The sequence below is a fragment of the Anopheles gambiae genome, chromosome 2 (genome assembly GCF_943734735.2).
Source record: "Anopheles gambiae chromosome 2, idAnoGambNW_F1_1, whole genome shotgun sequence".
Lineage (NCBI taxonomy): Eukaryota > Metazoa > Arthropoda > Insecta > Diptera > Culicidae > Anopheles > Anopheles gambiae.
The window spans coordinates 73,034,107-73,095,776 of record NC_064601.1 but is presented as its reverse complement, the minus strand read 5'-3'; the positions used below and the strand labels follow the sequence as shown (position 1 = coordinate 73,095,776).

At 41.6% G+C, this 61,670-nt stretch overlaps 1 pseudogene; it reads left to right on the top strand.

Moving 5' to 3' along the window:
• Positions 1-3,587: 3,587 nt before the first annotated feature.
• Positions 3,588-34,018, top strand: LOC133390962 (putative nuclease HARBI1; annotated as a pseudogene).
• Positions 34,019-61,670: the final 27,652 nt, after the last annotated feature.

The following is a 61,670-nucleotide window of genomic DNA, read 5'->3' as shown; positions in this document are numbered from 1 at the left end:
TAGTTTCTAATATTTTCTATATTAGTTCAGATTAACTGATATTTAATCCATACCGGTCATAAAAACCAATCATGAACCCATACCGGTCCTAGAGCCTATCATCAACCCAAACTTGCCCCGGAACCTATCATGAACCCATACATGCCCTAGAACCTATCATGAACCCATATCGGTCTTAAAATCTATCACGAACCCTACTGGTCCTGGAACCTATTTTGAATCTATACCGATCTTCGAACCTATCATAAACCCGTACAGGACCTGGAACCTATCATGAACCCATACATGCCCTGTAACCTATCATGAACTCATACCTTCCCTAGAACTTATCATGAATCCATACAAGTACTGGAACCTATTATGAACCCATACCGATCCTTGAACCTATCATGGACCCATACTGATCCTTGATTTGATTATGAACTCATACCTGCCCTGGAACCTATCATGAAATCATACCGGTCCTGGAACCTATTATGAACCCATACATAACCTGGAACCTATCTTGAACCCATCCATGCCCTGTAACCTATCATGAACCCATACCTTCCCTAGAACCTGTCATGAAATCATATCGGTCTTGAAACCTATCATGAACCCATACATACCCTGGAACCTATCATGAATGCAAACCTACCCTAGAACCTATCATGAACCCATGCCGGTTTTGGTACCTATCATGAGCCCATACTGGTCCTGGTTTCGATTATGAACCTATACCTGCCCTGGAACCTATCATGAACCCATACCTTCCCTAGAACCTATCATAAAATCATACCGGTCTTGAAACCTATCATGAACCCACACTGGTCCTGGAATCTATTATGAACCTATACCGATCTTCGAACCTATCACAAACCCATACAGGACCTGGAACCTATCATGAACCCATACATGCCCTGTAACCTATCATGAACTCATACCTTCCCTAGAACTTATCATGAATCCATACAAGTCCTGGAACCTATCATGAACCCATACCGATCCTTGAATCTATCATGAACCCATACATGTCCTAGAATCTATCATGTACCCATACAAGACCTGGAACCTATGATTAACCTATATCGGTCCTGGAACCTATCATCAACCCATACTGATCCTTGATTCGATTATGAACTCATACCTGCCCTGGAACCTATCATGAAATCATACCGGTCCTGGAACCTATTATGAACCCATACATGCCCTGGAACCTATCTTGAACCCATCCATGCCCTGTAACCTATCATGAACCCATACCTTCCCTAGAACCTGTCATGAAATCATATCGGTCGTGAAACCTATCATGAACCCTATACATACCCTGGAACCTATCATGAATGCATACCTACCCTAGAACCTATCATGAGCCCATGGCGGTTTTGGGACCTATCATGAACCCATACTGGTCCTGGTTTCGATTATGCACCTATACCTGCCCTGGAACCTATCATGAAATCATACCGGTCCCGGAACCTATCATGAACTCATACAGGTCCTGGAACCTATCATGCACTTATACTGGACCTGACTTTGATATTGAAGCCATACCGGATTTGGAACTGACACTAGTCTCATACCAGTCCTAGAACTATAGTTAAATTTATTTTAGTCCTGGAACTGAAGGTAAACCTATAAAAGACCTGAAACTGATTCTGAACCCATACCGGTCCTGGAATTGATCATGAACCCATACAAATCCAGAAATAGCTCTCGATTACATTTATTTTCAGGAACAATACCTGGAACTGTTCCGGATTCGGAACGACATTTGGACCGGTGCGGGTATGTCTGCGATACAATACCAGTCTCCTCGCATCGTCACTACCACAGGTGTGTATCTCTGTTGGCACCGTTCATACTTTGCGCCATTTTTCAGCGTGTTGTGCCCATGCTTTCGACAGGTGAGATAAAACACGTGGATCACCTGTAGAATTTCAAATAAACCGTTACACACCTTATCCAATTGCTTTTCATCACGATCCGAAGGTAAGGCATGCGTGTGGAGAATACTGTTTGCATGGAGATTTCACATTTTAAACTTTATTATGTTAGATGGATGGAGCAGCAACATGCTTACAGGAGATTTAGCTTTTGTTTGAGAAAATATAATTTAAGAAAAAATATCATTTGTAACTCTTCAGTATGCTTTGTGTCTATTACCGTTGAGGTTTAAGAAAAAAACTGAAAAATGTCCAAATATTTAATATGATTGTTATTTCCCTAATGTTGGGTTCGAATGTGATCGGGGATGAAAATATTAATTAAAATTAATAAAAATCATCAAACAACAGTTGCTTTTCAGGTGCCTCACAAGAGACACACCTTTGTAGTTGAACTCATCTTTATTGGTAATTCACATCGTTCGTCATGGCACATCGGGTGTCTCAAAAACGGGCTCAATTCGCATCTTACAATTATCTTACGATTCGTCCGCTTGGCGCTGCTTGCGCGCAATGGATTCGTTGTCGCTAGCCGCCTGCTGGTCGGCAGCGGCGCGGCGTACCGGGCGCGGCGAGAACAAACCGCTGCGCGCGTCTTCCCACTCCACCGCCGCCATGTCGTCCAGCTGGGGCATCACCGTCTCGCGCCCCGTGCGCCCGGATCGCCGCAGCTGCCCGCCTGCCGCCGTCGTTGTGCCGATCGTACTGTGCCGACGATGCCGGATCGCGCCCAAACCACTACCCGTCTGCCGCGCCGGTGTCGGCGGGGGCCCCATTGTCGCGCTGCGGCCCGCGGCACCCATCGGCGGGGGCGCCATTGTCGCGCTGCGGCCCGTGGCACCCTTCAGCGAGGGGTCGACGATCACCAAAATCGTGTCGGGCCGCGAGTTGGCCTCACTGTAGTAACGCTGGATCAAGCGCGACCTCACGTTGTCCTGCTGCATCACTACCGGGCGCCTAAAGGATGCTGATGCGTGCACCGGCCCTGCCCCGTTCTGCCCGTTCTGCCCTACCGTTCTGCGCGTCTGTGGGCGCGCCGGTGTGCGCGCCGGTTGCCCGCCGCCCATCGACAAATTCATCGGCTGCTGCTCCGGGGACGCCGGCAGCGGCGGAATGGGTGAGGCCGAAACCGCCGGCCCGTCCTCCGTTTCCATCGTCGAGATTGACATAGCCGGCCGGTCCAGCTCGTAAAAGCTCGGCGACGCCAAATCAAACTCATCGTTCGACGAATCCGAGCCGGTGGCGTCTGTGTGAATTTGTGTGGTTAGAAAATGGGTGGGAAAGTGGACCGGGCACCACCCGGGCAGGGAAATCATTGCGAGAAAACTCATCCAAATTGTCCGCTTTTTTGCCTACCTTTGTTGCTATGATCCATTGTTCGACCACCGAGATGTGCGACGCTATCAAAGAATTTTCTCCAAAATCGCGACTAACACACACACGCACCAACACCAACTAGCTCTTGACAAAGCACGTCCGGGCTTGGTAAAACGCGTCCGCTCGATTCGAGAGGTTGTGCAGAAAAGGAAGCTCGTCGTTCGTCGTCGCCAACGGCTCCCAGGTGCTGGTGGTGGTGTCGATGGTGTTGGTGGTAGCGTTTCGGAGCGCACCAACGGTTCCGGAAAATTCTTTGATAGCGTCGCACATCTCGGTGGTCGAACAATGGATCATAGCAACAAAGGTAGGCAAAAAAGCGGACAATTTGGATGAGTTTTCTCGCAATGATTTCCCTGCCCGGGTGGTGCCCGGTCCACTTTCCCACCCATTTTCTAACCACACAAATTCACACAGACGCCACCGGCTCGGATTCGTCGAACGATGAGTTTGATTTGGCGTCGCCGAGCTTTTACGAGCTGGACCGGCCGGCTATGTCAATCTCGACGATGGAAACGGAGGACGGGCCGGCGGTTTCGGCCTCACCCATTCCGCCGCTGCCGGCGTCCCCGGAGCAGCAGCCGATGAATTTGTCGATGGGCGGCGGGCAACCGGCGCGCACACCGGCGCGCCCACAGACGCGCAGAACGGTAGGGCAGAACGGGCAGAACGGGGCAGGGCCGGTGCACGCATCAGCATCCTTTAGGCGCCCGGTAGTGATGCAGCAGGACAACGTGAGGTCGCGCTTGATCCAGCGTTACTACAGTGAGGCCAACTCGCGGACAGACACGATTTTGGTGATCGTCGACCCCTCGCTGATGGGTGCCACGGGCCGCAGCGCGACAATGGCGCCCCCGCCGATGGGTGCCGCGGGTCGCAGCGCGACAATGGGGCCCCCGCCGACACCGGCGCGGCAGACGGGTAGTGGTTTGGGCGCGATCCGGCATCGTCGGCACAGTACGATCGGCACATCGACGGCGGCAGGCGGGCAGCTGCGGCGATCCGGCAATTGGATAAGGTGTGTAACGGTTTATTTGAAATTCAAATCAAAAAAGATCAAAATGTACCCTGTTGGTGTTGAAATACAACTCAATTCCTCGAACGCGGTCGAATTTGTCCAGCAGTGTTCGATACGTGTGCTGTTGGTGTGGAAATCGTATCTATACGACTGAATTCATCGAACGCGTTCGAACTGGTGTTCGATCTGTGTTCTGTTGGAGTGTAAATCGTACCTACACAACTGAATTCATCCAACGCGTTCGAACTGGTGTTCGATCTGTGTTCTGTTGGTGTGTAAATCGTACCTACACAACTGAATTCATCGAACGCTTTCGAACTGGTGTTCGATCTGTGTTCTGTTGGCATGGAAATTATACCTATACAATTCAATAGATCGAGCCCGTTCTAACGGATTAGTCATTGTTCGCGAATGAACTGAACTGAATTGATTGCGCTCATAATGTTGATCCATATTTAAGTAGTTTTTTTTTTAAATAGAATCCTTAAGTGTGTATAAGGCATGGGGTACAATATATGCAGGAGACATTTTTGCTCGTATTAGTTTTTTACATGCTAGTTTTTGGTCGGTGTTGCGATGGATTGTGTTGACCAGACAGCCGAGTGTTTAATATTTTCAAATGATTGGTTTCAACCGCAGAATGAGTACTTCTTTGGCTACAGTATGCGTCTATGGTGGGTAAATGAAAAAGATAACGAGCGTTCTTTGTGAATAAAAACCTCATGAAACAAAGAACGAAAGAATCGTCGATCGCGTTCGGTTCTTTTTGGTGAGCGAACTAGTTCGTTCGCGTTCGGTGAAAAGATTCGTTTTGCCCATGCCTAGCGCAAAGTATGAACGGTGCCAACAAAGATACACACCTGTGGTAGTGACGATGCGAGGAGACTGGTATTGTATCGCAGACATACCCGCACCGGTCCAAATGTCGTTCCGAATCCGGAACAGTTCCAGGTATTGTTCCTGAAAATAAATGTAATCGAGAGCTATTTCTGGATTTGTATGGGTTCATGATCAATTCCAGGAACGGTATGGGTTCAGAATCAGTTCCAGGTCTTTTATAGGTTTACCTTCAGTTCCAGGACTAAAATAAATTTATCTATAGTTCTAGGACTGGTATGGGACTAGTGTCAGTTCCAAATCCGGTATGGCTTCAATATCAGTGTCAGGTCCAGTATAAGTGCATGATAGGTTCCAGGACCTGTATGGGTTCATGATAGGTTCCACGACCGGTATGATTTCATGATAGGTTCCAGGGCAGGTATAGGTTCATAATCGAAACCAGGACCAGTATGGGTTCATGATAGGTCCCAAAACCGGCATGGGCTCATGATAGGTTCTAGGGTAGGTATGCATTCATGATAGGTTCCAGGGTATGTATGGGTTCATGATAGGTTTCAAGACCGATGTGATTTCATGATGGGTTCTAGGGAAGGTATGGGTTCATGATAGGTTACAGGGCATGTATGGGTTCAAGATAGGTTCCAGGGCATGTATGGGTTCATGATAGGTTCCAAGACCGGTATGATTTCATGATAGGTTCCAGGGTAGGTATGAGTTCATAATCGAATCAAGGATCAGTATGGGTTGATGATAGGTTCCAGGACCGATATAGATTAATCATAGGTTCCAGGTCCTGTATGGGTACATGATAGATTCTAGGACATGTATGGGTTCATGATAGGTTCAAGGATCGGTATGGGTTCATGATAGGTTCCAGGACTTGTATGGATTCATGATAAGTTCTAGGGAAGGTATGAGTTCATGATAGGTTACAGGGCATGTATGGGTTCATGATAGGTTCCAGGTCCTGTATGGGTTTGTGATAGGTTCGAAGCTCGGTAAAGGTTCATAATAGATTCCAGGACCAGTGTGGGTTCATGATAGGTTTCAAGACCGGTATGATTTTATGATAGGTTCTAGGGAAGGTATGGGTTCATGATAGGTTCCAGGGCAGGTATAGATTCATAATCGAAACCAGGACCAGTATGGGCTCATGATAGGTACCAAAACCGGCATGGGTTCATGATAGGTTCTAGGGTAGGTTTGCATTCATGATAGGTTCCAGGGTATGTATGGGTTCATGATAGGTTCCAAGACCGGTATGATTTCATGATAGGTTCCAGGGTAGGTATGAGTTCATAATCAAATCAAGGATCAGTATGGGTTCATGATAGGTTCAAGGATCGGTATGGGTTCATAATAGGTTCCAGTACTTGTATGGATTCATGATAAGTTCTAGGGAAGGTATGAGTTCATGATAGGTTACAGGGCATGTATGGGTTCATGATAGGTTCCAGGTCCTGTACGGGTTTATGATAGGTTCGAAGATCGGTATAGATTCAAAATAGGTTCCAGGACCAGTATGGGTTCGTGATAGATTTCAAGACCGATATGGGTTCATGATAGGTTCTAGGGCATGTATGGGTTCATGATAGGTTCCGGGGCAAGTTTGGGTTGATGATAGGCTCTAGGACCGGTATGGGTTCATGATTGGTTTTATGACCGGTATGGATTAAATATCAGTTAATCTGAACTAATATAGAAAATATTAGAAACTAATATAATCTGAACTAATGTAGAAAATTACACCGGGTGTGAAATTGGAGGAAAACTTGTGATATTTTGGGAATAAGAAAATAACGTGTAGGCGGTTGAACTTTCACTTTGCTAATGTGTATTCACTTGTCCGTTTGAGTTCATTTGTACATGCTATAATAAAATTCAATTAAATATATACATTGAAATTCAAACATTCCGGCCACCAAAAGAGAATTCTTTTTAAAATTTCAAAAATGCCATAAATTCAAATAAAGAAGTGAGAAAATTTCAAAAATGCCTTAAATTCAAATAAAGAAGTGAGCGAGCAAAGTATAAACCTGGCTGACCGTTAACACTTGACATCTCGCTAATGTGAACAAGGTTTGTTTACTATATTTCACGTGGTGAAGCTGCGCGACATTCTAACCTTTGCTGCTCAATGGGATTAGGTAGCAATGCGATCCTATTTACTGCTCTGATTATTTCCTTTTCCGTGCCTGTTCGTAGTGTAACTACTCTAACTACACCGTCTTTACCCGGATGTAAAGTAGTTATTCTCCCTTTCGGCCAAACGGTAGGTGGAACGTTATCTTCCTTCACTATAACTAGCTGATTTATTTCTAGCTTGACCGGCGCATTGTTTGCGTGCCTTGCTCTGGCTTGCAGCTGCTGCAAATATTCTGGGTACCACCGGGACCAAATTCCTTGTAAATGCTTTTGCACTAATTGGTACTCTTTTAACCGATTGGAAGAAAGCTTACTTAAATCAACCTCCGGTACTGCCTGCATACTACAACCTATCAGAAAATGAGCCGGGGTTAATGTTTCCAAATCAGTTGGTTCGTCGGATAACGGTACCAACGGGCGAGAATTTAAACATTGCTCAACTTGAGCTAATAGGGTAAGCATATGCTCCTGTGTAATGCTACTAACTCCTATTGTTTTTTGAAGGTGCTTTTTGACCGATTTTACAGCCGCTTCCCAAAGACCTCCGAAATGAAGTGCACGCAGAGGGATAAATTTCCACACCATCTCATTTTGGGCGCACCAATCAAAAATCTCTCTCCTATCAGCCTCATCGATTTTCAGCATCTTATGGATACGATACGGCTCTGTAATGGGATGGGATCCGAAGCCCCATTGAGGGATAATACAGGCTCTCCCATCCAACTCCTATTCCGACACGTCCTCGTCGTGCAGAGTGGTAACATGTGTCACCACATATCCAGGCTTGGGTACACGGGCTTGACCCAACCCCTTGGGCGGATGGTGGCACATGGCGAACCAGGAGGGGGGTGGGTATCCCGGGAAACTGGGTGCCTGAACGTCGGGGGGGGGGGGGGGAAACCCGACGCTAAACAAAACGGTCACGTGGGCGCGGGGCCAGTCACCCAGTCCCATGAATCAACGACTACGGAAAGCCACAGAAATTTTCGAAACGGACATCCCGATACCGACCATACGCAATGCCCCCGGACTACTCTGAAAATGGGCTCATGGAACGTACGCACTCTAAGCGAAGCCGGAGCCTTAAAAAAACTTGATGATGCCCTAGCCACACTGAGCATGGACCTCGTAGCTCTACAAGAGATTCGGTGGCTAGGGAACGGTGTGCACAACAGGCGTGGTAAGCATTGCTACGACATATATTACAGCTGCCACGACCGCCACCGCGTGCTCGGAACGGGTTTCGCCGTAGGTCCCCGGTTGAAACCCGCAATCATGGATTTCAAGGCTATAAACGATAGGCTATGCACCCTGCGCATGCGAGGCAAATTTTTTAATATAAGCCTCATAAACGTTCACGCCCCTACCGAAGATAAAGAGGAAGAGGAGAAGGACCTTTTTTACGGCCGCCTCGCTAGAATTGTAGATGCGTGCCCCAGGCATGACCTCATAATCATCCTGGGGGACTTCAACGCAAAAGTCGGTAGGGAGCCAATGTACCGCCAATACACTGGCTGTCACAGTTTGCATGAGCACAGTAATGATAATGGTAGTAGATTGGTCCAGTTCGCCGCAGCGAACAATCTGGTTGTAGGAAGTACCAAATTTGCGCGCAAAAAAATCCACAAGATTACGTGGGCGCACCCGGGTGGAGAATCCTTCAACCAGATCGACCACGTGTTAATAAGCCGCCGACGACAGTCGAGTCTGTTAAATGTCAGAACATATCGAGGAGCCAATATCGATTCCGATCACTACTTGGTTGGCTTAGTGATACGTTGTAGAATCGCCCGCCCCCGCGCCAATGGGGGCGGAGAAAACACGCAGGCTCGGCTCAACACGGACTCTCTAAGGGACATTGCTGTCCAACAGGAATTCAAAACCGCTTTAGAAGAGTCTCCACTACCAGAAGACAGATACGAAACTACGAGCGAGAGGTGGTACGCTCTAAAAACAAAAATAATAAACTGTGCAAGAAATATACTCCCACCACGTCGTGGCAACACCAAATCTGGCTGGTTCGACGATGAATGCAGACAAGTGACCGAACGTAAGAATACTGCATACCGAGCAATGCAGCAACGGCATAGAACGCGGGCATGCGCAGAGGAATATTCACGGCTTAGACGCGAAGAGAAACGAGTTCACCGCTCCAAGAAGCATGCTTTGGAAGAGCAAAACATGCGGGAACTCGAGCAAACCAGAGAGGCGTACGGACCGACACGAAAGTTTTACCAAGCGATAGCAGGTCACCGAAACAACGTTGTACCTAAGGTAACCTGCTGTCGCAACAAGGATGGAGATCTGGTCAGTAACCAGCCAGAGGTCCTCTCGCGGTGGGCTCAGTACTTTGATTAATTACTCAATGACCAGTTTAGCGAACAGCTAGAAGCGCCACTAGCAGATAATGTCATGCTACTGCCACCTAGCATAGAAGAAACACGAAAGGCTATCCGTCGGCTGAAAAATAACAAGGCACCCGGAACCGACGGAATTGCAGCCGAACTGGTCAAGAATGGAGGTGCACGACTAGAAAACGAGATTCATCAAATTGTTACTGAGGTGTGGGATAGCGAATCGATGCCTTGTGATTGGAATCTCGGCATCATCTACCCCATATACAAGAAGGGAGACAGGTTGGACTGCAACAACTACAGGGGTATTACGGTGTTGAATACCGCCTATAAAATATTCTCCCTGATCCTTCAGGATCGCTTTGTCCCGCACGTCGAAGAGATAGTAGGAAACTATCAAAGAGGATTCCAAAACGGAAAATCAACCACTGATCAGATCTTCACCATGCGGCAGATCTTGGAGAAGATGGCTGAATACAAAAACGACACATACCATCTCTTCATAGACTTCAAAGCCGCATACGATAGCATAGCCAGGGTAAAACTGTACGACGCTATGAGCTCTTTTGGAATCCCGGCCAAACTGATAAGGCTAGTTAGAATGACTATGACCAACGTCACATGCCAGGTTAGGGTGGATGGAAAACTCTCAGGACCTTTAGCTACCACCAAGGGTCTGCGCCAGGGGGACGGGCTTGCCTGTCTCCTATTCAACTTGGCGCTAGAGAGAGCCATCCGTGACTCGAGGGTGGAGACTACGGGAACCATCTTCTATAAGTCAACCCAGATCCTGGCATACGCTGATGATATAGACATCATTGGTCTGCGGCTCTCCTATGTAGCAGAAGCCTACCAAGGGATCGAGCAGGCGGCAGAGAACCTCGGATTGTAGATAAACGAGGCAAAGACCAAACTGATGGTGGCAACATCAGCGGACCTACCAATAAATAATCCGAATCTACGTAGGCGTGATGTACAGATAGGTGAACGCACTTTTGAAGTCGTCCCAGAATTCACCTATCTTGGGTCAAAGGTCAGCAACGACAACAGTATGGAAGTTGAGTTGCGCGCAAGGATGCTGGCAGCCAACCGGTCATTCTACAGCCTGAAAAAGCAGTTCACCTCAAAGAACCTGTCGCGACGGACGAAGCTGGGACTATATAGTACCTATATAGTACCAGTGCTCACATACGCCTCTGAGACATGGACACTGTCCAAATCTGACGAAACCCTCTTAGCCGCGTTCGAGAGGATGATGCTCAGAAGGAAACTTGGCCCCGTATGTGTGGAAGGACAAAGGAGGAGCCGCTATAATGACGAGCTATACGAGTTGTACGGCGACCTCACTGTCGTGCAGCGTATCTAGCGCCAGGCTCCGGTGGGCTGGCCATGTTATACGCATGGAAACGGACGACCCAGCCCGTAAAGTCTTTTTAGGCCGTCCACAAGGACAGAGGAGGCGTGGTAGGCCCAAATTGAGGTAGCAAGATGTCGTGGAGGCATCCGCCATTAAGGCCGAAATAACGGACTGGCAGACGAATGCGCGAGACCGTAAGCGCCAAGCGCGCGACTCCGAGGACAAATTCTTGTTCACTCTTCGGCTCCTCACAGGCACGGCAGCTAACGTCGCAAAAGAATTTGTCGTCACCACTTACGATGAACTGAAGATGGAGCTGATCGTCAACCTTCATTTCGTCGCTACTCCTGAATCTGTGTACCGCCAACTCCGCAATCGTCGGCTGCAGCCCCAAGAATCTGCCCTCCACTACTTGTTTGACATGCAGCGCATAGCTGGCAAAGCCGACATCCCCGATTTGGAACTGATCCCGATCGTCATCGACGGCTTGGGAAGCCCGTCAATTACTTCAAGCCTGCATTTCATGCTTCTCACGATGGAAGATTTCCGGAAGAAGCTGAAGCTTTTGGAGTCTTGCCGTCACCTTCGTATCATCAAGCCTTCCGCCGATTTTCGGGCCCCGATGAACAGCCGTATGGAACGACCCCAACCGTCGCAGGAACCTGACACTTTCAGAGTGCCTGCTCCAAGCTGAAGCGCCCACCTGCGGATGTTTCCGCTGTTTCCAGACTGGGCATGTCTACCGTAATTATCCTGAACGTCGGGCCAACGCCACTGTTGAGGGCGGTATTAGCTCGGATGATACTCTCGGTACAAACCAAGAGGTGAGTTTGACATTTTTACACCCTTCTATTAGAGCTAGGACCTCTTTCAACAACTGAATAATGGTTAAGGGACCACTTTATTTTCGAGGACGAATTAATTGCACAATCCAGTTTAGGGATCATTCTTTTCGACATTCTTTTATTATATTACCTGGAATTGCGTGGCCTGTCATTATTGGTCGCGATTTACTTAACTCTCTTAACATTTCTCTTACTTATTCATCTTTTTCAAAATCATGTATTACTAAAACTCCGTTGACGGAATTTGAAGAAGTTGATTCAACTCTTTCAGAAAAATTAGAAGATGCTATAAGGAGTATTTGCTCGCTCGACGTAATCGAAGCCGAAAATGAACTGGATTTTGGAGATACTCTATCCTTAGAGCAGCGTTCAATTGTTATTTCTATTATCGAGAATTCATACCTCAAATATATTTCAAACACTAAACCACTCGTACATCCAATGAAGATCAATCTCACCCATGATACACCGATATTCACTAAGCCGCGTAGACTTTCTTATGGCGAAAGACAACAGGTGAATAAATCGTTGATAAACTCCTAGCGGAAAACATCATCCGCCCTAGCAATTCTCCTTATGCTTCCGCATTAGTTCTCGTTAGGAAAAAGAGCGGCGAGGTTCGTATGTGTGTGGATTACCGGCCCCTCAACAAAATTACCGTTCGGGATAATTACCCCCTACCCCTTATCGAAACTTGTTTGGAGCATCTGTGTGGGAAAAGATTCTTTAGTTTGCTAGATTTAAAAAGCGGTTTCCACCAAGTCCCAATGAGTGAGGAATCCATCCCTTACACTTCTTTTGTAACCCCAGACGGTCAGTTTGAATATTTGAAAATGCCCTTCGGTCTCCGCAACACCCCTTCCGAATTCCAACGTTTTATCAACTCTATTTCAAGAGAATTTATTGATGATGGCAGAGTAGTCGTTTATCTTGATGACATCATCATCGCTTCCACCGATCTTAACTCACATCTTACCACTCTTCGATCCGTCTTAGAAAAGATTAAACAGAACAATTTGGAACTCCGTCTTGATAAGTGTAAATTTACTCACGAGGAAATAGAATACTTGGGCTATAAAGCTAATTTCAATGGAATTCAACCTAGCGATCGGCATATTCAAGCGCTTACCAATTACCCTATGCCCACTAACCTGAAGCAGCTTAGGCGCAACTTGCGTACACGCGTTTGAAACCCTACGTGACAAACTTGTTCATTCCCCTGTTCTTTCCATCTTCGACCCAAAGCGGGAAACCGAATTACATTGTGACGTGAGTTCTTTTGGTTTTGGTGCCATACTCCTTCAAAAACAAGACGACAATAAATTACACCCTGTCGCTTACTTTTCCAAAACCACTTCAAAAGACGAGTCTAAGTTACACAGTACAAACTCTTTCCATCATTTACGCTCTTAAGCGCTTCCACACATACTAGTACGTTCATGGGCTCCCCATTAAAATAGTTACAGATTGCAACTCCCTGGTTGAGACCCTTAAGAACCGTAATGCTTCCGCTAAGATTGCCAGGTGGTCCTTGTTTCTGGAATATTACGATTATACCATCTGTCATCGCTCATGCACCTCTATGCCCCATGTCAACGCACTGAGTCGCACCGAAGCTGTAGGTGCCATCGGTGAGATCGACCTTGACTTCCAGCTTCAAGTAGCTCAGACACGTGACCCATCTATCGAAGTTCTTAATCATCGGTTAGAATCAGTAGATGTTGACGGATTCTTACTTCAAGATGGGCTTGTCTATCGCGACATACCTGATGGTCAACCTCAATTGTATGTCCCTTCGGAATGGTCGACAACGTAATTAGACACACTCATGAGCGAATTGGCCACCTAGGCATCAACAAAACCTTTAGCAAAATTAGTCTGCATTATTGGTTTCCCCATATGAAGCGCACCATTGACAAATTGCGCTTTGCCGCTTTGCCGCCACCTTCCTTCCAGCGGTAACTGATGAGAGGCAGATAGCCGACGCATTATCAAACGTACCGGTGGATGCTATGGCCCCAAACCTGCCGATCATCGATGAGTATTCAGTCTCGAAAGCGATTGACAGGCTGAAACCTTCGTTTGCTCCAGGGCCTGACGGGATCCCGGCTTCCACGCTTAAGCGTTGTGGTACGACCATCGCGCCTATCCTGGCCTCGATTTTTCGCGACTCGCTGCGTTCGGGCATCTATCCTGCCTGCTGGAAAACTTCGTGGCTTGTTCCAGTGCACTAAAAGGGGGACAAATCAAATGCATGTAATTACCGTAGCATTACGTCGCTTTGTGCCTGCGCTAAGGTCTTCGAGCTCCTGGTGTACGAACCTCTCCTCGCAGCTGCCTCGAACTACATTAGCGCAGCTCAACATGGATTTGTCCCTCAGCGTTCAACCACCACCAACCTGGTTGAGTTCGTTAGCCTCTGCCACAGGACCATCGATGCCGGCTCGCAGATCGACGCAGTCTACACGGACATCAGGGCTGCCTTCGATAGCGTTCCGCACGCCTTGCTGCTCGCAAAGCTCGAAACTCTTGGTCTGCCTGTGCAGCTGCTGGCCTGGATGCGTTCCTATCTTGCTGGTAGCACATACTGCGTGAAGATGGGACCCCATACGTCGCGCCGTATCGATGCTTCTTCGGGGGTGCCGCAGGGGAGTAACCTTGGACCGCTGCTGTTTGTCATTTTCCTGAATGACGTAACACGGTTGCTCCCTCCTGACGGACACCTACTGTATGCAGACGACGCGAAGCTGTTCCTGCCTATCCGTGACCGGTCAGACCAACTTCGCCTTCAAGCCACTCTAAGTGCCTTCCAGTCATGGTGCTCTTTGAATGGTCTTGAATTGTGCGTCGAGAACTGTGTTGTCGTTACGTTTGCGAGAAAGCGGTGCCCCTTAGTGTATGACTATGCGTTAAATGGATCTACCATTGGGCGCAAAAGCTGTGTCACGGACCTAGGAGTGCTCCTTGACGAAAAGTTGAGCTTCCACGACCAGCTAGAGCACGTTGTCACTAAGGGTAACCAATTGATCGGCTTACTAAAACAAATATCACGAGACATCACTGACCCGATCTGCATCAAGACGCTATACTGTGCTTTGGTGCGCTCAGTGCTAGAATACGCTTCAGTAGTATGGTGGCCTACAGCTGCTCGCCCCCTAGCCCGTTTAAAGTCGATCCAGCGCAAATTCAAGCGGTTCGCTTTGCACTCCTGGAGTGTACAACTTGACTATGAGAGACGCTGTGCGTTGCTTGGCATCGAGACTTTGAAGCAACGATACTTCTTGACAATCGGATCGACTCGCCCGCGCTTCATTCGAAGCTCAACATGTATGTCCCGCCGAGATCGCTCCGAGCTAGATCGCTACTTGACGTGGAGGAACGCCGCACTCGCTTTGGCTCCTCTGATCCGTTTATTCGTATGTGCCGTGAGTGTAATGTTATTAGTGATCGTCATCAACCTGACATGTCGCGCACCGCATTGTTAAATAGTATTCGTGTCGTGCGACCTTTTACATGTTAATTATGTTACTTAAGACTAAGCGTGACAAATGAATGACCGAAATGTGACTATGTTATAATGAATGAATGTAAATGAATTCGCTTCAAGTGGGCCACTTGTGCTACTTGGTTCACCTCCACCTTGTTTAAGGACTTTTTGGAATCGCATAACATTAGCCATGTTCTCAACGCCACCGGATCCCAACAAGCCAATGGACAGGTAGAAGAGCGGGTGAACCGCGTTTTGCGTCCCATCCTTAGCAGGCTATCTGATGCTCCAGACCAGACCGATTGGGTATCCAAGTTGCGGTCAGCCGAATACGCTTTAAACAATACCGTCCATACATCTACGAACTTCTGCCCCTCTGTCTTGCTCTTTGGTGTTGAACAACGCGGTAAGATTCCGGATGAAATAGTCGAACACTTAGACGAAAAATTTGACCAAGTGCGAAAAATTTGACCTAGGAGCCATTAGGGCTAAAGCGTTAGCCAACATAGAAGAATCTCTTCTTGGCGCGACATTGAACTGAACAGACGTAAGCCACTCGGCCGTATCGGGCGGAACGAACGCCCCTGAAAGAACGCCGCGGGGAGGTACTCTTCTTGTAGAATAGTTTAATCACAGTATTCAGTCATGTCGGTATAAACACAACTGAATGGCGTTTAGGTTGTCAAGTACAACCAAGATGTACAGTTTACATACATACCTTGATTTTCACGCGCGCTGTTTACCACTTCTGTTTTGACAACAAAAATAGTGTTTGTTTGTGTTTATCTTATCAAAGCAATGGCTAAAGAGTAGAGAAGGCCTCGGGAATGTTGTACGATAGCCAGGTGAGGGCATTGCGTAGCACATACGCAAACCCCGATAATATCGTGTATGCGGATTGCATAAGATATGGCGTATAACGATTGAAATGTAAATTTAAATTTTCGTTGGCGGTTATTTGTTTGAAATGTTTCGATTTTAATTGAAATTTATACTTTGACTACCATTTCTAGTGATTAGGATTATAATAAAAAAATAAAAAGAGAACAGCAAAGCCATTTTGCTCCAGTACCTATTATTTTTTCATAATCTCTTTACTTAAAGTCTAGTGAAGTTTGACGCTGAGTTACTTTCCTGTGGCTGTATGATTGCTTTTTGCGTAGGATGTATGCAATAAGATGACTAAGTTTTAAGTTCTTTGAGCAGAAAGGAAAGATTAATTTTTATTTCGTTACATTCCGATGCTTCTGGGAAATTTTTTATATATACCGCTATAACAATGTCACGGCAACATTTTCTCGCTCAGAATTGTTCAGTTTAAATAAAAATAAAAATTTAATTTGGTTTTTGGCTATAAAATTAATTCTTTTTTAAAAGCGTTCCGTTAATATTCGTATAACAAAAAAGTTATTTTTGAAATAAAGACTTATAGGATTAAACAGACTCACACATCACGCAGTATTAGTATCACATAGCCCAGGGGTCTCCTAACTTTTCAATTCACGGGCCGCATTGTTTCGCAAATAACGTAGTTGAGGGCCATTTTGACGTTACTTTTGGTAATGAGAACGTTTAAAACTCGTTTTCATATGAAAATACTTCATGAATATTTGAAAAAAAACTGCATTTTCTTTTATAGTACCTTGATTTTTGGCATGGTTTAGTAAAAATTAAAAATTTGATGAAAATTGTGAAATTAATAAGATATTTACATTATCCTTTGCAACATCACCGCGGGCCGCATTATAGGCTCTCGAGGGCCGCATGCGGCCCGCGAGCCGTAGTTTGGAGACCCCTGACACAGCCTGATGGTCAGTAACTATCGCAAGATCCACCGATGTTGCATCAACAAATAAACAAAAAGGAAAACCACTGCACTTGTTAGCTCCATGTCTGGTCATAACCCATTATGGTGTCAGGATCAGTTTCAGTTCTGATATATAATTGGAATCAGTTCCATGGCCACTATGGGTTAGTCAGTTCTAGAAACGATAGAAAAAGCTTCCAGGATAAAAATTGGGTCAGGATCATTTCCAGGACAGATAGTAGTAGTAGTAGTAGAGATGTTTATTGTGGATATAAGAAAAAAAAATACATATAGAATCGAACGTTCTTTAACATTGGGTACGCAATGTGCTCTCCTCAATAATCGGGAATTTTTATAGCATAGCTGAGTAGAATATATGTTGTTTGCTGATTTTAAATCTGAGTATATGGGAAAAGTGCAAAAAAAACCCATGCAATTTTAGACTTAACCTAAAAACATATATATCTAACCTATATCTTAACCTACATTTGCTAGACCTAATCCTTAACTAGATAGAGAAGAGGAGAGCTTTGTACAGAAAATTATAAACTCATATTTTATGCTTAGATACGATGTTCAACTAGTTGATTAATTATGCTAATTGAGCTCTGGCGACATTTGTTTGCGTAATTTACATTTAAATTTCCTATAAATTCTTCCATTTTTACTAAATTACTTCTTTTGTGTAAATCGTTTGTGTTATGCCAAGGTGGTAAGTTCATGATCATTTTTAATATTTTGTTTTGTCTAACTTGAAGTTTTTTTCTATGAGAGTACGCACAACTAATCCATGCCGGCGCTGCGTACGTCAGAATCGGGCGTATATAAGCCGTGTAAACTAATTTTTTGTTTTGCAAATTTAGTTTTGATTTCCTATTTAGGAAAGGATATAAAATTTTTAGTAATTTGTCTACTTTTTCTAATTGTTTTTCTATGTGGGTTTTAAATGTCATGCGTTTTTCTAAATGTACTCCAAGGTATTTAACTTGATCTTTCCATGTAATGTTTCCTTGCATAAAGCTAACTTCATTACTAGGTAATTTGCGTAAACTAGTGTTTCTCGTGAAGAAGATTGCCTCAGATTTATTTGCGTTTGTTTTAAGCTTCCATCTATTGCAGAACTTGGCGTATGCTTTTAATGTGCCATTTAAGGCTTTGATTATTGAGCTCGGACTTCTGGCCGTAGCCGCGATTGCTAGGTCGTCTGCATATAGATAATTTGTACAGTTGTTTGTAGAGGGAATGTCAGAAATAAATATATTAAATAGTATTGGCGATAATATACTACCTTGTGGTACTCCCGCTATGGGTTTAAAGAAATTTGATTTAGTGTGCCCAATATGAACTGAACTTTTTCGATTGCTGAGAAAGGACTGAATTATTTTTATAATATACGTAGGAAAATTATATTGAATTAATTTATATAACAGGCCGTCATGCCAAATGGAATCGAAAGCTTTTTCAGTATCTAACAAAACTAAACCAGTAGATCTTTTTCTATTCCGATTTTCTATAATATAATTTTTGAGTCTATGTATCTGATGAGTTGTTGATTTTTCGGGTTGAAAACCAAATTGTGACTGTGGGATGATATTGTTAATGTCTGTATGAGAACGTATATTGCGTGCAATAATTTTCTCAAAAAGTTTACCTATGCAACTCAGAAGGGATATTGGTCTGTAGTTTCCAGGATTAGAATGATCTTTTCCGGGTTTTGGAATAGCCACTATTTTTGCTTTTTTCCATTGTGAAGGAAAGTATCCTAGTTTAAGACAACTATCAAATATTATTTTGAGGTAGAGTACTGCCTTTTTAGGAAGCATTTTAATCTCTGTGTTGTTAATTTCGTCACAGCCTGCTGATTTTTTATTTTTAAGATTTTTGATTATGTTCATGAGTAATTTTGGTTTAACCAAGTAACCTGGATCCAAGGAGTGATTTTGGTTTCTCGCAAAGAAAATTCTATTGTTTTTTGTAACTTTCCTTTCCATTGGACTATTTGTGTTGTAAGTTAAGTAATGAGAGTTTTCAAAATGTGTTTTGAGGGCGTTACATTTTTCAGTGGCTGTTAGGAAGATGTTGTTTCCTAGCTTTAGCGTTTGAATAGTATGTTGCTTGTTTTTAACTATTTTTACAAATTTGAATAGGTTATTTGTATTATTTTGTTGTGTATTTATACTTTTTAATGTATCAGACCAAGCTCTGTTACGGGCTAGCGACATTTGCTGCTCTATCTCTGTTTTAAGTGCATGATAATAATTCCGAAAGGTAATATTACGTCTGTGTCTTTGCCATTTCTTCCTGTATTTATTTCTTAGTTTAATTAGAGCAATAATGTAATCTGGAATGATAATGTTATATTTTCCAGGAATTACTTTCGGAATGGCACTTTGTTTAGCTGTTGTAATAAGTGAGGTTAAGTTATGTAGCATATCATCGATTTGTGTAGCGTTAATTATGTCATTTGGGTGTATTGTGGTCAAGTCGATACTATTATTTATAATATTTTTGAAAATATTCCAGTCTGCTTTTTTGTAATTATAAATACCTTTGTTGGAAACAAAATTAGCTGATGAATGTTTTATACTGAATGTAACTGGCAAATGATCCGAAGTGAGAGCAGTGATAGTTCGTAATTTCGATATTGTATACAGATTTTTTGTTAGCATTAAGTCCAACGTTGAAGTATTTCTTGTGGGGTCGATAGGAATGTATGTTGGTTTATCTGGGAAATGTATAGAAAATTTACCTTTTTGTGCTTCAGCAAAAAGGAGTTTTCCGGCTGCATTTGTAGAGACACAATTCCATGATTTATGTCGCGCATTAAAATCGCCACAGATGAAATAGTTGTCGTTTCGCGCTGAAAGTTTCTTGATATCTTGTTGAAAGGTAACTAAGTTGGTATTTTTACCTGGGTGATATGCTGCTATTAAAGTAAATTCTCCTAGTCTAGTGAGCACTTTAACACTTAATGTTTCAATTATCCCTAGTTTATTATGTTTTAGCAATTGGTGTCTAAAATTGCATTTGATCGCTATTAGAACACCACCTTTTGGTCCCGATAATCTATCAACTCTATATACTATATAATTCGGAATAGAAAAAGCGTGCACTGGTTTCAGAAATGTCTCAACAATCAATACAGCATCAATATCATATCGGCTTAAATAGTACATTAAATCCATCTTTTTGTTGGCAATGCCATTAGCATTCCAGTAGGAAATATTAAAATTGTCTGGGCAATCCATCACGGGAAACAAAATTTAGCAACTACCTCAAAGATCACTGTTATTTGATCCTGCTTTGTTTTGCACTTTTGTAGCTTCTGAAAAACTTCGCCTACAATTGGAATTATTTCCGAAGAATTAAAAAGTTCGCCTGACGCGGTTTCATTTTGTCTGAAATTTACAAATTTGACTGGGTTTTGTTCAAGTTGTTTCCATCCCTGAATTGTTTTTGTCTGTGGTAGAGCAGGAAAGCTATTTTTTTCCATGTTGAAAGAAGTTGTACGTTTCGGTTCTTTAGGTAGATTGGCAGCGGGACGTTTAGGACATCCGCTGAAAGTAGCTGTATGGTTACCGCCGCAATTCGCGCATTTCAGTTTGTGCTCTGGCACTTTGCCATCACTTGAAGATGACCCAGCTGTGAGTGGGCACACTGACGAATTATGATCGTCAGCACATTTGTTGCATCTAGCGACGCGATTACAATTATTCGCACCGTGCCCGTACAGTTGGCAACGTTTACACTGCATCGGTCCGGCTCTTTTCGAAAAATAGCTCCATTTCACTACACAGTGATCTAGAGCAGGGATGGTTCTGAGAAGATTCATGGATATTGTACCCGCCGGAAAGTGCAGTAGGTATACTGCTTGATCATCGTATCGTTTTTGCCTGATCTGTAACTTTTTTATACTGGTTGGTTGCAAATTCTCTTCTTTTAAGATCTCCATCACTTCATCGGTTGGGAGATCGTGTAGGCCATACAAAACGGTTTTTGTAGATTTTTCTTCATCTAGTTGATAAGTATGATATGCAACATTGCTGTTTTGTAGGTGTTTTATCACGCTTCGGTAATCGCTTGTGTTAGTGACCTGAACATTGGTCCCGTTGTTTGTCTGTTTGGTGCTGTACCTCACTACACCTGCTTCTATTACACGCTTATGCACAAAATGTACGGACGAACTTTTAACGACAATAGGTGGCACTTTGTTCGTTACCGTCGCACTGGTGGAGTTTTTTGTAGTAGTGGTTTTCGGGACAGCGTCCTGAAGCTTTGCTGGTGTATCTTCACACTCGCTTAGTAGCGCGTAGCTGTTTTCGGAACGATCCGATCTAACGCGTGAATCGTCGTATGAACGATTTCTGTTTCTTGGTATTGGTCTTAACCTTTTACCTTTGTGTCTTCCTCTCCCCCTCATCTTGTTGGTAGGAACGGGACACCTGCTGCTTGTTAGTATTTTTTTGTGATTCTATCGCTATCGATCGCTTATCAGATTAGAGATCAGCAAATTTACGTCTGCTCTCGATCGGAGCTGGATTGCGACTGTCCAGGACAGATATGTATTCAGTGTATGTTTATGGAATGAGTTCGGGATCAACTTATCGTCTTTGGTAGTACGATCGGTATGGGGTTAGTTCTAAAACCGGTACAGGTTTGGTAGCATTTCTAGGACCGGTATGAGACCAAAATCTGTACCCGGACAGGTGTCGGATCTGATGAAATTAAAGACTGTTTTAGCGTCATAATCAGCATCAGTAAGTGGGCCTCATGAGTATTTTGTATTTTAGAGGCACATGGGAAATGCGTTGTTTAAAATGTGCACACCCTAATACCTTTTATAATTACCCTATTAATTATATTACGTAGCTCAGTGACTAGTGCAGTTCAAAAAAGAAAATGAATAAAAAACTAATTTATGGTATCCTTATGAAATGGTCAATAAATCGCTTTTATAATTTAAATGATATAACAAAACGAAAATGTTTAACACAAAGGTTTATTCTTCTACATACAGTCATGTTGATATTTATTATTGTGATCTGTTTTGAATAGTGGTAAATTCTGTATCTCACTCCCTTTGTTACCAGTTTTGATTTGAATTTTCTGTTAATGAAAATGACTGTCAATGTTTCAGTAAATTTTGTTTGTTCATGTAATGTATGTGTCAGCCATGGTTAGTTAAACAAAAATTAAGACTAACATAAAAAACAGACTGGTCTTAAGAAATAGAAACAAAAGGTGATTCGATGTAAAGTATGTGAGTTCAAGGAGGCATGGAAGTCAAAAAGATGGAAGAGCTTATTGAAACGTCGAAGATAGACAAAAAACGAATCAAAAGACCCGCCATTCGTTTTAGCATAGCTGCCACATTGTTTAAAATATTAATTCATTCCTAGTTTTTCAATAAAAACATAAAAATCATTTTTGAGCTCCATAGCTAACTGGAGCATGATTTAAATTGAATAAAGCATCGAGTGACCCGGTAAATTGAGCAATTCTTAACCGACAAAAGATCGATGCCTAGCGCTTAGTTTGTGTGGTGCTAGATATCCATTTGAAAACAACATCTCACTTTCGAATGAAAAATCAAAGCTCTAAAGTGAGACAAACGAATGTGAGTTTGCTTTTTGTAAGCAGTCATGTTATTTTTTTTGTAGTCATTTATTTACACTATTACAGTATTTCCTACGGTTTATCGAATCTTCCTCTTCTTCTTTGGAACAACAACCGTTGTCGGCGAAGGCCTGCCTGTACCACTCATAGATTTGGCTTTCTGTGACACATTGATTACCTTCACAGATTAGGCAGTCCTATGTATGGGGACATGGTCCATTCAGGGCTTGAACCAATGACGGACATGTTGTTAAGTCCTACGAGTTGACGACTGTATCACCAGACCGGCCCCGGTTTATTTGTTGGTTCCCATAATTTTTTGGGCTCGTCTAACGATTTATTCGTCGTATCTTTTATATGTTTGGTTTGTTCCCACAATTTGTTGGTATCGTCCGATTTATTTTTTTAATTACACCTGTTCTCACTTTCCTCTGAATCGTTATCCGGTTGCTATGTACCGCAATCCATGAGAATGGATCGCAATCAACTACGTCTGAATCGTTGTCAGCTACGTTTGGATCTTTTTCAGCTACGTTTGGATCGCTCTTAGCTACCTTTGGATTTTACGTTAGCTCGCGCAAATTTTGTTGCGGCGCATTTTATCAGTTTATCAGTTAATTTATCAGTTAATTACCCGGGGGTTAAAGTTAGGGCAATAGGGTCATTTGCATGTTTTGACAGTTAAACCGTTAAATCACAATGTAAACAATCGGTTGTGCTTCACCAATAAATCACAGCCAAAGCATCGCGAGCAAAGGTGTTTTTTGGATTGGTGTTAAACTGTGTTTTTGGAGTTTTGTGCGATTTTTTTTAATTGTTTAGGAAATTTGAAAACCATAGCGGTGATTTATTCGGCATTTATCGGAAATTTTATTTTATAAAAGTGTAGAGCAGAGAGGAAAGAAAGAAATTTAGATAAAGAAATGAGCGAGCTTAGCCAGGTTAAGTCGATAGGGCAGTTAGCGGTTTTAACGCAGGATAGGCAACAGGTAGTGCGACTGATGCAGGATGAAGGATTGTTAAGGACAGAACAGGAATGTGAGAAGTGCCACCACTCGATGGTTTTGCGAGGTACGCAAAGAAGGAATGCGTACAAATGGATTTGTGCAAACGACAATTGTGAAGGTTCGGAATGCTCTATCCGAAAGGGTAGTGTGTTCCAAAACTCAAGATTGTCGCTTGCACAACTTCTCCGCATTACCTTCGAGTGGTCGCAAAACTCGCACGTAAAGCGTACTAGGGCCGAGTCAGGTGTTAGCCGCAAAACGGTTAACGAATGGTTTAAGCTTCGTAGGGAAAAATGTAGTGCGTATGTTGAGGAGAATAGCCGGCTGATAGGAGGCCCAGGACTAACGGTGGAGATCGATGAGTCCCTCATCGTAAGACGTAAGTACAACCGAGGCTGATTACCAAGGACTGGGGAGCTATGGTTGGTAGGGGGTATTTGTAGGGAAAGTAAAGAAATTTTCTTAGAGATAGTCGGTAGGAGAACTAGGGAAAATTTGCACGACCTAATCCTCGAGAGTGTTGATTGGGGCACCACAATCATGACCGATTGTTGGAGAGCATACGACACTCTCGAGGATTATGGATACGTGCATAAAAAGGTGAATCATTCAGTTAGTTTTTTAAATCCAGAAGATAGGGAAATTCATACACAGACTATAGAAAATTTATGGGGTAAAATTAAGCCATTTTTGAGAAGCAAGGGAACAAACAAGAAGACGTTGATCTCGTACATCAGAGAGTACGAATTCAAACGGTGTAGTACGAATGTTTTTGAAAGCATTCTGCTCGCCTTAAAAGCTGAGTAGGCCCAGCTTAGGACCAGCATAGGGACCAAGATCCATTTATTTTTTTACGACTATTTTAATCACATTTTATCATTCAAGGTGGCTAGCAAATGCTGAGAAGTGTTTTAAGCACGATTAAAATAATCATGCTCACACATTTTCAGAACTCCGACCCCAACCTCCACGTGGTGCTGGCTGGACTACAACTGTTGCACAAAATGTGCAACTATTGTATACCAACTGGGGCGGGGGTATTATGTTTTTTGTTTGTTGTTTCAGATCACCGTTTTGCTGTCGATCAACGGATACATTTATAGTTTTGCTTGCAGCAAAACAAAGGTAGGTTGCAATAATACTTACGTTCCATTTTATAACAAACTAATTATTGTAACTATTTTTTTCAGTAACTTTTATGTGCGACATCGAACCACCAATCCATCTCAGAACCATGTCCTGCCGACACTCTCACCAAGGACGGTTTTATATGATGTATGCGGCGTGCGGAGTGAGTGGCAAACGGTACGTGGTTAATACTAATAATAAGAAAAACAATTGCTCTTGTAGTCATAATATATGACACATTTTCTTTTATATTGCTTACAGATACATCTAAGCTGCTCAACGTTTTCTTCCTCTGCTGCGGTATCGGAATCGTAATATCGTGAATATGGTGAGTCCTTCATAGCACATGATTAGTAATTTTAACCATTAACGTGCCATATTATTTCTTCTACCAGGCCCCAGCGACCTATTTCTATTGTTGCGACAAATGTCAGCACGCGTCGTACGAATCATCGGTGGTATGCTGTCCGAAGAACAAAGCTGCCACAGCTGAACCCACAGCCCAATTGCACGATCAGCACAGTTACAGCATAGCGTAAGGTTCAACACTTGGGGCTCGCGTTGAGCTAACAGCACGGCACCGTCAACGACACGATCGGTCACCCAACGCCATGCCCGTCGAATGATCCGCCCTCTACCGACCAATCTGCTGACGCCGATGGGCGCCCAATCGCGCAACTCGGAAACATAATCTGCCTCACCCCCACGACCGTGACATTACTATTAGATAATAAAAGTGCGATCGATGGTTCGAACGTGACGTGATTTGAAAAAAAATGTCTGCAGACACTGCGTGGTAATTTTTATTTTCTTTTTATCCGAAATTCGTCCTTAAGATTTCCACCTGCTACAGTTGTATTGGATGCGTTATTCCGCTGTTCCGCTTTGGTGCGCTTTCCGAGAGAGCAATCTCTCATCGGCTAACGAGCATGAGTGCCCACCGTCTTGGTAGGTAGGGAGAGGAATCCCGGCTTTAGAGGAAAACAATTAGAAGTTCATTCTAGTCCACAATACAACAACGAGATCAACAATCCGAACTGAATGTAATGTGTAACTTAATAGATAATAACTTTGTAAAAAAAAAAAACAGATTAAATAATAGAACATAAAACGTTTTACTTTTTTATTGGCGAACTATACACGAACTACACATCGTACTGTTCTCTCGCTCTCAGGCAGTTCGAGTTTTGGATTAAGTGATGGATTTACATATGTATTTATACATTAATTGACGTATTTAATTTTAATAATAACGTTGTAATTTTCAACGTACTTTGCACATTTTGTAAACAATAAAAGTTTTCTACGAATATGTACATACATGCTGTTTTGATCATCATTTGCAAATCATAAAATATTAAAAAAAAAGCATAAAATATAAAACATTACATTTTTAAGAAAACATACATGTATTCATTCTTATCATTATTGTGACAACATTCGCAAATATAATTTTAGCATCTCGAGCCTCCTGAGTAGTACTCCACAGGACAGTGATGCGTCTCTTGCACGCGCCCTGGACGATACATTCGCAGTTAAATCCTTTTTTTATGTCATGCGTAGAGACTTTGTTCGGACATCTAGCTATCGTGGAAAAACATACGCAAATTTCACGATATACACATGATGGGTCACCGGAATCGCACCCACGGTTCGGAATCGCTTCCGAGCAATGCTACTCCGGCTCCGATTCCGAATAATTCAAACGGTCGATTCCGCCCGGAGCCGTCGGAGCCGTCCGGAGCCACTAGTCGACAGCTGGAGCATTCGGAGCCGTCCGGAGCTGTCGGAGCCGTCGGCGCCGTCCGGAGCCGTCCGGAGCCTTCGGAGCCGTTGGAGCCGTTGCAGCCGTCGTAGCCGTCGGAGCCGTCGGAGCCGTCGGAGGCGTTGGATTTATGCATATGGTTATCCTCGATGGAAAGAAGCGACGCATTTCTTTTGCGCTAACAAATCAAAGGTAGTTCTAAAGAACATACGTACGTGTAACTAACACCTTTTAGAAAACACAATGGATCACTTTCTGACCCCATTTTGAAAACAGCATCAAGCAGTCTTCTGAGTTGCACTCCTTACACAAGAAGGGATTACGTTACGAAGGGATGTGGAGAAAACATTCGTTTCAATTAGGTCTAACGCCGTTCAACGCTGGGTGATGTGATCTATGTGATATGATTTGGATAACGTATGAGGAGTGATGAGTTCTTTCTTTCTGAGTGATGAGGCAATTTCTTTGACCTGTACATAAATGCTCGCCTCACGAGTTAACGAGCAGTACGAGATGTTACAAGCCGTAGGTTATCCAGCCTCAGCTACAGCTGTATTACCTATTTTATATCGGTTATGCGGATTAAGTGATCGAACGCTACATATTCGGCGTTTGCAAAAGCTGCTTTGAGACCAAACGCTCCATTGGATCATCATCTTAATCTAACGGGCAGTTAGAATAAGGATGACGAATCTTTATAATCAGCTGCTGTGAGCCAAGATAAAAAAAAAAACTGTGACATATTCATATAGCGCTATTTGTTAAATATAGCCTTAATGACCAATTTGATTCGTAAGTATCCACCCATCCAGTTTGCATTATGGACCATGTATAAATATTTTCGTGTTTGGCCTGTTTCCATGTTTTTTTGAAAAGAGTTTTGCTATACCCATACAATCGTCCAAGTTAAAAAAAACCACTTGTCACACAGCAATGTATATTCACACCTAAATCCTAAAAAGAACAAAGGTAAATTATTGCTTGATAGCGAAAAATTAACGACGGTACTTATCGTTACTCATATGTCTAACTTTGTTTGGCGTGTAAGGTTTGTTGTAGAATATGTTGTAGCCGCAAGCGTTTTTATACGATTATTAAGAGGAATGATTATTTGTCACCATAAAGTTGAATGAAGATATCACGAATTGTGATTACATTGATACATTGATACAGTCATTTTCGGGATTGGTTCAACCGCTTCAGTTCTGAACAAACTTGATTTAGATGATCAGTCTCAACTTTTATTATAAATTGACGACCGGATGTTTAATTTGGGAGTACGTAATTATCTGCAAGTAAACGAGGAATATTTTACCAGATGCAATCAAATAGGGCATTATATAACTTAGTTTATAATGTACAAAGCGCTTCTGAATTTGATAATTTGCAATGTTTACACAGCAAACGATTTTATAAACAACAATGGTGCTATGCTGTCAATTTGCACAGTGGTATCACAGATCAACCAATTCAGTTGGCGCGATTATCCGGGCCCTAACCGGAACGTTCGTTTTTAAACATAATAAATAAATACCGCTTAAGCGAAGAAAAAGATATTCCAATCTATTTTCAGTTATTTTCCTAAAATATCTAACTTTTAAAAACAGCATAAACAAAGCATCAACACATTGGGAAAGTCTGCAACTGAATACGATTTAAACGCCATAACGATGATTTTTTTCAAATGTGAAAAATTTCATGAAAATGTATGCGAAATATTTCAACCGCTTCAAACCCTTAGGCGCCGATGGCTATGCTATGCGCATAGCACAAAAATCATGCCCGAATAAAAAAAAAGATGGCCGACACCTGCCGTACTTTTTGCTCACTTGCATCCAAGTTGCGTGCAAGCAAAACTTGTAGGGCCTTCTCTACTCTTTAGCCAAAGCAATGAATTTCATACGTTTTCCGGTTGATCCTCAAGCCGAAAAAAAGAGAAATTTAAGGCTGGTTCGAAAGCATTTTCGCAACAACATAGATCCGTTCAATTTAACCGATGAGGTGTAAGTAAAATACAAAAAAAAAACAATACGAACCCTAGCTTACATTCAATTGTTTCGTTTTAGCTTTGTTCACAATTTCCGGGTAACGAAGGAAATTTTTACCTACTTGCACAGTAATGTTGGACCTTCGCTAGAGCCGAAAAGCGCGCTAATACTTTCGGTATAAGGGCGAAACAAAAATTAGTCGCATGTCTCAAATTTTTTGCAGAGGGACGATACCAACACGGGATCGGCAAGGATTTTCATTGTGCAATAGCACAGGCTTCGTTTTCAGAAACACTGCGTGATGCTTTGCCTCCACTTGAATCCCTTCTCGGTGATTGGATTTCATTGACGATGAATGAGGACGAAAGAAATAATTCCAAGGAATATTTCCACCGCAAAACAGGCATTGCCAACATTACCATGTGCATCAATGGTACACACATAAAAATTAAAAAAAAAAACCACACCACCGACCTTTATTGTACATCAATCGAAAACGATTTTACAGCCTCAACGTTATGTTGGTTTGAACTTCCGATGTGGAATCATGTGTAAAATACACAGATAATACACAGATACATACACAGATAATAAGCGCGAGCTCCTGAAAGTGCTTAAGGACGAGATCCGTTCTTGTCTGTTTTCGTCGAACATCGCCACTGAATTGCCGTCACAACAACCCATTCATCGCAAACCAGCATCATCGAATCCAGGATTGTTTACTTCAGGGGTAAACAATATTTCATCGTCACAACAGTTTCCATCCTTGGCCGCTTCATTTAGTGTAAGTGCGAGCGGATCGTCGTCCAACACTACCATGCCACCACCTATTAAGCCGCTATCACCACTACTTAGAGGATCCGGATCGCCACTTGACTCGGATTCATTGGATATCATTCCACACACTGACACGCGAATGTGGCTATTCTTCACACGCTTTGCCCCATCGGTCACCACTGAGCAAATCTCACACATGGTGCAAGTACGTCTAGCACTCGACAAGCGGGATGTGTTCGTTCACCGTCTGACGAAATTTGGCGCTGACACCAGTACACTCTCATTTGTCTCATTTAAGGTGGGCATACCCGTCACTCTACGCAGCAAGGCTCTCTCACCTGAGACATGGCCCTCCGCTCTAACGTACCGTGAGTTCCGTGACTATCGGACCAATAATTATAACACTAATACCTGTGCAATAACTGAATCAAATTCGATGCTCGATCAAAACGTTACTCTCGCTACCGACACTTATCATAATCCTCTCTCACATTCTGGAGGGAGTGCTGCGATGCCAACTACTTCAACAGATACTACAACAACAACTACAACAGATACGCTCGCACAGCCCGTTACGATTTCCTCACCTGCCATGACCACTACAGACACAGCTTTGTTTACAAACGAACCACATCTTGACCTTAATGAGCGAATGCTTGTTTCCACCACACCTACCAGGTCACCTCCCGAATGCTTAGCCGCTCCTAAAAAACGACCGAAGCGAAACGCTAAACGGACTGATGAATCTGCCGACGCTGGCCCATCGGATGAATAGCAATCTTGCACTGCATCCGGCGATGCACCTCGCTCAGCTCATCCCAGTCTCTCTATCTACTACCAAAATGTACGCGGTCTACGAACGAAAACTACAAATCTTCGCCTGGCGCTATCAGAATCAGAATATGATTTTATCATTCTCACCGAGACTTGGCTTACTCAGTCCATACCTTCTTCGCTCCTCACTGACGATCACTATCATATCTACAGGTGCGATAGGAATCTTTCCAACAGTGCCCTCTCACGCGGTGGGGGTGTTTTAATTGCTTGTTCCTCTTCAATACCGACTTGTGAAATCGCATCGCCTAATACCATACTGGAACAACTTTGGATCAAAACATTGCTGCCAGGTGTCTCTGTTTACATCGGCGTTGTTTACATTCCGCCTAGTCATGCGAATGACCCCGCAGTGATGAACGCTTTACATGATAGTGTACGTGAAATTTCAAGCCGCATTAAAGAGAGCGATTTATTGTATGTCTTCGGAGATTTCAATAAACCTGATATCAGATGGGAGCTGACTAATACATCAGAAGCCACCGATTGCTCTCCATGTTATTCTGTCATGCATTATGCACCTTTATGCAATTCCGTGGCTAATACTGATTTCGTTGATGGGTTGCATAGTACCGGATTATTTCAGTTGAGTGGTATTGCAAATCAATCTGGGCGTCAATTAGATCTGGTCTTCGCAAACCTTGCCGCAACCAATATTTTGTGCGACTCAATCACACCTCTGCACTCTGTGAATGGTACTTCGGCTCTAGAGAACTTCCTCCCATACATAACTCACTGTAGTATTCCACTTCTCAGTGAGGACTTTCATCATCCTTCATTGGATATGATGATTTATTATCCCGTACAACTATCCCACACCACCAACAGTCACACTCGCAGTACAGTCAATAGAAATTTCTTCAAAACGAATGTGGAACGTATGAATTCTCTTATTGTGTCGTTTGACCGCAATTTTGACTGCTCCAACTTTGCCACTATCGACGAAGCCACCGATTGCTTTAGCGTTTTTATGCGCTCAGCGATTAATTCCTGCGTTCCTGTTGCTCAACGAAAGTCTGGCCCCGATTGGTCTAATGCATCTTTAAGACGGTTGAAAAAAATAAAATCAAAAGCCTACGCGGATTACAGTAGAACGAGATCATCGCTGCATAGGAGAATTTTTTTCGATGCACTGAACAATTATCGTCGACATAATCGTGTGCTCTACCGCTCCTTCATTCGCCGTACTGAAAGGCAGCTGTTTTCTAAGCCGACACGGTTCTGGAGCTTCTGGAACAAACGGCGCAATATAAGAAGTATCCCTCCGGCAATGAGCTACAATGGCCAAACTAGTATTGATACATCCGATATTTGCAACACTTTCCCCAATCGTTTCGCTGATGCATTCACCCTTCCTGTTCACAATCCTAACACACTAGCAGAGGCCACTTGCAATACTCCATCGGATGCTATCGATTTTATTATACCCACAATTGACGAAGCATTAATTGCGCGCACACTCAACGATATAAAACCATCTACATCATCTGGACCTGACAATATTCCCGCATACATATTGAAGCACTGCCGTCAATCACTCGCACCCATTCTTGCCAAAATATTTAATGATTCCCTTATGCGTGGCACGTATCCTGAGTCCTGGAAACACGCGCGAATGATTCCTATCCATAAAAAAGGCAGTCGACTTCATGCTAGTAATTATCGTGGCATTGTTTCCCTATGCGCTTGTGCAAAGGTGTTTGAGCTCATTCTATACAATCCGCTACTCACAGCAGTTCATAACTATATGGGCCCTATTCAGCATGGATTTCTCCCAAGGAGATCTTCCACCACAAATCTTGCTGAATTTGTTGGCTACTGCTTCGACAACATGGATCGTGGTACTCAAGTTGATGCAGTATATATCGACTTCAGGGCGACGTTCGATAGTATCTCTCATGATATTCTACTCTCGAAGCTAAAAAAACTCGGTTTCCTGGACTGGCACATCACCTGGCTGCGTTCTTATTTAACTGGTCGTTCGTACTACATAAGCATAGGATCTCATCGTTCTCACTCCTTCACCAGCTCCTCCGGTGTGCCTCAAGGGAGTAATTTGGGACCGCTACTCTTCCTCATCTATATAAATGATCTATCTTTCGTTTTACCGCCAGGCCAACACCTAATGTACGCCGACGATGTAAAAATATTCGCTCCAGTTAGAAACGACAGTGACTGTGTACGCCTTCAAACGATCCTTGAGAATCTGGATAGCTGGTGCAGCAGAAACGCCCTCCAAGTGTGTGCTGATAAATGCCAGTGTATATCATTCAGCAGAGCCCGTCACCCCATCACGTTTACATACACTATGCTCAACACGGCTTTGGCTCGCACGACATGTATCCGTGATCTGGGGGTGCTACTCGATCAGAAGATGTCATTTCGCCCTCACATTGATAGCGTTGTTGCGAAGGGAAATCAGCTACTTGGTTTAATTACGCGGACCTGTAGCGAGTTTACCGATCCCATGTGCGTAAAGTCTATCTTCTGTGCCATCGTAAGGTCGTGCCTGGAGTACTGCTGTCCGATCTGGTGCCCGCTTGGTGTTGGTGACATCAATCGCCTCGAAGCCATTCAACGGAGACTCACCAGGTACGCGGTTCGACTCCTTCCATGGCAATCCCACCACGCTCGGCCCACCTACCATCAGCGGTGTCTGCTTCTCGGACTTGAACCACTCTGCTCTCGACGTAAAAACGCCCAATGCCTTTTCATATTCCGGCTCCTTAACGGAGAGATCGATTCCCCGGCATTACTAGCCAGCATCAATTTGTTCGCTCCCTGTCGGATTCTTAGATCCAATTTCCATCTCCGTGTACCGCGTACCCGCAACAACCATAGCCAGGGACACCCCATTATACGTATGTCCCTCGAGTTCAATGAAGTGTTAGATTTGTTCGATTTTAGTATGTCTACTTCTACGTTCAAGGAGAAATTGCGTCTACGTCACATTTAATGTTAGCTAGAGGTCTATTTATATGTTATAAATGATCATTGTCATATATATATATATTAATTTAATTATAAGGTTGCCGATTAGACACGATGGTCCGTCGGTTGTGTATGAAAAATAAATAAATAAATAAATAAATAAATAAATAATGGTTTTATGGTATGAAGTAACATACTGGTTTGTTTAATTCTAGATTTGTGATCATAAATGTTGCATACGATCAATCAATGCCAAATTTCCAGGCAGCTATCACGATGCTTTTGTAAGGGGAGGGCACAGCATGGGGAGTGCTTTTTTCGAAGAACTACACAGAACCGGAATAATTGATAAATTACTTGGTAATTTAAATCAGTACACCTATACCGACTTGCGTAATTATAGTACTACTATTTTAACACAGATAACGCCAGGTACCCAGGAGAACCTTGGCTTGGTAGACCACATAGAGATCCTGATCCTGGTTCTGAAGAAGCATTATTCAACTCATCTCATTCCTCTGGCCAGATACTCGTAGAGATGACTATAGGAATATTAAAATCGAGATTTAGATGTCTTAATGGTATAGACGGTTGCCTTAATTATGCACCAGAAAAATGTGGAAAAATCATAAATGTTTGCAGTGCATTGCACAACATATGTGTTGAGCATAATTTGGAGTGGAATCAGCAATGACATTATGCTCAGTGTGCATTAGATAGCATCAGATTAATTTGCTGCTTTGTTATACAATCAACCTCAACTATAATGCATTATTTGCGAAATTAAATACACTAATACTGAGGATTTTTAAACTTCTTAGATGGGACGGACAGAGGAGAGTGTTTGTTATCGTACAGAAAGATCCATTCCCGTATCAGCAATGTTTTTCTACATCCATACCGAGCAGAATCAACCTACGAGCAGAATCATACCGGCTGTGACTATATCGTTACTTTTTAACACTTTTGCGCATACCTTTGAGGCCACTCCAAAATTTACGAAGCACTATGAACCGCGTCAAACGACGATGGTGGACCCGGTATAAGCTATACTAGGTATAAAGCTATATGACATGTATGTCAACATATCTCCCCGTCATGAAATGAATCAAACTCACTAGGCCACGATGAACTGTGAATGTTATGTGCATGACACTCGATGACCAAGCTCAAAGATTGCATCGTAGCCTGGCGAAGCTGTAGTAGCGTCTGATTAATATGTAAATGAGCTGCTTTTTCATGCCTGGCTATCTTCTCGGCGTTAGAAGTGTGAGCATTGTAGAGACTAAACAAGTTATCACAAATTGGGTTAGGAATTGTATTTATTGGTTACATTAAAGTTCGCATTTATTCTTTACTAATTTGTTTATACCCTAGCTCTAGCTCCATTTTGGCTATGGTTAATTTTAACTCGCGGTCTTTCTACGCTAACTCCCTTGTGAGATTCAATTCTCCTCTTTTTAGATCAAGCTTTGCTTGTTTTAATTCCATATTTTTTAATTATATTTATTTTTCGAATTCAAATTTTTGTTTTTCTAAATCTAGTCTTTCCTTATCCAAATCTAGCTGTTGTTGGCGAATAATATTTTGCTGCTGTTTAATTCGACCATAATGCTTTTGTTCTAGCAATTGCAATTCAGCTATTGTTCTTTTGCGTCGTGTTGTACGTTGATTTGTGTTATTTTGCCCTGACTGAGATGATCTCTGTGGTGTTCTTTCATTGTCATTCGTTTGGTTTAGATGCTGTAGAGATGGTGATGACTCCATAACCTGTGGAGTTGGTGCTGCACGAGATGGTGACGCAGGCAATGGTGATGAGAGTGAAATTGGTTGGGTTGTTGATTGTGATGGCCTTTCTGCCAACGGTGTTTCCCGAACAGAGATAGGTGCTGAACCTGATGAATTAGATGGTGCTCCTAACCCTTTAGTGTTTAGCCCAACAACGCTATCTTTTAACTGCAAGATGTCAATAATGTGACTTTCAAGTGCAGAAAAACTATGCAATTACAATACTTCCAATATTTTTAAAAAGATTAAAAATATTTCTACACTTCATTATTGGTATTTTAAGGTTGTTTGGTGGACCACATTGCCAACTACACGTTGCAAATACGGGATCAAACACAATGTCTCGAGCTTCGTGCATTTTATTTTTGCTATCACATCGTGTGTTGATTTCATTCAGCCACTGGGAAATGTTGTTGAAATATTCTGTGTCATTCAATCGTTCTTCCAGCTCATCGAGTTCCTTTTTCGTCGAAACAAGTTTCCTGTTCAATTCCTACACTTGGATTAAACTCCATCCTTTCAATGGAATAGGATTTTCTTTATATTGGTTAATAATGGAACGTTTTACGTGCCCTGAAATAGAGTAAGTGTTAAGCAGAGCTATACTGATTCGATGAACTGCAGTTCAAAACCAACTGTAAGTATGAAAATTTACCGTATTAAATATTTTCATATCTTCTTTCAATTCCAGATCATAGAGAAGTCGTCGAGTAACAGAGCCTGCTAAGCCTGTCAAACATTCCCTTCAAACATTGCGAGGGTTGCAAATAGTACCATCTGCTCGAAATCTTAAGATATTTTAAAAATATTTTAAAATATTTATTTTTTATTAATTTTATGCTGTGTTATTTGTCGAAAAAATCACTTTTCCATTTTTTTTTATTTTTTCAAAATAAAATCTCAAAATTGAGGCGTTAAGTAAGCTATACTTTGCAATGTTATACCTGTTCTCGGGGTGTTATTATTATAACTGCTACAACTAGCGACGAAAAAACTGCCTAGGCTCGCAAGCTTTTTAATGCGAGGGCTTTAGGGCTTTGAACTTGTATGGCGTGCGAGCCCTCGCGCGCCCTCGCAAATCATTAAATAACACAGCAAAAAAATATAAATGAATAAAACATAAACATTTTTCAAATATATTGAGATTTCGAGCAGATAATACCACTTGGAACCCTCGCAATGTTTGACGGATTAATAAAGTAAGAAAAATAGTGAATTATTTCATAAATAATTCGACTGCGTTGTACAAGCAAAATTAAATGCAGAAAAATCTAAACAATAGAGAACTGAAGCTCACACTAGATGAATCCACACGCTAGAACTTCATTCACTTCATGTTGGACCGGTTCAGAGCCAACAAAGAGCCTATCACTTCTGATCTCGCTCTTCTGGGAACAGAATCAAAGCTCAATGAAAACGATTGGACCATTATGGAGCAATCTTGTATTATTTTAAAAGTCTATGATCTTTTAAAAAGGAAATATCTGCCGAAGAAATGTGATTCTCTCAAAAGCACGTGTTTTAAATACATTATTACTCTATAGACTAGATAACATGATGTTTATCTACGCTTTTTTTTGCTACAAATTCAAAATTTGTTAATAGAAGTGATAGCAGAATTAAAACGTAGATTTAACTATGAAAATACTTATATAATGTCCAGAGCTACGGACGGGATTTTTAAATGCAAATTTATACAGAGAGTGTTGCGATAACATTTTAATTGAAATGGATTCAATTGTTTTAGATAGCAATAACAATCAAGAAAATATTTCCGACCCGGTAGTAATAGAATCAGAAAATTCAATAGATAATATCTGGGAAGAGTTTGATTTGAACGTAGTTCACCCACAAACCGTACTTCATGCACGTACGTCAAACCAAAAAGAACTGGATAATTACGTAGCAGAACCTTTGGCCCATAGAAACGACGATCCTTTGGGATGGTGGAAGCTACACAAATTACAATATCCAAACATTTACCAAATCATGCTTCGGGTGTTATACGCTCGCAAGGAAGTGAGGTAGCTGGGATACATATTATCCAAGGTAGGAGACTAGTAAAAGATAGCACTTGAAACCCAGCAAGCAAGGCAAGATGTTGTTTATAAAAAATAAATAAAACAAATTAGAGTAGGCAAAAACTGTACATAAATGAAGCCAACAAAACAAAATGAATAACACAACAAAAATGACTACAAGTAATAAATTTAAAAAGCCTGTCTATAAAGCGGTGTTCTGAAGAATGATGACGGGATTTTTTGTTATTATTTTTTCCTGACGAAGTGTGCTCGCCCTGTGCGAAGTATGCGAAAAGTGCGGAGTGCGCGCACCGTGCGGAGTGTGCCCACAGTGCGTAGAGCGCGCACAATGCGTAGAGCGCGCACAGTGCGAAATGTGCACTGCACACTGAGATGTGCGTGCGTGTGCGCTCAGCACACTTAATTGTGCTATTTTACCCAACACTAATCCAGGCACCATCTTTCCTCCATCGAACCAATTCCGAATGTTTATCTCTGACAAACTGCAATATCAAGGATATCACCACACTTTTACACCTCGGCCCTCGGCCGTGGTACCATGAACTCCCCACAATACACTGGCATTTCAAGCACATACTAAAAGCAGGTTGCAATAGCACAATAGCCCAAAAACATTTCAAAGAACATATTGATAACAAATACCCTCAGCACAACCAAATTTACACCGATGGATCCGTCGATGGACCAGCGGTAGGATGTGGCATTTATTCGACCATCGATAAAACAGCGGCCTAACTACCGGATCCCACTTCCATCTTAACAGCAGAAACAATGGCACTAATCCAAGCAGTAGAAGATTCCCTGCGCTCCGTTCTGGAGAACGTCATCTTAACTGACAGTGCGAGTGTGCTCTCAGCATTAGAGCATGGATCTTGTAAAGACCCGAACATCCAAAAACTCTACCAGCTCACTAGCCTGCACATCAACCAAGACCAGCAACTCACCATCTGCTGGATACCTGGCCACTCCGGAATCAAAGGCAACGAGATCGCCGACCGCCTCGCCAACAAAGGCAGAAAAAAAACATTTTCCTTCAACACCTCACTGCTTAAGAGATGCAATCAAATTTATTAACGGCGTAATAAGAGTATCATTGGAAAAGGAATGGTTTAAAACCTAGAACAACTTCTTTCGTCTAGTGAAAACAACAACGACATCATGGCCATCTGTAGAAAAGAATCAAGACCAGCAGATCCTTACTCGAGTAAGAATGGGCCATACTAGACTGACCCACACTCATCTCATGGATGATCCAGCCCTCCTCTATGGCAATTCTGCGGTACCGATATAACAATCTTCCACCTTTTGATTGAATGCCACGGTTACTCACTTCTAAGGAATAATTGCACTCTTGACTTTAACATAGATTCAATACTATCAGCCCATCCATAGAAACAGGATCATTTTCTTAAATTTCTAAAGCTTTCTCTTCTTTTACATCAAATTTAACAGTCAAATATTTTCTCACAGAGAGGCGAAACATCCGACTTCACTCGATTTGGCGACGAACAGACACTCTACGTCTGTCCCAGCGTGGAGAAATTTGCGGAGCAGATCGATCAGATAAGCCAGACAGTGCAACTCGAGGCAATGTAGGAGCAAGAGAGGTAGCAGGCGAGCAGCAGGCAGACATATACAAGCCAGGAACACCATGCCTTGCTCGGTATAGTGCTGACGGATTGTACTACCGTGGAATCGTGGAAGAGGTGGACGACGTACATGATACTGTGCGTGTCGTCTACGTTGCCTTCCTTAAGAAGGACCTCTGCACAACGTATGTGTGCGACAGGCGGGCGTTCGGCCGAATGCACAACTACCCATTTCAGAGGTTTACCGACGGCTGGAGCAGCAACTTTATCGTGCGTCGTTTTACGTGCGAAATATCCATCGCTCTGACATGGAGAAAGGTAAGACCCTAGAGGTAGAGCTGTACACGGCGAGCAACTGCAAAACGCTTGTCTACCAGAAGCTGATAGATGAGGAATACTTGGTTGCTGTTGCCAATAGTGATGGGCAATACAACACAATTTCGGAGCAGGCTCTGACCGGCTCCTTACCCGGCTTCGCCTTAGCGACTCCGTACCACCGGCTCCACCAGTCCAGGGCCGGCTAAGGAGTTACTGTTGTGCTTCAAAAAGCTAGTTGCCTAGATGAAAAGAAGTAAATAATTTGCGACCTATGGACAACACCAAGCCAAGGATTTTCAAGGCTCCAACCTTCAATCTATCCTCAACTCTCTGTCCTGCTGATGCTCAGATAATTATCTTGTTTTGTGTACCAATAAAAGTTCTATCATTTCCTTCTCCTGTTCCCTCCAACTTATACAATGTAGCTATTTCCTTAACTTCTTTCAACTTCTTCTTCTTTGGCTCAATAACCGTTGTCGGTCAAGGCCTGCCTGTACCCACTTGTGGGCTTGGCTTTCAGTGACTAATTGATTTCCCCCCATAGCAGGATAGTCAGTCCTACGTATGGCGGCACGGTCCATTTGGGGCTTGAACCCATGACGTGCATGTTGTTAAGTCGTGCGAGTTGTCGAGTGTATTACGAGACCAGCCGACAATGCATCTAGCACATCATTATTTCCCGTATTTCTATTATGCTACCGTTATTGCCGCTCAGGATGCGGGGAACGTATTTTCTGCCATACTTCGGCCTCCCTTAGAATCTTCCTCTGAGCTCTAACATTAGTCAACGGCAGGCCACGTCCGCCTCGATCACTGCAATCACCCTGCGGTAGCGCTCCTCACGAGATGGGACTTCCGCCCGTCTCTCCAACGCTCTGAGGGGAGGGGAGATGACGGTGTTGGTTGGATTGATACGGACTGTTCCGAACTGATCCGGACTGTTCCGGACTGTTCCGGACTGATCCGGACTGATCCGGACTGATCCGAAGTCAAATTCGGTTATCATCGGGAGTCGGAGTCATATTTTGCGCACCGGAGTCGGAGTTGATCCATGACTCCACTAAAGGATTACGCATCACTACCCAAGTGACATTTGCTCGAAATTGTTTTACCATGTCTGCTCGATTAGTACTCGATACGCCTGAAATTGTGGATTTGTGTGTGATCAAGTGTGTTGAAAGCGCCAAGATTTGGTGTGATCGTAAATTAGACGTTCCTCTATCGATGGACGATGCCGTCGACCTCATTTTTCATTCATAGCTATGGTTTTTTGATGAAAAACAAAAGCTAATTTTATGTGACGTTATTCTATAAAAATGGGTATTATTTAAGTATAAAATGGGTACATGACCAACTATAACGATAGCAAACATCGTTTCTGAGCGAATCTAGAAGAAAGTAACGAAAAAGGCGCATCACATTTGATTTTAAATGACTTTCTAAATTCCCTTAAACTGGTGCAGTTTAAGGGAAGTTTAAGGCTCCAGTTTAAGGGAGTTAGCTCAAATTCCCGATTATTCGTCCTATAAAATGTCAGTTGGGTAGTGTGTACTATGTTTATTTTGTTATAGTGATATTCATAAGGATAAGAATACAGGTTTTCCAGGGGTTCTCATAGTTGTGGGACACTTGCTTGAATTTTTCTTATGGAAAAAGAACTTCATTTGATGGAAATTGGACTCTACGGAACCCTTTTTGGACAGCTCCTATTGGAAATTCCTATTCGAATTGTCCAACAAGGGTGCTGTAGAGTCCCATTCCCATTAAATTAAGTTCATTTCACGGAAGAAGGAGTCAATTAAGTGTCCCACAGCTATGAGAACTCCTGGAAAACCCTGTAAGGATCATAAAGATAATAAATAATAATACATACACATTGCAAATTCCAACTGGATTCTAAATTAGTCCGTCAAAAAAAGAAAGAAAGTTCCGTTTCCATATAAGAAAATGTTTGAAAAATCCCAAAACTATCGGAACACGTAAAATTCACACTATTTAATTTCGCGGAATACGATCAAAACAGATGAACAATTTTTAGTAAGCATGCTTTATAGTTGAACGCTCGATAGTTGACAGACACTTCAATTAAAACGCATGCGTTTGTATGGAAAAATCAGATTTTGAAAAAATCACTAACATCTCATGGCTCTCATTCACTCCTGCCTAGGAAAATTACAGAAGTTTTTTGGGTGAAAAAACGTGCCAACTAAAAAACACATAGTCTATAGTATGCAGGGAATCGAAGTTTAACCAGTGAGTTCGGACTGTAAATGAACAACGAACCATACAGAAGACGAACCTAAAATTACTTAACGGTTGAATATCTGTAGAAATTATACGATTATCGGTATACGATTTGCCTGATGAGCGTTCTACCACTGTTCTTCTACCAAGCTGTTCTAGCACTGATCATTAGTGAATCATTTGCATGTTGACTGCCATCCTGGTATCGCAGCGTTTCGAGTGAGCACGTGTTCATTCCAGTCGTATAAAATAAAAGGTTGTTTAAACAGTTCTCGACTGATAGAAAACACAAGTAGAGAAACTTAGGTAAAAAACATAGGGAGAAAATGATGAAATCGTTCATGGTAGAAAAAGTATCAGAAATTAAAAGGGTCCGATTTTGAATACCCAGCACTGTATGTGTAATCAGTAAGTCACTAAAAGCCAAGCCCACCAGTGTTACGGGGAGGTCTTAACCGACCACGGTTCTTGTGCAAAAAAAAAAATAATTTTTCAATATTTTTTTCGCGATATCGACTAGCATCACCCGCTGGTTCTAGGCGTTCCGAATGTTCAGTGGCAGTCCACGTACGCAATGTGACACAACATACATATGCATAAACATGAGAAATATAGGATGCCGATCAATACAACGGATGAATAGCAGCAAAGCACAAAGTTGTAAAGCGATTAAAATATCACAAACAAATAAACAATGACATTTTGACACCCTCAGGAGTCACCTTCAAAGAATGGGTTGCACATTTTCACCACAATTGTATCCTAAAAACGGACATAAATATGATAACTTATGCTAACACCAATGGTGTGACGCGGTTAATATGTTCGTAAGGGAGCTTAAAACAAATACCATGTTTTTCGGGAAAACACCTCTGAGATTTAGATAATCTTGTTTAAGTTGTTGGTTTCAATTAATAAAATTATGTACACACCGTATTGATACAGAATCTTTTTTCAATTATGTTAAAATTTATATGAAAAACTAATTAACACGTTCTGCCTGGTGGCAGGCCTCAGACCCTGCCAGTGAACTAGTTGATTTACCCGATTTCACACGGGATAACATTAATGGGGGCCTTTCCGTTGTAAGTTCGTAGGCTGAAATTTCAGCGTGTCAGCTGTTTGCATTGTATAGCAGTTTTCGAGCAGCTATCTAAGTGAGTATAATATACAGGTGGGCTTATCCCAAGGTGTATGAATTTAGAAGGCTGATTTTTATCGCTTCTGCTTCTGAATGAATATTTTAAGAGTGTTTTGAGTATTCGTCAAGCCTCCAGAAAGCTCGTTTGAGCAAAAGTTTTCACTCGTTCTGTCAAAAAGTGATGCTCAAAATTGGTTATAAAAAAATGCTATGAGACCACCTGGACTACATACACTTTGATTCTATATTGCATTACCTGATCTCTTTAATGCACCTTGGGATAAATGTAAACAAACCCGTGTGTTCGAGCAGGTACTCGAATCTAATTCTAGCTTTGTGGCTAGAATAATCTAGACTGACAATTGCAGGCTAGTTTTTTGTGTGGTTTTGTATGGAGTGTTTACATGATTTCAGCCTCCAACTGTCAAACTCCATACAAAAAACTAACTAGAATCGTGAAGGCCCCCAATGTCTCGTTTTTATTAAAATGAGAAGAATATGCAATCTGAGGAGTACTAAAACTATTACAACGATTTTATCCCAAAGCTTTATTTCTTCTTATCTGGCATAATAACTTTTAATCTGGTGTATGTAGTTAAGATCTGCCATCGTAATCATTCATTTGGATACCAGTTAGTTGATTGGTTTACTCAAATACCAGGATAAACAGTCGTGAGCATCAGGGACTCGATCCATGCAAGAGTTGGGCACATGACAGGAATTCTTTTGAGAGTACAGTGGAGCGCCGTTTGTCCGGGTACCTTTTATCCGGCTGTCCGTTTATCCGAGCTGTTGAGAAATGACAGTTTAATACAATGATGACATTGCGTTAAGGCCGGGCTACATTGATCGTACTCCTGAGTGTAATTTTTTTGAACGAGTACGCCATCTAGCGGCGGCGGGTCGAAGCTAGAGGCTGGTATAATTTATCTGTCAAAAAGTGTTTTGGGTCCAGGAGGCTATAATTTTACCCAATGATGGAAAGATGTTGGAAGATGGGGAAAAATGTTGCCTAGCGCTTTGTATGAATGACGATTTATCCACCAACAACAATTAACGGCCTATTTTGTTGCAATTTATGAACGTTTATAAACATTTCATACGGCATACAAGTAGCCTGCTCGAAACTTGATGAGACACCAAGTATGAATAATTTTGACACATAAATTATACCGACATCTAGCTTGCGCTGGTCGTCGCCAGATGCGCTAGTGAAAATAAAAATTACACTTGCGAGTACAACCAATGTAGCCCGGCCTTTATGAGGAGGATATTTGAAAAAGCGATTAATTGAGCACATTGTCATAACAAAAGACCCGATAATTCAAGGCAAATTTCAAATATTCTTGTGGAAAAAGCATGAAGTTAATAAGAGCTGGGTTATTTTAATCAAAAAATAAGACAATATTCCAAAAATTCTTCTTCTTAAATTTGGCGTAAACGTCATACGTGAACATACCGGCCTGTACAGGCATCCCCCGAGTTACGACGATTCGCAGATACGACGATTTTGATTTTGACAGTGAAAAGTTGTCACTGGCATGAAATTGATGTATTTTTTTGAATTTCTGTGCTGATAACCGTTACACACACATTTTCAAAGAATCTTTAACTAACCGATCTTCAATATTTACATCGTGCAATCGACTTTTGCTGTAAAATTAATACATTATCAAACATTGTTGCCCCCGGAACGCCGAACCTCTCGGCAGCAGGGCTCGTCGTCGTTGTAGGGTAGAGGAGAGGCTTGTCCTCGCGCCAGTTTCCGGTTGCGGTGCCGATGTAATGTGATCGAACGTACGCGGGGGCCGTCGAGCACTATGTTAGCGGGGAGTCAGTTTTTACTGATATGAGACGAGGTGGAGTGAACTGTTCAAAGCGGACTGATTGAACCCGGAATTTGATCGTCCAGGCGATCATGGAAACTCCGAAGGGGTTTCCCTTACTGGAAACTCGAAGATTTTTAGGAAGTGTAACGTCCTCTCTTGGCAGTCCGAACGAATCTGATCTGTCGTGATCGGTGTTGGTTTTATTTATCGATAAATATATTGGTTCGGTGCAATTTCTTACAAATTAGGTCGCTGTTTTGTTTTGTGGCAATTACTTGTTTTTGTTTTGTATGGGATGCGTCAGGGAGGGTGTGAGGTGTTTTTGTCGCTGCGTGCTTATGCTGTAGTTTCAATGTATTGCGCAAGAAGGTTTCAAATGGGTGTCTTCGTCACCGCGCTTGTACGTTGCTATGTGTTCTCGGTGACGGTGACCTACTTTTGTTGTGGTGACAATTGCTTTTGCTTATGATGCATGTTTCGGATGTTTTTGAATGGACTGTGTGGCCTGAACTCTTCGGGTTTGTTGCCCTGGTCTGATTTGCTGAATATGTTATAAATGTGTTACAATAGTGTGATTTGTTACCATGTGTCTATAGCTGATAGTGTGGTTAATAATAATGTAGTTTATACTATAGTAGATATGCTACACCGATCTCGCTATATATAAAATCGAAAATCGCCACAATGACGTGAGTGTAAACATTCAGCGAGAGAGCGAAAGCGGTGAGCGCAGCTCTCTTAGCAACGCGAGTTGCTGCGAAAGGACTTGCTCCATGCCACACTGCCAGCCCGCGTGTAATGAGGGCAATTGTTACTTAGATGTTTTGATTACACACACCGATTTGAAAACACGTGGTATTGGATATAATGATTTTTTTTTTTAATTAAAGTAGCAAATTAGCCACCTGATGATAAAGTGTCCCATCTCATACCCCTTCACATTATAAATCAAGATATTCAAGGCAATATTTAAAAAAAAATGTTTGAAAACTGTGCAAAATAGCTTATTTGTGACATGGTTGATATTCCAATTCATTCAATCATTAATAAAGCCAACCATACTCATTATTGGTGCTTAAGCACCTCGCATACTACATACATTCATTAACACGTAGCCGGATAGTCAATCCTTGCTACGGGGGGACGGTCCATGGGTATTGAACCCATGACGGGCATTTTATTGAGTCGTTCGAGTTGACGACCACGTACCATGGGACCGCCCCAAATCTACTACTCCCTCAAATCTACGACTCCGCAATATTGGAGTCGGGACAAGGAAAACGCATGACAATAAGAGGCGGATGTAGCCGAGAGACCATAAGCGGCCATATGCTAAAAAACCTTGATGAAATTCCGAGCAAGAAAGCGGCGGATGTTGATGGCTTGAAAGTTAACGATTTGCTCGAGGGCGGGAAGAACTACTTATTTCAGGATGTCCTTCGGGAACAAAGCACTAAAGGGAGAGATGGTTCATTGTGCTACATGACTGCAACATACTGCGCGTTAGTGGAGACAACCGTGCGCACTGCATTCAGCCGGATCAGCATCAACTGCAGAATGATCCACAATGAAACTATGCTTACTGTAACGTGGTCAAGAGAGCTGAAAAGATTCTGACTGTATCTATCAAGAGTGACGGCAATATCTACCATGTGATGTTATCACCGTACTATGTTGTCGATTAAGAACAACCACGTTATAATTAAGGACACGTCAAATTAGAAGCAAAATTTGACAAATGTGGGACGGCAAGAGTAAATAAAGTAGTTTGCAAGTAAATGTGAATTTAGTTAATTGATCTGGAAAGGCTATAACAGTGCTGAATCATTCTTTTCTATAACAGTATAGATTGGAATATTAGAACTATACATTTGGAATGGTTATATGAGGGGATATGTTCACTGTCGAAATCTGATATTTGGCACAACAGTAACAATTGTCTCATACACAAATACCCTTTCCATTGAATACTTCAAAACCAGTTTCAGGATAATAAAATAAAATTTTGATGGCGTTTTTGGAAATGACCCTCATGAAATTAAAGACCAAGCAAATTTACATTGAAATTGTTCTAAGCATCTATTACTAATTACCTAACGTATGAAACATAAGTCGAAAAAAAGAGTAGAAATGGAATTCGAACCACGTGCGATATCATATTTTTGTAGTTCAATCTTAACATTTATGGGCACAAAAAACAGAAGTCACCCTAATTTTTTTTAATCCACTGCACATCAATACGTTATTCAATGAACACGTTGTAGAGGTTACTACTTAGCTATGCTTTCCAAAAAAATCACGCCAATAACCAAAAAATAATAATCAAAAAATTATACATTTGCGTCTACAGAGGCATTTAAGATTTAAGATTTACATCAGTATGGCTCAAAAGTAGCCTCATCGATATTTAACGGTTCTGCAATGTACAGTAAGAACTGTAACAACAAGGAAGCTACAAGGTTAAAACAGTTGTAAGAACAAATAAGAACTCAAACACCTATGAGTTATGGTTGTTGCCACTGGACGTGTAGAGTTTGAAAATGATTCGAAATTTGAGGACATCCGGTAGATTTTACCGGGCCTTAATTAGTATTCAATATATATTCAATAAACGACATTGAAATTAATATTTTGCAAATAAAGATGTTTAAGCCGGACTGTTTTTGTGGAACAGTAATGTTTATCTTAGCATTATTTTTAGTTATCGTTTTGTTTGAGTGAGTTTTACGCTGCCCGGCCGTGTAGAAATAGTCTTTTTGTTTCTCGAAAGAATTTTTCTCTAACGGATCAGTGGTGTCTAGAATTAATACGAGTATTCTTTATTTAACGGACATATGAACGGTTTTTGTTAGTTTGGTTGGTTTCAAATTCATTTTAAACTATGTTCGTTGTATCAAGGGGGTGGTTTAAACCGCTCAATTAATTGTTTTATATGATTCTTTCGTGAATATAACACAGGGTTTAACCTTTTAGAATATTGTTTTTAAATTCAATCAAGAGGGAAGTTCGCTTTGAATTTGACAATTGATGTGTCAAATCGATTGGGCTGCAGCCTGTCCGAGCAACCTGTCAAGCGAAGGCTGCACTCTGGCACCAATCGAAAAACGTCTCGCGCGACAAAATATAGCTCATTTGGCCCAGTCAACCTACATGCTTTTTGTTTAAAAAAAAAAACATAAAAAATGAGTTAGAATGTGTTCAAATTTGTGTATTTGAGTTTTGAACATAAACAATCTCAACAAATCGATTGTTTCAGCCCGCGATTGTTTTGGTACTCATTATAACTGCTGCTGCTCATTTTGGTGCTGCGTTATAACCGACTCCAGAGCCGTGAGTGACTGGAGCTTAGCGGAACTGGCTATTTATGTACAGTCTTTCCCCGAGTTACGCGACACTCGAGTTACGCGAATTTTTTATTTTTGACAGTTCAGATGTCAAATCAGTACAATTTTCTCCATCAATTGTCAAATGAAAAATAATTAGCAATATTTTAAAATTTTAATTCACTAAAAAGTCAGAAATAACTGAATTCTCCACACCAATTGAATCAAATAAGTGATAAATTACATAAATGAACTAAATTCAATCAAAAATCATGATAAAGAAAGTATATTTTTACTGTAAAACGTGATATTCGACTTACGCGAAAATCCGAGTTACGCTAATGTCTCCGGAACGCATTATTCGCGTAACTCGGGGAAAGACTGTAGGCTTTCTTAACATGTGAAGTTCCATGAAATCACATATTCCCTTTCTATAGAATGATTGTGAATATTTTCTGTAGACTTTAAACATTTAACTGGAAATTTTAATTGGCAATGTACTTTTCTAACTCGTCCTACAGTATAGTGAACTCGCAAAACTGACAATCATGAGTGAATAACTCATGAAAGCTTGTAGGGGAACTGGGGGTAGTTTCGACACCTTAAGGTTTTCCTCTGATTGCAATACTTTTGCCAATGTAAACTTACTAGTAGACATCGGAAAAGCTTTTTTGGTGTATTATGTACCATCTTACGAGAAAATACGGTTCCTGGATTGATTTTGATAACATTTTGATAAAAATAAAAAAGTGTGTTTTTTGTTGCGTCACGACTGCAGTGCGGGTAAGTTCGACACCATGATGGGGTAAAATCGACACCTTGGGGGTGATTTCGACACATTGGTTTTAGCTTTTAAAATAACAAACTCTGATGGCCTGTAGTTTTCATTGAAGTTCAACAAAGTATTTCGTACCAATTTTATGAAAAATTAACACAAAACAGTATTGAACGACGAATCAGTGAAGTATTGAAGTCATTAACAGTCAGTGGTTAATACGAAAAAATGAAGATACAAGCAAGAACAAAAATTTCATTACAAATAGCATCGGACCAGACTCCATATAGTAGAAGCTGCGGCAATAGCATCTGATTTACGGAATGATTGGTTAAGATTCCTTTAAAAATTAACCTGGCAGCCATCTTCCAGTAATCTTTTTCTTTTTTTTATAAAATCGAAGGGTGTTCAATTTTATTTTTCTCTGCCAACTCGAAAGACAAAAGGTGAATATCGGTCAATGTGATTCCAAACCAGCGACTATTTTTTTCTTCCGTTAAGCCTAGCCGGCCTAAAGTCAGCCTAAAATACGGTCAAAGCCATAACAATATTAATTTTCATAAGCCTAAACCATATACAAAGTACATGTTTTGAGTCCGAGTTTGGCTAACGTTCTGTGAGAGAATAATAGCTAAATTCCATAATTATAACTTCCTAGGTTTGTTGACATCTTGAATTTTAAAACTTCTACGGAATTTTTAATTGCGTGTTTGTTCAGCTTGATGATTACGTTTGTCGTACATCGTTAAGGGACAGCTTTATAAAATACAGGCACTTTAAAATTACGATATAAACAAAGTTAACATGCTACAAATAAGCATCACACTACTACCAAGTGGGGTGTCGAATTTACCCCCATTGGCCGCACAAGTTTTAGTGACATTTTATATTATATAGTTTAATATAAAAATTACGCCCTGTGATACAGAACTAATCAATAGAATTTATAAAACAATACTATTAACACGGAAACTATAATTTTGTTGAAATAACGTCACAATTCCTTAAGTCCCAGAAGTAAAAACTTACATCGGCTGTCAATCAGAACCACCATGTGTTTATTTTGTTGTTTTTTGACAATTGACAGGTTTCTGATCAGTGAAATGTGACTCAAATATTCGAAACAGTTGACATAAATAATATGTATAAGTTTTTTGTCTTCATAAAGTTCTATAAATACAAAAACGGCAAGGTGTCAAACTTACCCGCAGTGTCGAACCAACCCCGACTTCCCCTATAGGTCGGCATGTCCGCGTAGGACATTACGCAAAATGGCATAAAAGCGTTTAGAAAAATTATTCTTACTGTGTGTTACGGACAACAAAAGTGTTTGGGTTTGGCTTTAAGTATGCTGTTTATTAGAAAAAATTAGTATAAAAGAAAACAAAAAAAAATGTAAAACAATAAATGCAATGGTTCTTGATGAAAGGCTGGTGGTTAGCAATTGCAATTGGTTGTATTCAATGCATTTTATTGATACTTGGGATAAAAAATTTGGTAACACCAAAAATGAAAATGAAAAGGATCGAGTAAACTAAGCAACAACATAACTGTTAAGGATGTAAGTGAAAAAAAACATACTTATTGAGGCGCATAATAATTTTTCTATAGCGACTCTTTTACTACCAGCATTAAAGCATTAATATTTGATACATAGTTTGGGAAATGTAAACAAAATCAATTGTTAAATTTTTTGCATAAAAACAATAGCTCTGATGCACAACATTTCTACTCCTCTTAATCACCACGCCTTGCCGTGGTTATTAATTCAGGAAAAAATTAAGTTCAAAATTTGTAATGAGTACACAAATTGGAGGTGGAGTTGCAGCAGGATAAGATTGAGACATTGCCACAGAAAGTGTAGATATGACATGTTCAAGGTAAAAAAACAATAAATAAAAGGATGGAGCTTTTTTAAGCAGAATTATGATTTTTAGTGATCATTCCCCATTATGAAATTTTTCTCAGTGTATTGTAGCACCCTTTGGCATCTTCTCTACAAATTTGAGCAAAATCGGTTGAATGTTTCATTTTTAACAAATTATTAACATCATTAGATCTTGATGAAACCATCAAGAATAGGAGAATGGAAGGGGATGAAGAGGAGAAAGTGGTAAAAAAATCACAACAAATCATGTCCTAAACTATAAAATACATTTATGACAACTCTAGCTAGAATTAATATGCAAGTTATTGCGAGATGCAAAACTGTATTCTGTTTGTAGTGATGGGAAAATGAAGTTTCTGTCGGAATCGATTTCAGCTAGTTCCGAAGTTTTCTGGAATCTATTCTGAATAGAAGGTCCGGAATCAGTTTTCAAAATCGATTCCGGAATCGGCAACGGAATTGGTTCCGATATAGGCTCCAGAATCGGAATTAGCTCCGGAATCGGAATTAGCTCCGGAATCGGAACCAGCTCCGGAATTGGAATTGCTCCGGAATCGGTATTGGCTCCGAAATCAGAATCGGTTTCGAAACTCCGATAGCGTAATCCAGCGGTCGGCAAAGTCCGGCCCGCGGACCGAATGCGGCCCGCCGCAACATTCAATCCGGCCCGCGAAAGGTTTTGACTGTTTTTGAAAGATGGGAAGAAACTATTGGTATACAACTTACTGAATATTTTCTAGAATTAAACTTTATAACATCGTACTCTTTCAACTTTAATTAAAGTACTATGGAATGACGGATCGTTCGGTATGTTCGAACTCGTGATCAATATCCCCGTAACGTTTACATGAAAAAATTGCCTTTTTTCGGCTGGCTGTAGAAAAAAAAACCAGGAGAGATATTTTCTTTACATGTACATCATTTAAAAGGTAATTATTTAAGCTTCCTTAGACAAATAAAACTAAGACTTTTGGAGTTGTCTTTCATCAATTATCTGGAAATTCGCCATAATGGACGAAGACATGCATATAGGCATCCTAAGTGCTCGCGACAAAATTGTTAGAGTAGAGCTTTTGCATTATGTTGGTCCAGAAAAATTCGATGGAACACATGTGACGGATGTTGTACTAGTTTGCAGACTATGGTGTCATGTTGAAATTCTACCGAAATTAACGAAATATGAACGCATTGAGTTTTGGCGGTATTGTTTGCCTTTGCGAAGTCAGTGGACGCGATTTATGCTTGCTGATATGTGTGTTTATGTTTCCCATACTATTTCACTGTTTGGTGGATTGCATCGATCTTCCGGCCCAGATAACTGAGTAATGTAGCCACTTGTACCTCTGTCTTCATTTTTAGCTTTTTTGGAACCTCAAACAAGAACCTGGGCTTTATTTCAATGCTTTGATTGTTGCCTTATAGTGCCAAGATAGTGGTGAACAAAACGCAGAAATGTTCTTATGCGACGACAGACTTCAGTACGCAGTCCATTTAAAAAGCTACGGGGTGTCATTCATTGATCGCGCACGCTTATAAGTTGGTTGGTTCACTTTTTTGGTAATCATGGTTAGAGTTCGACTGATAGAGGTGTCAAGGTAAGGTGACTGATAGAGGTTATCTGTTGCCTCATGGGATACTTACTTACTTACTTACTTATCCGGCGCTACAACCGCTTTGCGGTCTTGGCCTGCCTCAGGAGTGTCCGAAACCGCTCACGGTCTCGCGCCTTCGTCTGCCAGTCCGTTATCCCGGCCTTAATGGCGGACGCCTCCACGCCATCTTGCCACCTCAATTTGGGCCTACCACGCCTCCTCTGTCCTTGTGGACGGCCTAAAAAGACTTTACGGGCTGGGTCGTCCGTTTCCATGCGTACAACATGGCCAGCCCACCGGAGCCTGGCGAGCTTTATACGCTGTACGACAGTGAGGTCGCCGTACATCTCGTATAGCTCGTCATTATAGCGGCTCCTCCATTGTCCTTCCACACATACGGGGCCAAGTATCCTTCTGAGCATCTTCCTCTCGAACGCGGCTAAGAGGGTTTCGTCAGATTTGGACAGTGTCCATGTCTCAGAGGCGTATGTGAGTACTGGTACTATATAGGTACTATATAGTCCCAGCTTCGTCCGTCGCGACAGGTTCTTTGAGGTGAACTGCTTTTTCAGGCTGTAGAATGACCGGTTGGCAGCCAGCATCCTTGCGCGCAACTCAGCTTCCATGCTATTGTCGTTGCTGACCTTTGATCCCAGATAGGTGAATTGTGGGACGACTTCAAAAGTGCGTTCACCTATCTGCACGTCACGCCTACGTAGATTCTGATTATTTGTTGGCGGGCCCGCTGATGTTGCCACCATCAGTTTGGTCTTTGCCTCGTTTATCTGCAATCCGAGGTTCTCTGCCGCCTGCTCGATCCCTTGGTAGGCTTCTGCTACATAGGAGAGCCGCAGACCAATGATGTCTATATCATCAGCGTATGCCAGGATCTGGGTTGACTTATAGAAGATGGTTCCCGTAGTCTCCACCCTCGAGTCACGGATGGCTCTCTCTAGCGCCAAGTTGAATAGGAGACAGGCAAGCCCGTCCCCCTGGCGCAGACCCTTGGTGGTAGCAAAAGGTCCTGAGAGTTTTCCATCCACCCTAACCTGGCATGTGACGTTGGTCATAGTCATTCTAACTAGCCTTATCAGTTTGGCCGGGATTCCAAAAGAGCTCATAGCGTCGTACAGTTTTACCCTGGCTATGCTATCGTATGCGGCTTTGAAGTCTATGAAGAGATGGTATGTGTCGTTTTTGTATTCAGCCATCTTCTCCAAGATCTGCCGCATGGTGAAGATCTGATCAGTGGTTGATTTTCCGTTTCGGAATCCTCTTTGATAGTTTCCTACTATCTCTTCGACGTGCGGGACAAGGCGATCCTGAAGGATCAGGGAGAATATTTTATAGGCGGTATTCAACACCGTAATACCCCTGTAGTTGTTGCAGTCCAACCTATCTCCCTTCTTGTATATGGGGTAGATGATGCCGAGATTCCAATCACAAGGCATCGATTCGCTATCCCACACCTCAGTAACAATTTGATGAATCTCGTTTTCTAGTCGTGCACCTCCATTCTTGACCAGTTCGGCTGCAATTCCGTCGGTTCCGGGTGCCTTGTTATTTTTCAGCCGACGGATAGCCTTTCGCGTTTCATCTATGCTAGGTGGCAGTAGCATGACATTATCTGCTAGTGGCGCTTCTAGCTGTTCGCTAAACTGGTCATTGAGTAATTCATCAAAGTACTGAGCCCACCGCGAGAGGACCTCTGGCTGGTTACTGACCAGATCTCCATCCTTGTTGCGACAGCAGGTTACCTCATGGGATACTGCTATTTAAAGTGCAATTAACGTTTTGTTAGAGCGGGTGAAGATAATCCCATGATAAATCCATGAATTTGTCAATTTTGTTGATGCAACCGTTATGTAATTTTAACATTGATTCAACAAGATAGTAAGACTTTCGAAATGAAGGAAATCGCACACGAAATTTATTATTGCTGAGATATACTAAAGCCTGGTTACAATAAATTTATCTAAAGATTTGCATGCGACTTGCATTTGATGGGAGAGCATTAGACTATCGCCAGCGCAAAACATGCAATACAAAATTTTAAATATAGTGAAAAAGCTCCATACATTTTCACGCGATATTTTTTTTTCTTTTTTTTTTTTTTTTTTCTTCATTTCACACATATCAGTTGGTTTCCCTTTGAACTATTTTAGGGATATTTTCGATCATATTTGAAAGCAAAAACAAATATTTAAAACTCCTGTTATTTTAATGAGAACGACGATTCCACACTGTTGCTGTTTACGAGTGCAACGATTGTCAAAGTGCGTTTTCGTAAGGAATCAGTTCCCGGATGACAATTTCAGCACGGAAAATCGGGTTGACATTTGATGCAAGTCGCTTTCCGTTCCGCTTTTCAGACGAAAGCGATCTCACTATGAGCAGCGTGCTGTGAGAAAAAAAAGAAGGGGAAAATCAGTGCAATCATCGTCATGGTAGTCATGGCGAAAAAAAGGTATTCCCCTCTTTTACTTTTTTCCACCGTTAACATCCCTAGTACACTCTGACTCTTCCTTTCTATTCAGTTCATCTGTTGACTTGTTGTACTGCCGTGGTTGGATTTGATCCACAGTACATCAAGTCAGAACATCTCAATTAAACATGTAAACCATTGAAGGCTTCGAAATTTGGGTCGTTGAAAAGGCACTAGTAGACGCATCGAACCTTGAAGCAGAAATAGATCCACGCACAAGTGAAAATATTGACGATGATATCGTGTTGCCTTTGATGATTGCATGGTGTTCAAGAAACAACAAGGAATGATGAAGAGCAAACGATGGAGAGTGCAAGTAATGAATTTTGTTTTCGTGAATTATGGAAACTAAATTTGATTCTTTTTGAATGGAAGCTGCTGATTTAGGATCCAAGCCAGACAAAGAAAAAGGATTTGAAGAAAAGAATTGAAAACGGAATGTATAAATCCTCCAAGTGCAAATTATGACTAAAGCAATTCCAATATGACTAGCAGTGGAAAAGCAGTGTACGCTCTCTAAGCATAGATGAATTTGAAAATAACGGAGGATGTAAGAACACTGCAAAACAGCACATGTTGTGTACATGTGGCCAGCCGGCTCTGTCAATCAATTTACACTACAAACCATTAAAAGCACGCGATTTTATTCAGCTTTTTTAGGGTTCATTGCCACGTGTAATTTTCAAGCTTATAAGGCAGGCTTTTAGGCTTTAGGCCTTTCTGTGATTCATAGGAATATTTTAGAATTGTGCATGCAGGTCAAAACTACAAAATACATCACGAATCAGTACAATTATATTATTTTTTAAAGTAATTGATTAGATGTGTATTTCCTTCAGTTTTAATGTGTATTTAGTTGTTTAAGCGTCGAACATCTGGGTCGGCCAGGGGCCCAAAAAATGGCACCTACCATCCGCTCACAAGCATAATTGCTACTCAATCCTTCTCTGGTTGGGATATTTGATACAATCCCCTGCTAGACGCTTCAACCAAGCCTCTACTTTTGTGTGACCGCTTAGGGCCTCCATTCGTCTTAATCCGCCATTGCTAACAATCATGGCAATCCAAAACATGGCCTTTCATGAAATATTGGATGGTATTGCGGCCCAGCCGCACTCGTTTCCTTTGCCATTATTTTCGCCTTTTGTGGACCATTATTTTCCGTTTTAAATTCGACTCGGTGCGTATTCTCTTTAAGTATTTTCAATCCATGTATTCCTCTTGATTTTCAACGTTAATGGTTATCGCACAACTGGGTATCTTCTTCATCGTTAAACGCTGCTTCATGTTTTGTTGATGCGTGTGACGGAGAAAGAATCACCCTCTGCAATTTAAAAACTTTTTTTACATTGACAACAGCACTCTGTTGGGTGTTTTACACTTACCTAGAGGCTGTAAATCAACTATTAGTAAGGTAAGATGTTCATCATCTTCCCATGTTTGCCCTCACGTTTTCTTCAAAGCATCGTGTGTCCGATACAACATTTCACTATATTTTAACTGATTTGGGATATTTGATATGCGCTTTCAACAAAAGAATCGAGAAATGTAGACCGCGGTCAATTATTGCTCGTTTTACAAATGTAAACAATTCGTAGATGATCCAATGTTCTCCTAAAACCACAACACAATGGCGGCTCGATGTGGGGAAGAAATTTTTACTCACTCCAAAATCCGACCTCATCATGATTTCATCATGTGAGCGGCTGTTGCTTGATCATCTCATTAGAGCAATCATCGGCGATAGATTTACTCACCATACAAACAAAATCATCTGGCCTCAGCGAGGGGAAAAAAACAAGCTTGCTCAGTACGCAGGAGGAAACGATGATAGCCTCTCAGTATGGGTTGAAGCAGCTGTCATTGAGCTCGCCATAGTGAGAGCAGGCTGGATTGTCATTTGGGTTATCAATTGATCTGACATGGTATGACATCTGACTTGTCCATAAAGCATTTTTATAATTACTGAATCTATGTTTGCTTCGATAATTTTTCAGCCGTTCAGACTTTTGTATCATACCCGGAATATATTCAATATTTTTTTGCGGCGTGTGAGGAGGGGTCTTTAAGAAGCGACATTAATCCCTTTTTGTTATTTTTTCACTGATCAAATGTTTGGTCATGTTTTGATGATTCTCAAATGACTACTATTACAATTCGTTTTTAAAGTCGGTATCATTAATTTTGAACCGCATTTTGATGATTTAATTACAGAAAAACAACAATAACACCTGAACTGTTTGTAAAAGATTAAAATGTAATCATTTAAGCGCAATAATAAAAATACCGCATTCACCTGGCCCGCGGCACTCGATCATTTACTGAAGTTGGCCCTTTGCCTCAAAAGTTTGCCGACCGCTGACGTAATCGATTCCGAAGCTGATTCCCTGGGACCTGCCAATCGTATTATGCTATGGAAACAACATACATTGAAAACTGTACTCTACTCGCTTGAACAGCAGCAGTGGGCAAATAAAATAATGTTGTGAGAATAATTTTGGTTGATAAAAACATCATCCCACACATAACAGTATTGGTGAACAGAGCACAGTTTTAAGTTTAGCTAAAAAAAAAACTCAATTTTGCACATTCGGTTTACAGTCAACTGCTAGCGTTCTAGATTCCGGCGGAACGGAAAGTTGATGAAAATCAGCGCAGGGCTGAACGTGTTAATTTCCATTCGAAATTGTGTTTAAAGCACTGCCGAATTTCATCAACCGCATATCTCGGATTTAGTGTAATATGCTGTAATACAAAACACATTTCAGAATTCCACTCTCGTCTGTTAGTTATTTTAATTGAACAAGCTATGATCCAACATCTAGTATGTTGGCATTGAATAACTGACGCGTTATTTATTATAATACCAAACAATTCGTAAAAAATTTACCTGTTATGATTGCTTAATGCATACAACTTCACGAAAACTGCGTCTCTTTATCCATCACACACAAAAATGCACCACGATTTGGAATACGGCAACTATTTTAAAAACTGCTTATGTATTTTTCTCAATCCACACAAAGGGATACTTTTGCCAGTAAAAATGCCTTTGCTATACTTCTGTACCCTGTTCATTCGTTTCGTTAAATGCAACTTAAAGTTTCAAACAAATTACAAATTGCGTATAGTAAATGTGCAAAATGTCCAACTGATGCCAATTGACCGTGCTGCCAACTGGATCCAAACATTTTCTAGACGACCCCGCTCAAGGTGTATGAGTATGACAAGGTGAAATTGTAAAAAGCAAATCCTAACCAGAGTGACCAGAAATAACGATTTTAGGCCCGATTATTAGGGGCGGAGGCAACGCTTTTTCGCATGCGATTTTATCAGACGGCCTGTCAAATTTTTATATGGGAATTGACAGATAACGTCGGACGACGAAATCGCACGTCCGACGTTATCTCTGTCAAATACCATATAAATCTCATCCGATAAAATCGCATCCGATCCAAGGTATATGGATATTAGGAGGTAAAGTGCTTTAGAGCAAATTGACATTTCTCGACTTGACATAACAATACTGGGGGCTACGGTATTAAAATCGGGGAGGGCTGGAGGGAGGTATAGAAAATTGTATACGATTTGACATAACAATACTCAATGATGGAAATAAATAAATAAATAAATAAATAAAATGTAAAGACAAGTTGTTAAAATCGGAAGATTTGTATAATGACATCTGTTTGTGTTGTGTGTTGGAAAAATAAAATTTGACAAAACACAAACTCACAAGCCTACTGCCAATTTGACGTTAATGACAGCACCTACAAATCTGCCGCAAGCGGCGATGCGGCAAAATCAAAATCATTGGATATTGCCGCATCGCCGCATGCGCTTTTGTTTCAGATGTCAAATGTCTAAAATCATATCAAATAATGTTTATCTTTATGAAGAAACAATGAAATATCATAACAATAGCTTGAAAACCTAGAAAATCAAGATAACTCATTTCTTGCCGCATGTGGTTAAATCGCATTCGGCGAGGTTCTGACCGTTCCCTTATCTGTATTCCTACCGATTTTTTATATGCCTACCGAAAATCACAGATTTTCTCATAATACTGACCGAAAATTCCTCCATTTCCCATATGATAATATGCAGTAAACTCCATATGAAATATGGAAATCAATAGCGACCAGAACCAGAAATTCAACACTGACAACTAAGGCTCGTGTCTGTACTTCATGAGATGCGATGTAATTGGACGTGCTGCTAAAATTTTATATCGTATTTGACTGGTATTGTAAGACGTGCGATTTTGTCATACGGCAGAATAAAACAAAATATGCCGATGTAATTATACACGATGTGTAGAAACAAACTCAAACGTATATTTTTTATCATTATTGTTACGTTCAACTCACTAAGGCCCGTGGCAACGCTCATCGGATGCGATTTTATCGGACGAGATTTATATGGGATTAGACAGATAACGTCGGACGTGCGATTTCGTCGTCCGACGTTATCTGTCAATTCCCATATAAAAATTTGACAGGCCGTCCGATAAAATCGCATGCGAAAAAGCGTTGCCACCGCCCTAAGGGCTTGGTACTTGTTCCGACGCAGCGTATCGCAACGCATTGCGTGACGCACGCTGGTATTTGTTCGCTGCGTTCTGCATGGATATGTCAACACATTTAACAAAAAAAAACATCAACAATCAGCAATAATGCCTCTTATTTATAGGTTCTGATGTGATTATAATGTTAAATTTCAACTGGAAAATCATTTACAGTTCTGCATAAAACAGTGCAAAGCATGTTTTCGTTTTTTATTGCATATTGCATACTGACCCGCACACACCTGTTTTGCAGCAATTACGAAATTACTTTCTCTACATTTATTTTGTTTTGTTAATAAAATTATTTAGTAGTCCAACGACACGCAAAACTGCGCTCGAAACAATTTAACGTGGAAAAATATCGATTTTCACCCGATATGGTTAAACCATTTTGACAGACGCGTCACGACGTGCGTCGAAATAGAAATTTTTCTACTTTGACGCTGCGTCGTGCGTCGTTAACGCATGCGTCTGTCAAACCCCATACATTTTGGCAACATCGCAACGCATTGCGTCGGAACAAGTACCGTTAGAGAGCGGTGATCAAAATAATCGCAATATTAATCTAAATAGCTGCTGACAGCACATACGATAAAATCGCACTCGAGTTAGCACTGCCACTGCGACTGGTTCTAAACGGTTGCGTGGAACCCCGAGAAAAGGGAATCGCAACCACTCAAAAGGAAATATGCATCTCAAAACTTCATTTGCGTAGAATCCCTAGTACAATTTTCCGATCAACACTTCAGAAAGGGATCATTCGTGTGACCATAATGAACCGAATCTGATGCATGTTCTATTTAAAGACAGGATACATTTTCTCGTGCAAATTAGCACCCCCCCTTTCCGCTTAACACTTCAAAAGCTACCGAAAACTACCGATACTAATTGAAACACTTACCGAACACTACAGATAAAATGTTGGTGCTCCTACCGAAAACTGCCAAAATAATCTGGACACACTGATCCTGTCAAACAATTTCGATCAATCTGTGAGCTCGCACAAGGCAGTGCTCTGGCACCAATCGAACACGACTTTCAACTCGAACAAACCCAAGGTAGATTTAAAAATATCAGGTGGTGGACTCTAGTGCATTTTGACAATTCGTCACTTGACGTAAGGTCCCCAAGATTCAAACTGTTTTGCATATATTAAATTTGTTCATATAATTTATCTACCTCATTTTTTCGATTAAATATTCTTTAAAACTATATTTTGCACATTGCGAGTTCTTATATAACATTGAAACATGGATTAAAGTGTGTTATTTTATTTTTATACTATAATTCATTGTGTTTTCGACATTTTTGATGATAAAAAATAAGGACTCATTATTTTTTTAAATTTTTACATTAATTACTCATTATCTACGTGCCGCATCGTCAATTTAAGTGAGATTTGAACTCTTACTCACATGATTTTAAACTTCGTGCATAAACAAATCATCAAATCTTTAGTTAACTGTTCTGTATTTACTGTTGTGAGTTCACTGGTTTATTAGAAAAAATACTTCGGGTTTACACAATTCGTTTTATACGCGATAACAATGGCAATCGGAGAGAAAAGAGAGAGTCCAAAAAGCGCGGACGCAAGCGGCGTGGTCTGCTTGGATGACAGCTGTTGACGTCTGTCACTTATCCTGCGTTCACATACATAACATTTCCTCCCTGCTTTATTAAAGATGCTTCCAGGCAAGGTGTTATAAATGACAAGGTGAAGTTGTTCAGAGCAAAATGACATTTCTCGACTTGACATTTCTCTTCCGGGGGCTACGGTATAAAAATCGGGGAGGGCTGGTGCGGGGTAATGAAATTTGTATGCAGAGAGTGACAGATGTCCCCCACAATGTCGCCCAGCAAAAGCGATAAAAATCAACCTTCTAAATACATTATCCTTGCTTCTAGGGAGAAAATTTCTTGGGAGGCTGCCGGAGTCTGGTCGAACGACGCAAAGTTGTTGACACGTTCCCTGGTGGTTGTGGGCTGGAAGGTGGTGTTGAGAAGGTCTCATCCTCCAAATCGTCATCAGCTGTTACGACCTGCTCTGGTTCTGCTGGGGCTGACGGTGCTGCGTGGCCATAGAAACGAAGCCTTCTAGTAGCGGTACTTGAAGATACAGCTAGTGGTGTCGATGTGGTAGTCGTTGCAACCGGTGGTGAGATTGCAGCTGAAGAACTTTCTTCTTCATCGTTGGTCTTCATTTCAAACCGTCGAATTTGATCAATGTGTCGCTTCAAATGTTGACCGTTGTACAACACATCGTAATGTAGGTCTCCCAATCGGGCGAAGATGGTAGCCGGAATCCACTTGTCCATGCGCGTGTTGCCTGATAGTACGTAGACGGACTGTCCAGGTGGCAAAGTTCGAAACGCAGGCCGGAACTGGGCTTTTTGTCTTTCGGAGACACTGGCGTGAACAGCTTGTGGTCTCACGAGGTAGAGTCGAGTACGAATGTTTCGTCCAAGAAACAGTTTGGCTGGAGAGTCTTTCGTCTCGGCGTGTGGAGTTTTACGGAAATGCTGTAGGAATGTGTTTAAGTTGCGTGTGAGGTTAGCGCTTGTTGTTCCCATAGCTTTGAGACCATTTTTCACCGTTTGGACATAACGTTCGGCTTGTCCATTGGTTGCTGGGTGGTGAGGTGCGGTGAGTTTGTGATATTTGACTCCACTCTTTTGCAGGAGCTCTTTAAACTCCTTTGCGGTGAACTGAGTACCGTTATCGGATACTACGGTGATCGGTACTCCATACGTTGCAAAGAGTTCGTCTAGAATTTTAATTGTTGCTGCTGAAGTTATAGTGTTTGTGGGCTTGACTTCGACCCATTTACTAAAAGCGTCGACAACAATTAACAGCATAGTGTTGCATACGGGACCAGCGAAGTCAATATGGAT